This window comes from Hemicordylus capensis, chromosome 6 (genome assembly GCF_027244095.1).
Source record: "Hemicordylus capensis ecotype Gifberg chromosome 6, rHemCap1.1.pri, whole genome shotgun sequence".
NCBI classification, from domain to species: Eukaryota; Metazoa; Chordata; class Lepidosauria; order Squamata; family Cordylidae; genus Hemicordylus; species Hemicordylus capensis.
Genome location: NC_069662.1, coordinates 70,154,736 through 70,226,166, shown reverse-complemented (window position 1 = coordinate 70,226,166; position 71,431 = coordinate 70,154,736). Strand labels below are relative to the sequence as shown.

The window sequence follows — 71,431 nt, the reverse complement described above, 5'->3', positions numbered from 1 at the left end:
TAGTTACTCAGTGGTGAGAAAAATACACTGTTGACTAAACTGTACTGTTGACTAAACTGTTGGAGATTCTCTTGTGGTGAGAGAATCCCTTTCTCAATATAGCAGAGTGCACAGAGGCACAACACAGCGGTAGATTAGTTAGGCATGCGTATGTGCTGAGAGTAAAGTAACTTGGAGCCAATTCATAGTTTCAAATTAATATAAAAGGCATTTATTAAGGAACTCCATTCTAGATAGGAAAGTGAGGATTTAGGATCTCTAATCTATCTATCTAAGTAGATGCAAATGGATTCTGCATCCTCTCTGCACAAATGGTGCAGGGAGAGAACCTTGCCATGTTGCAAGGTAGGCGGGCAGGTAGCAAGAGAGAGAGGAAGGAGGAAGTCCCTGAGATTAGCAATCTACACATCAAAGGGATAGCATCAGAGCAGTGGAGAAGTGATGACAAATGTCTTGACCCTCTAGACCTCTGACTTACTAGTCTGTCCTCCACTGTCTGAGGCAAGAGACAGCGCAAAGTCCTTTAACTTTCCAACATAAACAGTACTCCAGAGCTAAGACTCCAGAGCTAAGCCATGATGCTTTCTCCCTTTTCTATTCTGCCTGATGTGGAATTGTGTGGTTCGAAAGCAGCAAACCCAACAAGCTTCATGAAATCGGGTCTCCCTAGACATTATTTCTGCTACACCACACTGGCTTTCTCTTTCTCTTTGGTATCCTGCATTGCAAAAAGTCTCTCTCCTTATTTCAGAAACCTTCGTTCTACAGAAATGACCCCAAAGATATTGGAGGACCTGATCCAGACCTCCCTGCAATTGAAGACTCTGTAAGTACTATGTACACCCTTTTCCTTTTGCTGGTTGCCAAAGGAGAGAAGAAAAGAGACAAGTGGAAACGGGGAGTCAGCCTTGTTCTAACCCCCTCCTCCTCCTCAGCCCTCTAAGTAGGTCGATAGGGGCAACTTCAGAGGCTGTAGTTTTCCCTGCGAGGAGGACAGGAGGACGGTTGACCAATACTCACACTGCTACCAAGTTGCTAGCCAATCCACACTTCTTGCCCAACATGCTATCAGGCTTTGCTGTGGGAATGGAAGTCATGCTAGAGTGGTGGTTGAGGGAACAGGCATTCCTCAGACCCGTTACAGGGGCTTCTCAGCGAGGTGGTCAGAAATGACAGAGAAGGAGGGGACGGAGCGCAGGGACGGAGCGCAGGTACTTCTCGGCTTCTCTGACTGTTGGGGTGTGCATGGCCATGGGGGCTGCCATGGAGAGTGGCTGCACTTCTGCATTTGCAGTGACATCACTGCCTGAAGCTTGTCTACCACTACCCAACTTCCCACTGAAATATGGAGCTACAGGACTGTTGGGTGTGTTCCAAGCTGTACGCTCAGTTCGTGTGGACCAATGGTGAGGGCATGCCCCCTGTGTGGGTTGAAGGAGTGCAGGAACATTCCCCAGAATCCTCTGCAAGAGACAGGAAGTGGCAGATATGCAGGGAGTCTGCAGGAGACCAAAAACACGGAAAAGATTCCCTGATGGTAAAAAGTCTGAAAACCACTTAGCTAGAGTCACGAGTATCTTTGGGCATCATTTTGAGACATCTCCCAGTTCCATCTTCTCCGGAAATAGCCCTTCATTAAAAAAGGTTTTCTTTCTTCCTTCTTTTCCTTCACAGGCTGTATGCTTTCCCTCACCAGCACTCAAACACAAATGGAGTGGGGCCATAGCTTAATGACAGTGCTCTGCACATGCAGGGTCCCAGATTCACTCTCTGGCATTTCCAGTTAAAATAATCTCGGGGAACAGAGCTAGGAAAGACCTCCCTCTGAAGCACTGAGAAACCATTGCCAGTTAGAGTTAGAAAGCACTGAACTCAAGGGGCCAAGGATTTGCCACAATATCAAGCAGCTTCCTACTTCTTCGGCAAGTAATAATTTCATCAGAAATTATTATCCCTCACAGCAAAGGGAGACTATGATCTCCCTCACAGCAAAGGGAGGAAGATAATCTCCATTATCTCCCTCACAGCAAAGTCAGCTCAATCTTCCTCAGTATATGGAGATGGGAATATCCCCTCATAGGACAGTTTTGAGTTAGAAACATTTTCTGAAGAGATGTGGGGGATATGTGGAGAGCCCCCAAAGTGTGGGTCGGCATGGCACCCTCCTGAAAGGACTGGATTGGTTGTGGGGGTTGCCAGTTACTGTCCTCTCCTGCAAGAAATGCCAAGAAGCTGTGAGGAGTTCTGTCTTTTTCCTTCACAGCATCTTGCCTAACAAGGTGTTCTGCTGTCTTTGCCATCTGAAGGATGACATTGAAGTTTTGTCTGATACGATGAAGTTGGACTGCACCGACACGTGTACCACAAAGGAAACTCTCTGCGGTAGGCTAGTAGTAGTTGATGAAATTCTGTATTGTTTTGAATGTTAAAGAGCATTTCACAATTTCCCCTCTAAGCAGGGGAAAACCTGTTGCAAAATGAGCTCATCGGCAGAATGTACTAAGAAAGAACACCTCAAATGGCAATGATGCAAACTGCACAGAAATCAAAGTAGGTCTGCAAATGTCTCCTTTGGGGGATAAAGTGATTTTTGGACCTTTGCTTTGATTTCTGGAGTCCTTCCCTTGGTCCAAAATATGTATCCTTCCTCCATGATTCTAATTTGTGCAGAGTGACCTCTGAAAGTGTAAGGGTAATACTTTCTAGAGGCCCTTACTCTCCTTTTCGGCGGGGGGGGGGGGGGTCAGCTTCCTGGGACTCTCATTATTTTTCAGCTTTGATTGCCAAACCAGGAATTGTGCTGCAGAGAGTAAGAGTAGGTTCCTTTGACCACACTCCTGCCCTCTCTTTTCCCGGAGAGAAAACCGTCTTCCCCACTATGCTGTTGAGAGAGAGACTGAGCAACTGGGGAAGAGATGGCAGGTGGCGCCCTCTCTCTCTCTCTCTCTCTCTCTCTCTCTCTCTCTCTCTGTGATGGTGAGAAGGATTGGACTACTGGCGCTGCCCCTAGAGAGAATGCAAGCTACCAAATTCTACCCCCTTGCCTGTTGGGTGGGGCAGTGGGGAAGATTGGGCTTGCTGGACCCAATCCCCGCCACATGTTGTCTAGAGAGAAAAGACAGATATGCCAATAGATCAGGCCTGCTCAACTTAGGCCCTCAGCTGTTTTTGGACTACAACTCCCATAATCCCCAGCCACAGTGGTCAAGAGTCAGGGATTATGGGATTTGTAGGCCAACACCTGCAGGAGGCCCAAAGGTGAGCAGCCCTGCAATAGAGGCAGCTGCTTGTAGAAGGAGCAACCTCATCTTTTCACCCACTCTTGTGTACTCTCCCTCGGATCAGAAACTATGGCAGCTGCTCTTGGTAACAATCACCTTGCAGGAGCAGCCATCAGGAGTGCCTTCCTGCCACTCTGTCTCTAAGCAGCATGGAAGGCAAGCGAATGAGCAGCCACCGCTGCTTCCAAGCACTCACTTACGCTTTCCCTCTTGAAGGCTCTATCTGCTCCCTCACAGATTGAATGAACAACTGACCGAAAGGAAGCTGGGGCGGATGGCAGAGATCGCCTCTGCTTGTTCCTGTTCCTGTTCCTGTTCCTGTTCTCTCTCTCTCTCTCTCTCTCTCTCTCTCTCTCTTTCATGCAGTAGGAGAAATGGGGCTTCATCGAGAGGGAGAGGGAGCAGGCAAGCAATCGAGGCAACGGCTCCTTGCATGAGCAGGCCACTTGCACACTCCATCTTTGGTCATCACAGTGGTAGGGATGGGGGAGGAGAGCTGGTTTTCAGGTAGTGAGCATGAATTGTCCCCATTGTTAAGAAGGGCTTGGACTTGGTTGGGTGACTACATGTGAGCACGGTGAGATCTTCCCCTTAGGGAATGGGGTCATAGCTCAGTGGAAGAGCATCTGCATGCTCAGGTTCACTTCCTGGCTTCTCCAGATAGGTCTGGGAAAGACTCCTGCCTGAATCCTCAGAGAGCTGCTGCCAGTCAGTGTAGACAATACTGAGCTAGATGGGCCAAGGGTCTGACTCCCTCAAAGGCAGCTTCCCAAGTCCCCATGTTCTCCTGCTGCACCACCCAGAGAGGAGGGAGGGCGAGCGAATGGACAGCGGTGACTCGGCTTGCGCTTTCTGAGCAGTTCCATAGGGTTGAAGACTGCCTGTCAGGCATCTTGGAGAGACAGAGAGGAGGAACAAGCTCCAGGAGACAGCACGGCCCCCATTCTCCAGAGTCAGGAGAAGCTGCCTCCTTTCCTTGCCTGCCCTCTGAGGAGGAGTGTGGCTATTGGGACACACAAGCAAAAAAGGAGACCGCATCTCACGGGGCTCGCTGTGTAGCATTGATTGAAGCCCAATGCCTTTCAGCCTCAGAGCTCTTCAGGGGCAATCATTAGTCATCTTTCAAAAAGAGCTTGAGTGAAACGCCTTTGCCTGGTTACAAGCTACTTGCTCATAGGGGTGTGCACGAACCGGTCCGGAGGCCATGTAAGAGGCGGTCTGGAACCGAGGGGGGGTCTCCCTTTAAGTGCGGGGGGGTAGAACTTACCCCTCCCGCCGCTCTCCCCCTTCCGGCGCTGTAGCGTTAAGTGAAGATTTTGGGGCGGCAGCCCTGCCCCCGTCCTTGTTAGGAAAGCCTTCGTAAGAGCACTCTCAGAGCAGCACGCATGCCTTTCCTGCAGAAAACATAGCGTACAGTTTGTCACTGAGACTGTTAAGCAACAGCCTCATTTCTTTCTCACTCTCCCCCTCAAGTGCCTCGGAATTTTAGTTGGCCCCCCTCCCATGGAAGGTGGGCTCTTTTCAAATTCCAGCTCACATTTTAGCTCCCTCATTGTTTTACTGGAATGAGAGCTGCCTAAAAGGGTTACAGGAGGAAGAAACCATCCCTAGAGCAAGAGATGTTTGTGGGGAAACTGAAGAAATGCATATCAGTAACTGTCGTTTAAAGGTAAAGTGTGCCACTTCTTTGACTCCTGGTTTTCTTTGGTAGAAAGTGGAGTGTGAGATGAAGCCTTTCAGCATCTTCCTCTCTCGCTGCTGCCCAATATAGTAGCAGCGGGGATCCGAACCGGCAACCTTCTGATTGTCAGTCAAGCATTTCCCCGCTGCGCCACTTAAGGTGGCTCTGACTGCTCTTGACTTTCAGGCATAACCACACAACAGAGCGGGAGCCATACAGAGGCAATTTCTAAACGGGTTCCTCTTCTTAATGGATGTGTGGAAGGAGCATGCCAGAATACTGGTCTATCATCCTGCTCCTCTGTGCTGGCTGGCAGTCCTGCCACTGCCACTTCCTCCTTCCCTCCTCCTGGGTAGGGACTAAACCACCTGCTGCAGCCCCTTGCCTGAGATGCAGCGGGAAGGAAGGCTGGACTGCTTCTCTCTTGGGGACACTTGATGCAGTTTGGGCTCACCTTGGCTCACCTGCCTCCTTTTGCTGCTGCCTCCTTTTCTGCCTGCTGGGAAAGCAAGGGACAGGAGTGGGGAGAGAGAAGAAAGGGACTCTGCAGCCAAGTGCCTGAGATGAATTCATGGACCTGAAAGAGGGAGAGGAGGGGGCAGAGGCGATGGGATTGCTTGCCAGTGGAGCAAGAGGGATAGACCTGTGTGTGATTCACTGCTCTACTACAGGCCCATGTACTTATTATAAAAAGAGGCTCATTGTGCCTTGAACGTGGTCTAAGCTTGCTTATTCTATTTTATTGGTCTACACCTTTAAAGTGGTTTCAAGCCACCTAATGGCGCAGCGGGGAGGCAACTTGCCTCGGGAGCAAGAGGTTGCAGGTGTGAATCCCCGCTGGTATGTCTCCCAGACTATGGGAAAGACCTATATCGGGCAGCAGCGAGAGAGGAAGATGCTGAAAGGCATCATCTCATCCTGCGCGGGAGATGGCAATGGTCAACCCCTCCTGTATTCTACCAAAAAAAACCACAGGGCTATGCGGTCGCCAAGAGTCGACACCGACTCGACGGCACAACTTTAAAGTGGTTTCAAGCAGAGTCACTTTCCCCCTTCTGAGGGAACCCTGATAGAATTTTGAAAAGTGGGTGGAAGCTAAGGGTCTCTAATCGACAGTTCAGGTGGTACAAACGGATACAAGTTTGTCACGAGGACAAAGCCTTGGGGATAGATCAGGAAATGCCTCTACTGGAGACTGTAATTAGTCCTTCAACACAGTGTTGCCAAATATCCTTCAGCGTCCACCTCATGCCTCCGATGAAGTAGATTCTTGCCTACAAAAACTCAGGACATTGTGTTAATGGAGCTACAAGGCTCTTTGTTGCTGTGATTTTGTCAGTCACACTGATAGACTTTCAAACAGCTAGAAACTTCCTTTAAAAAAATAAAGCCGAGATGTATGGTGCTTCCAGCAGCAATAAATTGTGCAACTTTCAGTGGAGTCTTGCTTACACAGACTCCCATCGGCTTCCATGCTGCTGCTTCTTCTCTGGCCACGCACTGATCAGAGACCTTGTGCTATTTTCTCGGCGCCACCTTAGGTTGCTATCTTGCTAACTGGTGCATCTTTGCTCTGCATGTCCTTGACAGGATGAAATGCAGTCACACATTTGTCCCTTTACAACTTCTCTTCTTGCAACTTGCTAATGATCTGAGCATCAGGTGCTTTTGGACATTGGATGATCCTGTTCTTTTCTTCTTGCTTCTGAGCAGAGAAAGATGAGGCTTTGAATAGGATGCAAAAAGAAGTAATGAGGGTGTTGGGAATCAGGAAGCTGAAGACCAGCAGTACACGGGGCAGGCCAAGGACAGCGTCGCTGCACAGGTCCGACCAAGCTGTTATGCAGTCCACACCTAGCATCCCCTGGTCGACAGCTACCATCATCCTGGATGGCGGAGCTCATGGTGAAACTCCCTGGCTTGAGGGAGACCATGATGAGGCTGACCTCAACAAGTGGCGCTCTTCCCTTATCCCAGTCACGCTAGTGAGGAGCCGCTTAGCCCACGTGATCCGTAGGCTCAAAGTAGACTGCACAGAGTCCAAGGTCCAGCTGGCCTGTGCTAAGATGATTTCCAGGCTCACGATGCTGCTGAACCTCTTCAGTGAGAGAGAATACGTCAAGGAGACGTCCTCCCTGTGGAAGTCATACTGCCGGCCTATGAAGAATGTCGCCAACCTGGCCACAGGAAATCCAAGAAAACGGGTGAATCCTGAGGTAAGGGGCAAAGCTTGTCAAGCCTGAGGGGTTGTCAAGCCTACTAATGCGTTGTCAGGAGGAGCTTGGGCAACGATCAGCTGACCTGGATGTGGCTCACTGGACGTGAACAAGGGGAGGCAATGGGAGTTCACCTGGCACTGGCTTCTTGAAAGCATAGAGTCAACCCATGAAACATTTGGGTTTGTCGTTCATGCTTTCTTTTCAAATTGCAATAAACTCTGTTCCGATTGAGACATGGCCTTTAAAAAGTGGTTGGGTAACCGATTCAGGCCATTTGAATTGGTTTTGAATTAATTTAAATATATTTCACACAGAAAAGATCACACTCTTTTGCAGAATATATTTCATGCAGAATAATATCAATCTCTCACTTCTGTCTGTAAAATAAGTACCACGATATCCATTGCACTTGAGAACGACAATGCATTCGTTCTCACGACCAGCACTAGCCATGCTAGTGCAGCCCCACCTGGGCAGAGCTGCTCATGAGAACTGCCAGGATCGGTCCCAATCCCGGCACTCCTCGACTGGGTAGTCCAGGTGAGGTAGGAGGGTGTACATGCAGCCTCCTCCCTCACCATCTGGTCATGTGGGCAGCTGGGGTGCTGGCAGCTCCCTTCAGGCTGCTGGCAACCATTTTAATGATAGATGCCAAGGGAAGGAGCAACCCAGCCTCTAGGGTTTCTACATGCACAATGCTGCTGGTGTGGTGCTGCATTGTGGGATTCCTGGAGGCCAGGCTTTGCTTCCCCAGCCTCCAGATTGCTGTACTGCTGCTCATCGCAGTGGCGATCATGTGGGTGGGGAGATGAATGGCAAGGTTGGGAGGGAATGGAGGTGATGAGGTGAAACCATCTGCTGGCCATTTGCTACCAATCTGTGATGTGAATGGAGGTTCTTACCATTTCTCCGTGATGCATTCGGATGATGTCACTAACCATCACACAATTACACAGCACCATCTGCTGGCCATTTGCTACCAATCTCTGATGGTCTCAAAAGACTTGATTCCCACCATGGATTGGTAGCAAATGGTCAGCAGGTAATGCTGTCAAATTTCACAATGGCCAACAAACCCGTCAGATCACCCCTTGGAGAAATTGTGTAAACTTCCATTTTCAAATAGAGTTGTTCTCTCTTTGGCAATATACCCCATGTCTTGCATTCAGGAGAGTCCAGGCTTAATCTCTAGCCTCTTAGTTAAGGCTTCAGGGCTGAGAGCAGCTGTAAAAAGGAGTAAACAGCACTGGGCTGAATGGACCAATGTTTGACTTGGTAGTAGACAATTGCATATGTCCATATGAGAGCAAGTTCAATAGAGAGCAGTACAAGTGGTGTTTTTTATTCTGAGCGGGGTGGGGGGAGAAAAAGGTAGAAAGACAAAAAAGCCTGTTTTCCCTTTCCCTTTCCTTTGTCCCACCTTGCAGATTGCAAGCCAGGGAATCTCAGAATATGGCTATGGCAAAAGGCTGTTTGCTATTTCAGTGACTGCAGTGATAACGATGATCATGGCAGTAATTTGCCTGTTTGAGGTAAGCTAAAATGCATTTTTAAGTTGGATTTATGAACTGCCATATCCAAGGGCTTGGGGTGGGAAGCGAATGTCCCACAAAGACACAGTCCCCCCCAACTGAGGAAGAACTACTTTCACACGGGATATGCCAGATACTCATGCTTTGTAGAGAGCTTTCATTTGTGCCAGAGTTCATCCTGCCTCTACCTCTGGTGAACTCAGCTGCTGTTTCTAATCCCAGAGCTCGGACCTGAAGCGTGCAAAGACAGCAGGGCCTCTGAGCACGTTCAGTGTCTTTCCCTCACCCCTGAATACACACAGGCATTTCCTCACAACAGGGATTAGAGTTGGAAGATCCAATCAACAATGAGCTCCAACACCTCTCTTTTTTAGGAGCACTATCATGACAGGAATGCTAACAAACCAATTTCTTGGTTGACCACCCAAATCATTGGCTCTGGCCCGCTGCAGGAAATCTTTACGTGGTGGTTGGTTGCTCATGGTCTTTCCTCTCTTTTTCTTGACAAACAGATCTGTTCTCAGCTTTCTGCAATTAAGGATGGCACCCCTCAAAGGAAACGGTAAGCCTTGCTCAGGAATGCCTGGTCTTCTGTGATTCTGCAGTCTTGGGACTCTACGCACAGGACCTGGTCTCAAGCTCAGGATTTGGGTGTCCACTTCCATGTTAAAAAAAGAAAACCATTTTTTAGGCCTTAAGGCAGTGGATGAAAAGTTGAAAGGATGCAAACAGTGTCTGTCCGATCCTCCAGTGTTCAGTGGGCAGAACTTCTGTGTGCTGCAGAAGTCTCTGGCCATGTTCTTCAGCTACCCACACACTCCCAGACTTCATATTCCAAAACCTCTCCTCCTAGTGTCATTATGCCTTCTCCATTTTTGACATTTCAGGGTACAAATCTATCCCATGTGCACCATTTGCACAACCCTTTTCATGTAGGGGGAAATTGGTACACCAGCTGTGACTACCACTAAAAAACACATATCACCCATTTCTTTGAGAGAACGTTTCATTCAGTTTGTTCCATTCTCTCCCTCCTCCATCTCCCCTGCTAACTTGGCAAAGAGGCACCTTTTAACATGATGGTTCTCTTTATTTAGCAGGGGGAGAGTAACTGGCCCTATCCACCCCCAGCACAGTGCCTCCAGTGACTGTAGCTGGTCTCTGTCTTATGTTTCTTTTAGATGGTGAGCCCTTTGGGGATAGGGATCTATCTTATTTGTTTGTTATATCTCTGCGTAAACCGCCCTGAGCCATTTTTGGAAGGGCAGTATAGAAATCAAATGAATAATAACTAACTAAATAAGCATTCCAAGGCAATGATCAGGCCTGGGTGTCAATTTCTTCTTTTTATTCTCATTCAAAGGCCCTTTCTAGGCAGAAAGAAGAAAGGTGCAAAACAGGTAAGGAGATAGCTTATGTTCTCCCATCGTCAACAGAGATATGGATTTTCTGGAAACCTTTGTTGGCAATTCATCTGAAAAAATTTCCCAAGCAAATTTCTCCTCATTTGCTGAATATTTGTGGGGGTGGTTTTGCCCAAAAAGCCAATAAATACTGTAGAAATTTTCCTGATTCCCTAAATAGACTGAGATCTCATTTTGCAAGTTATTTGATCTGATTATGCAAGTTCTTGATTTAAAAAACCAACCACTCTACACCATCTTAACTTCCCTTCATTGTACCTCATATGATTTTCAAGTATCCAAACAGAAATTTTAGAAATAGACATTTTTGTCCTCACCACAGCAGTATTCTTCACTTGACCTTTTTTCTGAAGGAGGCGATCTTCCATTCACTTTTCTGTGAAAGTGAATGTTATGTCCACTTAGAAACTATTTGATGACGAGAACTAAAGCTGCTCCTTGTCCCCGCGATGAAGACTCCTCCTCCTGCCCACAGAGGCACATTTCTTCCTCTGTATGGCCCCAATCTGGGTTCTTCCCTTTGGCATTCTAATGTCAAGAAATGGTGGGCATTACGATCATATATCCAGGATGTTTTCTAGACAGCAGTCAAAGATGCTCTGTATAGAACTTGCAAATCAATACAAGCTGAGAGTTTACAGAGAATCCAGACCCTCCCCAAGATTGGTGCTGATTTTTCTCCTGGGATCTGATGGGGAGGTCACGTGGGGAAAAGGCCCTTGGTGCAATGTTTGCTGCACCCCCCTGTTGGCCACTCCTTGCTTTTGGTGATTAGCTCACATTCACCAGCAAATGAATTTGAAAAGGGGTGGGTTAATAACGAGAAGCAAGAGGTGGCCAGCAGGGGGCGCAGTGAAAATCGCACCAGCAGCCTCCTTCCCATGTGACCTCCCCATCAGATGCCAGAAGAAAAAAGCAACCATCTGCAGGAGGCTCTGGATTCTCTGTGCACTCTCAGCTGATATTCATTGGCAAGCTCCGTTTGTAGCATATTTTACTGTCATCTAGAAAACCTCTAAATAATGGCATGATAGCCACCCCAAACCCTGAAGTTGGTTTGTTGTGACTCATTGTCACGAGATTGTGACCCACTGACCCCTTCTTCTGCTCAGTCTTCCAGTGCAGGTTCTCCAGTGCTCGGTAAGCCTCTTCGGCTCAAGGAGAGTGTGGATAAAGTCGGGGGAAAGGAACAGCATGATGAGGAATCCTCAGGAGACAAGGCTATATTCAGCCGGGAGAGGTATAAATGAAAGGAATATTCTCAGATCTGCATGGGTTACAGAACATCCTATCTCTGATTGCTCCCACACTAGCCCTTTCCTTCAGAATCACTCTCTTTCAGTCACTCACTTGTTACAGAGAATCTAGACGACGTCATTGCTAGCCTGTTGCGTTCCGATGTTTTCCGCATCCCCCTCCTGTCTTTCCTCCCCCCGGTGGACAGGCATTGCATTATTGAGGCACATGAGGAGTGGTTTGATGACAACGTGGTTGATTATGATGCTCTGCCATTTCCTGGCCCTGGTGGCCACTATATGTCCTGCAATGTCTCTTCCACAATTGTTTTTCAATAGAGGTTTGCCAGCTTTGAGGTGCTGATGTGGGAAGTTGCATTGAGGGACTCCTTGGGCAGCTTGGTATTGTTTTATTTTTTGTTTTTTAAATGAAACCTTTCTCTAATGTGCAAGAACATAAATAAACTTGGGAAATGGAGGACAAAATGATGGGGTTGATAGGGTGGATTGCCATGCCTCTCTCCCACCATTTCCCAGAATGAGCCTGCAAATGAGCTTTTCCTGACTCCCGAACTCATGCTGAATTTAAACAGCTGCCCTCTGCATTAATCCCCTCCCTACATATATGTAGGAGTCCATGCCATCGAACGCAAGGGGATTGACTTCAATCTGAGTAGACGTGCGTGGGAATGGGCTGTGCTTAATATCCGCTTTCATAGCCTGGGCACTGTCCAGATTACATGCTAAAACCGTGTCACTACTGCCCCTTCAGTGTGCTTCCGTCCTGCCTGTGTTTCGGCATCGCGGTCCCTGCGCTGTCAGCAAGGTGCCGCTCTCGTTTCTGATGTCCAGGGGCGTCCCGCTAATGAGGCAAAGGGAGACGAATGCCTCCTGGCCCACAGCCTCGGAGGGCCCCCCGGCCAGTCCTCGCCCTCTCCATTCTGCCATGCAGCATGCCTGCAAGGGAGCGCAAAGACAGCTGCCTGCCTGCCTGCCATTGCTCTCCCTGCTTCCTCGCCCATGCAGCGTGCCTGCGAGAGCGAGAGGGAGCTGCTGGGAGCCCGAGGTCATGGAAGGCGGGAGAGAAGCAAACTTCCCCTTGGCGAAGCTTCCTCCTCCCCAACAGGCTGAGGTCGCCGAGAAGAATGGTTTGGATCGCTGCTGAGCTCTGTCCTGCTGTTGCGGGAGGGGGGCGATTCTATCTGCCTTCTATTGCCCAGGCTGGATCTGGAGCTGGAAGAGGGCGGGAGACACTGTCGAGAAGACAAGAACAATTAAGCCCCCACCCCGTTCATGTTGTTTTGCCCTGGTATTCTCTTCGCTTCAAGAGACAGTTAATGGCTTCCCCATTGGAACAGTTTGCCTGTCATTCAGCTGTAAAACTGAATCAAATGTGGGACTTCGGCACTGGGCATAGATCTTTGTGCCCTCCCCCTGGCTTGTAGAAGCAGAGGGAATTGTGCAAACCTGGGAAGACATGATGCCATACTCTTTCATGTACGTCATTGATTCCTGTTGCAGGATTTCGCCTTACTTAGCACACCATTTGGATTTGCTCTTTCTAAAAATGTAGCCAGTACCCTGTTCTCGATACAAGCGGTTCATCGCTAAGGCTATCTCTTTTCGACCACTAACACAATCTTGGCCATGATGCGAACCACTTTTGCAGGGCAAATTGGTGCAGTGTCGCTGTGCCAATACAGCCAGGTTCATAACAGCCAAACAGTCTTGGAGACATGATACCCAGTTGTGAAACCATTGGAGACCCTATTACTGCTCTGCAAGCGCCACATAACTTTGGCTCTTCTCTCTTTGTCAGAGTGCCACCAGCGCCACCAAGCCCGCCAGGTCCACCAAGCCCGCCAGCGGGAGTACAATCGCCTCCAAGAAGGCCCAGCTCAAGAAGAATGTAAGTAATGGTTGTATTCTATCCAATGAGGCTATTCTCATGATGGAGGAAAACCGGGCGAAAGGAGCCCAGCCCTGTTTTCCATCCTCGTGAGACCCACCAGGCTTGCGGGTGAGCCCAGTGATTCTCTGGCAGCTAGCCCGCCAATGTAGCCCTCCTTTCAACCCAGCTGAGTGAGTGCTCCACTAACCCGGGTTTTCTGATCGTGTGGCGCCTTGGCATGGCTCCGTGCCACAGCCACACACCAGGAGACCTCCGCCGGGAGGCTCAAACAAGCCTTCTGATCCCGGGAGTCTCCCCAGGATTCCTCCATACACTCGCGTGGGTCATCCTGCTAACAAGCAGAAGGTTGCTGGTTCGAATCCCCGCAGGTACTATATGGGGCAGCAGCAATATAGGAAGTTGCTGAAAAGCCATCATCTCATACGGCGTGGTAGGAGGCAATGGTACACCCCTCCTGTATTTTAGCCAAAGTAAACCCCAGGACACTGTGGACTCCAGAAGTCGAAATCGACTTGACGGCACACTTTACTTTACTTTTATTTTTGTGAGACTGCTCCCCTGTTCTTTACCTTTTGAATGCCATTTTGAATACATTTTGAATGCCAAATCACTACTTTGGGGGCAAATGGCCGCTTTGGTATGGTGGGGCGAATTTTCACATGGATAGAGCACAGTAGGAAAGTCTTGACTCTGCCCCTCGCTGCACAACACATTCCCAGATTGGGGCCCCCTGTGACTGAGAGTCCAAAGGGTCTGCTTCCAGGTTGCACTTGTCTTCTAATGATGGCTCTCAGGTCATGTGCAGGTTGGCCATCATTTGGTCACCAGGGTGCTTTCCAGATTGTGAGCCGTGCACCGCAAAAAGCGGTGTAAACTGCAACGTTTTGTGGTGCCAAATTCAACCGACATTAGAGAGCCATTATAAGGGGGAAAGCCTCCTACAACGGGCAGACACAGCTATTATTTTATTTTATTTTTGCAATGCAGATGCAACATTATAGGGCTGTGACACAGCAATAAAATCCAAAAGGCGGTGTCAGAAATAGGAAAGGCACCTTCCTTACAACACAGGGGCTGTGATGTCAAAACACAGGCTCCACAGAAGCACACTGAAGGGACCCTTTGTGACAGTGTGATAGCGTGCAATCTGGAAAGCGCCCTGTTCACACACTTGGAATCAGTTCTGCATTTCAAGCATAATGACAGCAAAGGCTTCTGCTTGCAGAATAACAGTCCCGCTTGAGTGCCCTGCTCTTCGCCGGCCAGATGCCACTTCACCTGCCAGCCACTCCTGGCTCCCCGCCACCCTCCCTCCCTTTCTCCGTGACCTCCTTCGCTCTTCCCCATTGGGGATGGGTTTTTGAACTGCAGGTTCAGCAGTGAGGAGGGTGAAAAGGGAGCTGGTTCCTCCCACACTGCTGATCTGCAGTTCAAAGTCCCTCCGCATGGCAGTGAAGAGGAATGGGTGCATGAAAGAGGCAGTTCTGGCCTTGTCCCCGGATGCTGCGGTCAGTGTCAAGGGTGTGGCCAGCAGCGCATGGACCTCACCTCGGGCAGCATCGGCACTGGAGCTGACACTGGATCTAGCGCTACAGCTGAGCGACTTTGAAAAAGCTGCTGTCTTTGAGAAGTAATTGCCAAGTGATGACCAAATGACGAGGGAGGAGAAGAATGCCGCCTCGAACCCCATTAAGTTTCTGAACTAGAGGGACCAATGGTCTGACTCAGTGGAAGGCAACTTCCTATGTAACTATGTTTAGGCCTCTCTTTAAGAGGGAGGAGAGGGCGCAGTCGGAAGGCACCGCAGCCAATTGAATGGAAAAGAGTGGCTGACATCCCGAGCAGCAAGAGGCTGCTGCTAACTCATCCAGAACGTTCCCAAGCAGCAGAGTGTGCATGCAGCAGGAGGGAGGAGCGATGTTCACTGTTCTCCCTGCCTCTGTCAGTATCCGTTGCCTTGCAAAAAGAGGTCCCTGAGGGATTTCTGGAAGGATGTACTTTCCGGATTGTAGGTATGTCTCAACGTTGAGATTGATATTTCAAAACACTTGATGGACATTCTGCCATCCATGGATGTCTCTCCCTCATGTGACTTCTGAACCTTGCTGAGAAGTAAAGTGTGCCGCCAAGTCAGTGTTGACTCCTGGCAAGCCCAGGGGCACAATTCCAGTGCTTGCCCTAGGCGCTCTTTGCCCTAGATACGCCCCTGGGGGAGGGGAGCAATTCTGGCTGCTCTTTCCTGCCCCCATCAGTGCTCTTTACCTTCCTATGACGAATCTGTATGCAGTTGATGCAAGAATGCAGCCAGCCAGCAGGGCAGGCAGACGCTGTGTGGCCTGCTGGGCAACAAACAGCAGCACACAAACTACGGAACAGCAGCATGAAAACACCCAGCGGTTGCTGCTGTGAGTCTCCCTGCCACGTGGACCCTGCTTGGTGCGGGTGGCCCAGACAGCTCTCGGGCCTGGCCTGCGCTCTCCACCATCCAATGGGAGCACCCACCAGCCGCCCCCGTCCCACGCTGCCCAGAGATCTCGTGTGAGTGTGCTGCTGCAGCCTGTGCGAGTGAGTGGGGGGGGGGGTTCAGGTGCCACTGGTCCGCTCGCCGGCCACCTGGGATCCGGAGATACCGGGACCCCCCAGCGGCGCCCGCTGGTTGAATCTTGTGATGGTGGGGCATGGAAATTATGCCCCCTTCAGGGGGCGCCCAGAGCACGTGCCCTGGCTGCCCCACCCTGGATCCGCCTCTGCCCTCCGCTCCGGAACAATCTGGCTGAGTTAGGAGCAGATTTTCTGGTTGCTGCTCTGGATATCAGCCTGTAATAAATTTAAGGTGGCGATGATGATGATGATGATGATGATGACGATAACGATGATGGTGATGAACAACTTTGTTAGCTATCCCATAACAAATTGTTGTCTGGACGGCTGACAACATGAAATTAAAACATGAAATGAAAACATACAAGACATTAAATCATAAGAGACCAAAAGGGGCAGGGGTGGGGGTGGGGAGAGGAAATACAAAATGCAATACAAAGACATTTTAAAACTCTTTTAAAATCAGTTTTAAAAAATCAAATTTGAAAATCAAAATTTTAAAAGCCCGACAGAACAAAAAGGTCTTTAGGTGGCATGTAAAAGAACGAAGTGAGGAAGCCAGGCGAAGCTCACTCAGGAAGCTATTCCATAAATGGGGTGTCACCACCCAAAAGGCCCTCTCCCTAGTAGCCACCCACTTCACCTCCTTTGGCAAGGGCACTCAGAGGAGGGCCTCTGAAGAAGAACTTAAGGTCCTGGTTGGGACATATGAAGCTAGGCACTTTGAACTTTGGGGCCGAAGTCCAGGGCCTCCACCAGTGTTCTCTCTAACAGGGATTCCCAGATGTTGTTGACCACAGCTCCCAGAATCCCCAGCCAAAGGCCATTGCAGCCAAAGGGTATTGCTGGGAGTTGTAGTGAACAGTATCTGGAAATCCCTGCTAGAGGCAACACTGGCCTCCACACCCCTTGGGGGCCCCCAAATCCTTTTTAGTTTGTTTTGGGTGGTGTGGTCTCCACTGGCCCTCAATGGACCAGGCACTCAAGTATAACTGTGACCTGTTTCAGGTGCTTTAGAGACAGAGGGGGGAGTGGTGGGGGGAGATATGTGGGATGGGAATATGTTAAGTTGTGTGTTGAAACATTTCTGCTAGTGCATATCTGCATAAGTATATCTGTTTTATATTCTTACATTCTTGTGAGTTCAGTTGCTGTTTGTGCCCTCAAGAACCCACGTATTAAAAATATTGCATGTGTGTATGTGTGTGTAGGGGCATGATGCTTAATTTGCAGGGTGGGGTGCTCCAGAAACCTTTAGGTCCAGGCTCCAAAATTACCTAGGTGCACCTTTGCCTCTGATAGAGCACAGACTGTTTGGAGTAAAGGTGTATCTGGTTGGTTTGTGTAGTGCTGTAAGCAAATGTGCTCAGGCTGGCCTAGATGCAGCAGATTCTCTTTAATGTCTGTTTTCATTCTGTCAGGTCCACAACACCACCCCTGTTTGAACCTCCATCTGCACCTCCATCCACACCTCCATCCGTATATCAGTCTGTACCTCCATCTGCACCTCCATCCTCACCTCCATCCGTACATCATTCTATAGCTCCATCTGCACCTCCACCTGTACCTCTATCTGCACCTCCATCCGCACTTCCATCCGTACATCAGGCCGTACCTCCATCTGCACCTCCGCCTTTAAATGGGGTAAGTAAATGTAGAGTAATCTGGGCCTGCTTCTTCCTTTCATTAACCTCGTCATTTTAGAGCTGGTCTGTAAGACAGCCTAGTACAAAGTACGATTGTCAGATACATTTTTTTCAAGGTAGCTAATTTGCACAACCTTTTACTCATACCAGTTGACTCTACCCTACATGAACCATCTACTCCCCCTTTGAGCAGACTTAATATAGGATGCTCTGCATGCATTGCAATATACTTAGGCTTAAAACAATCACAAATGAATCAGTTCCCACTAAGACATAGTCAGAAAAGAAATGGAATCTCTGCTTGTTAAAGGTGGGCCAGAGAAAGTTGTTTTCAGTACTTCACCCACTCCCAGTCTCTTTCCGGGGCGTAGGATGGCTGGCAGCAACACTGGACAGGGAGGCGCCTGCCCTTTTACTGCCAATGCTGCCAGGCCTGTCCCCCCGCCGCCCGACGAGGTCTCCTCTGCCAGCACCGGGTCTCCCTACACACATACTGCTACTGCCGCTGCCTCCTCCTCTGATGGCAGGCTTGTCCCCGGCTGTGCTGTCCCCTGCCGGCCATACCCCTTCCACCCTGTGTCAGGACACCAATGCAGGAGGCGTTTCTGGGGCTGAGCAGCATGTGTGGCGCATCCAACTGGAGAGTGCATTCTGTGTTTGCCCAGCTGGGGGCTTCTTTGCCTTGCTTGACAGGGAGAGGAAGGAAGAACCCTACTGGGCCAGCGCAGAAAGCACTCGCCGACTGAATGGGCCATGCAGACACGTAATCAGGGTGGGGCAGGCAGGGCACGTGCCCTAGGCGCCAGTTGCAGGGGAGCGCCAAGTGCTTGCCATGCCCCGCACCCAACAACCACAGTTGTGTGTGTTTTTTTCAGGGTTGGTTTGTTTTGTTTTGGAAAATCCCCCCCTGCTGGGTGCCTGCTGCCACCCCCACTCATGCATTCGCGCAAGTAGCACAACAGAAATCTGAGTCCCGGCGGAGAGCCTGCACCCCTGCCCCTACCCCCCCAGAGCACTGACTTTCCGATTATTTTTAGGGAGCGTTTGCTGCCTTAAAGCATCTATTCCCCTTTCTCTTCCTCCAGAGGGGGAAAATAGATGCTTTCAGGCAGCAAGCCTGCCCTGAAATGAGACTGAAGAGCTCTCTTCAACTCTTTAGAGCTCAAGGCCACACCCCTTTGCATGTGATGTCATCATGTGATACTTCACATGCAAAAGGGCGTGGCCTAGAGCTCTAAAGAGCCGGAGGGAGCTCTTCAGTCTCATTTCAGGGTAGGCTTGCTGCGTGAAAGCACCTCTTCACTCCAAGGTGTGCTCCTTATTCAGTAAACAAATTTTGCAGGCAACCCCTCTCCCCATCCAGCTCAAATCCAATCTTCCTTTCTTTGGGTGGGCTTTAATCTGTGCTCTGTTGTTGGAGGGGGTTAGAGGGGAGGGGTGCGGAAAAGAGTAGGTACTTAGCTGTGCTGGTTTGCCCTTCCAGCAGCTCATGGGTAATAGCTTTGCTGTCTGCTTTCGTGGAATAGGGATTTGCAAAAATAAATTGCTTTGAATTATTTTGTAGAAGGCATAACTCTTATGCGAGTAGTGTTCATGGTTCATCTTTAGTGATGTATTATAAAACTGTATTTAGTTTTTTGCACTGGGTGTTTTCTGTGTGTGTCCAGACAGTCAACAGTTGATGGTGACATGCTAGAGGGCTTTTTTCTTCTTCATTCCACAGATTAGCTGTAGAAACAGTCTCAGGGCTAAGATGTGCCTTCTACAACAGACACATGTAATACTCTCTCGGGTGTGGGTGGTTGTGATTCGAATTACACATGGCCACTGGCAGTTGCGAGTTTCAGCAGAGAAATGGGTGGAGTGTTTTTTACCTCTGGCTGCTTTTTTCTCACATGGATGGAAAAGGAGCCTTGAGAGGGCAACATTAAGGAGGAAAAAAATAACTGCTGGGGGAAAATATCATGATCCTTTGCTTTTTGTCCCTTTGCTCAGACGTATAGTTTTTCACTAGCTGATTTTAATTAAAAAAGCAAAACAGTTGAGGTGACTGGTACCTGCATCTATTGCATAATGTTGATTTGCCTCACTGTTCCACTGTAGTGCTGTTAGTGCAACTAACCGTTCTCAGCGTGCAACTGTTGACACTTATAGATGCTCTGCAACGCTTTCTTTTTTCCTTTTGGATTGTAGCACTGTGTTCTGCTTCCTCCTGTTGTGGTCCAGGCCTGATTTATATACTGAATATGCTCATTAGCTAGCATACAAAATGAGGCCTGTCTCATAGTGTCACCAAGTGACCAAGTTCTTTTATATAGTGACCATGTAGGATCTGGACGCAAGGAAGAAAGGAGATCAAACCAAACCTAAATGATTCAATGGGCTTTATTGAGTATAAAAGAATAACAACATCAATCTAAATGAGCAGAAAGCAGAACATTCTATCAATATTACTAACAGTATTTCAACCCTAACCAGCAACAATATTCACCCAGTGTGCCTAACTAACACATGTGTGTGTGTTAAATCTTCCTAGAGCCTAATACAACTCAGATAGAGATGGAAAAAGGGGGAGGGGTTAAGGAAGGCTGAGGACTGGCATGGTTTGGGGAGATCAGGAATTAGTAGAGGGACGAGGGGAAAGGAGAAGAAGGGGAAAGGATGGGAGGATCCAAGGCTTGTAGAGGCAGCATATTACCAGGATCAGAGGCTTGAGAGCATTGGATCTTTCAGCTGAAGGAGAAAAGCTGTTGGCTGGAGACAAGAGCTTTTGGATCAAGCATGCAGTTTGCTCAGAGCATGTTTGCTCAGAGCATGTCAGAGCACCATGGCTGGGGAAGTCTTGACTTCTCATTGCGCAGTGGAAGTCACAGACAGTTCCTGTCCATGGCCAGAGTTCCTGCCTCTAGCCCTACGGCTTGGGCAGCAAACCCTTGGATAGCTCATGAGCAGATCTTGCTTGTAGGCACAAGACTGCGTGGCACGTCTCGTACTCGAATTAGAATGGTATAAACCAGCCCACTATGAGGAATTACGGTTTTGCAATAATTTCAGTCCGTAGGAGACCAGGTTTAGAGCGGGAATGCTGCAAGACACCTTGTCTGTGTAGCTGCAATCCTGTCAAAGATCTGTGAGAGCCAGAATTGGGCTGTGCTGGCAAACCACAAAGCAAGGTTTGAAGGTTATGGAAAAGCAATTGTGAAAACCAGCCCACAGTTTCTAGTTTGCCATTGTAATGGCAACAAAGAAATGTCTCCCAGATTCACTGGGGGAAACCCAATTTACTGAGTGCATTTTAATTTAATGATTTTATCTACTTCATATTTTCAGAAGTTCGGGTGCAGGAAGCGAGGAGGGAGGAAGCGAAGATTGAAGAAGCGCTACTGAGCAGGGAGGAAGGTGATCTGTGAAACACCAACATTTGTTATTTTTGTAAATATGATTATTTTTGTATATTTTTATTATTACTATTATTGTTATTCTTACTGTGATTATTATTATAATTAAAAAACACATTATTCTGAAAGACACACCTCTTCTTTTCCTCCATGGTCTCTGCAGCAAGAGTTCTGCTTATGTACAGAACAACATTTGGAAGCTTCGGAGGTTTTGTAGGGCATTCTGGTTCCTGCTCTGAAATGGGGACACCTGTGCACTGTGCGTGCCTCTAGGGCAGGAAGAATACTCCTTTCCCTCAGTTACTTGACAATCATAACTCTAGCAGCATAACTCTAGCAGCAGCAGGGGTAGATCCGCCTGAGGACTTGCTCACCCACCTTTCGCTGGCTCTGCTGCAGGCCCCCCCCCTGACCCCACCAAACACTGCTTCTGGTAGTAACTTGTGAAAGGCTTTGGTGTACGGGCTTAAGGGGAGGAGGCTGCTTGGTGGCAGCAGTTTCTTGGCCAGCCCCCAGTTGCCAGTCTTGAAAGTGTTGGGAATTCTCTCTGGTAAGAGAATCCCTTTTTCATTACAGCAGAGTGCACAGAGGCACAACACAGCGGAATTTGGTTAGGCATGCGTGTATGCTGAGAGTAAAGTAACTTGGAGCCAGTTCATAGTTTACAATCAATATAAAAGGCATTTATTAAAGAACTTCATTCTAGATAGGAAAGTGAGGAGTTAGGCTCTCTAATATAGCTAGCTAGCTGGATACAGATGGATTCTGCATCTCTGCACACATGGTTCAGGGAGAGGAGCTTACATGTTCCAAGGTAGAAGGAAAAGGAAGAGAAGGGGGAGAGGAAGGAAGTGGCTGGAAGGAAAGAAGTGTCCCTGAGAGTAGCAATCTACATTCCAATGGGATAGTGCCAGAGTGGTAGAGAAGGGATGACCAGTGTCTTGACCCTCTAGCCCTCTGACTCACTAGTCTGTCCTCCACTGTCTTTGAGACAAGAGACTGTGCAAAGTCCTTCACTTCCAACAGAAAGGTGGCCAAGGTAATGAGAAAAGGCTGCCAACTAGGAAACAGTCTCCTCAACCTGTGCCCCTTGAAATGCTGTGGAGGGTGTGAGGCTGTCATAGCTTTCCTCAGGTGAGCAAGAACCTGGGTCTGCTCCTACTTGGCAGGGAGAAAGTCCCGGAAGAGTAAGCTGAGTTTAGATCAGGGATGCTCAACTCTGGTCCTCCTGCAGATGTTGGCTACAACTCCCATAATCCTGTCTATTGGCTACTGTGCCTGTGGATTATGAGAGTTGTCATCCCAAAACAGCTGGGGGGCCTAAGTTGAGCAGGTCTGCCTTACAGGTATCAAGTGTTCACAACACCTCTGACCACTGGCAGAGTAATTTGTCCCTCAGAGTTATCCCCTAGCGCCATGCCTTGACTTGCCCTGCTGCCACAGGATCAAAAGGAGAGCCTGGCACATGCTAAACATGAAACATGCTTTCTCGTGCTAGTTGGATAGGATTACATCATGCCAAGTCAGTAATAGACTGTCTGTTACCAGGGCTTTGTTTCTTCCCAGTTTCTGGCCCGCTGAGTGACTAACTTGAGCATAACAGAGTGGCACTGGAGACACATCTCGGTACTTGGAGCGCTGCCTGCAGGAATTTAGATTGTACAAGTTCCAGAGCACAATGTTTTGGAAGGGGACCTATTGGGCACCATCGAGCAGATAGCTAGTGACTGGGCTGTGAACAGTTCAAGGGCCGCTGATACATAATGGCCTCCTCTTGTTGGCAGGCATTTGAGAATGGCAGAGGCACTTCTCTGGACATTTAAAGCCAGGTGTTCTTCATGGCCTTTCCTAGAGCCACCAGAATGGAAAACTACTCCCAAGTCTTTGAAGCGTGCAGTTTGCTCAATCTTATGCCCCTCAATGTGCCAAGAGTGGATCTTGGGCCTCCTGACAAAGGCCATCATTTTAGTTTTGTGATCATTGATTTCCAGGCAGTTCTCCCTGCAGTGCAGTGTCAGGGCCCTCAGTCTTCTTCTAAGGCCAATGGGGGGTCCTTGAGAGGATGGCTGCATCAACCACGTATAACAGGATGGCAATGTATCTCCCAGCGCGCTTTGGAGGGTGGAAATCTGGGTTGCTAAGCTGGCCCATCATAGAGTTAATGTAGAAGTCGAAGGGGAGTGGAGCCAGAATGCATCCTTGTTTGATGCCCTTCAGCTCTTGTGAGGTGGCCTTGGGGGCTACATCTCACCTGGAGTGATGTGTTCGCGTGCAGGGTGCGATGAAGTTATAGCAGGCGCCGGTCAATGGAGGTCAATGGAGGCGCCGGTCAATGGAGGAGGCTTCCAGCTTCACCCTTCATTTGACTCGTGAGATGGAGTCGAATGCTGCCTTAAGGTCGATGAAGGCGGCATAGAGGGAGGTCACCGGGCAGGAAGCGTATTTCCCGATAAGGTGCTGTAGAACTAGGCACTGGTCGATGGTGGAACGCCCTTCCCTGAAGCCCGCTTGTTCCTGGAGTGTCTTCAATGGCACAGGTGGAGTTTCTGCAAACAGCAGCAGGCTCTTTGTATAGGTCATGAAAATAGTTCTCCCTGATCTCTGGATGAAGATGACAGTCCAGGTGATTTGGTTCATAAGTGGGAGAGTGCTTTGTAAAGATGCCAGAACATGGCAGAATCTTTGGCTCTAATGGCCTGAATGAGACCCATCCAGGCATCTTTCATGGCATCTCTTTTCTTACGAAGCAGCAGAAGTTTGTGCTGTCTTTTCTGCAGAAGGAGATTCTGTGCGGCCAACTGTCCAGAACTAGCTTTATAGACTTGATAGGTGTAGGGATGGGCTTTTGGGGCTTTAGCACAGTCCTTATCCAACCACTGCTTGGAGGCCTGTTGGCACTGTGCACGTAGCTGACAGATCTTGCGAGAGAGGAGCTGCTGTTATTCCTGGACGAGGGCATTGTAGGACACCAAAGGTGGAGACGTAGGGTCGTTAGTTAGTGAGGATGATTGAATACGCTGCAGGTGGTCAGAGGCGAATAGCTCACTTAGTGCTTGATCCAGTTGTGGAGACCATTTAGCACGGCAATATGCTCCTCCCGCCAAGGATATGGTGGGATGATCATGGTTCTCCATAAGGGACTGATAGATGAAAGGCTTTAGAAGGAGCGAGATGGGGAGATGATCACTGTCAAATTTGGAGACAACCCTCAAAACCCTCCACCAGAGGGAGAAGGTTCCCTGAGGCGATAAAGTAGTCAATCAGACACATCCCAGAGCCGGCCAGATAAGTGAAGTTGGAAAGATGGTCATTTTCAAGCGAGTCCTTCAGAATGAAGAGATTAAGTCTGGTGGTCATTAGACTCAAGCAGAGACCTGCATAACTTGACCTTTGGTCCTTTGAAAGACGGATAAGAGGGAGCCCGTCTGCCTCGGGACTGGAAGCCTGAGGCTTCCTCCGTATCGGAGAGAGATAGATGTTAATTTTCAGCAGACTGCAGCAGCCAAATTGAATCAAAACTGCCATAGCATATTGTTTGAGTGGTGGAAGCAGCTTCGAGGATGCGTGTAGAGAGGTAGCAAGAAGCACACCCAGGCCACCTTTGCATCTGCCACAGCCTGCCCCAGGTACAGCTCCAACTGTATAAGAGTGAAAGCCATTGAGTAATATCTCCCCGGATGAGTCTGAATAGCAAGTCCTGGGGACAAACTACAGGGCAGGCCTGCGGTCTTAATGTCCTGCTTGTGGGCTTTCATGAATAATCTGGCTGATCACTGTTGGAAACAGGATGCTGGACTAGATGCATCAATGCAACCCAGCAGAGCAATTCTTACATTTGTGTTAAGATGATGAAAATGGTCTCTTTATTATTTGGCCACCTGCCTCTCTACCTAGTCTACCATTTCAAATTACAGAAAATTTAATCTACAATCCAATCTTCAGATGCAAAACAAAAGCACTTAAAAACAGAAATAACACCCAGCATCCCTGCCAGCCTCTACTATTCATCAGCCCCAGTTTCCTCCCCACACTTCTGAGATTTCACCAGGTACTAGACACACCTTTCAAGACCATCATTACAGCCTTGAGAACAGTAGATCTTCTTTTAGAAGAAAACGTCTCAGGACATTGAATTTCTTTCAAAATACTGTGCTTGTGCAATGCAACGGTAGAATCAGGGAGCACATAGACTTCTGGCAGAGGAGTGGTTGGCCTGCTGGATCCAAACACAGCTTTGATGTAATGCCTCATATGACCTCTGTAGCACAAGATGGAGCCACACTCCAGTAGCTCCAATCATGCAAGCAAAGCATCTCAGATGGGTGTGCCCAAGCACACCCACATCCATGCCATGTTTCAGGCAGGACTCACCTTCCATCCCTACCCCTGGGAGAAAAACTTTGGCAAATCATCTAATACAGGATTCCCAACCTTTTTAAAAACAAGCATACCTTTTATGCTCACAGACCAGTCCTTCAATTCAGATACCCTGTAATGATTGTCTGTGTGGGTGTGTGTGTGTGTGTGTATTGATGGATGGATGGATGGATGGATGGATTGATTAAGTGCCGTCAACTCTTAGCAACCACATAGATAGATTCTCTCCAGGGTGATCTCTCAGGTCTCTCAGTGATGCATTCATTGCTGTCATAAGCGAGTCCATCCACCTTGTTGCTGGTTGTCCTCTTCTCTTTCCTTCAACTCCCCCCAGAATTATAGACTTCTCAAGGGAGCTGGGTCTTCGCGTAATCTGTCTGAAGTACGATAGTTTGAGTCTCGTCATTTTTGCCTCGAGTGAAAATTCTAGATTGATTTGTTCTATGATCCATTGGTTTGTTTTCCTGGCTGACCATGGTGTCCTCAAGAGTCTACTCCCGCACCAAAGTTCAAAACCGTCAATGCTTTTTCTATCTTGTTTCTTCAAAGTACCGCCTTTCACATCCATAGAATGTCATGGGGGAAACCATTGTCCAAACGATTCTAATCTTTGTAGGTGTAGACTCCTCACGGCATCTAAATATCCTTTCTGAGGCCTTCATTGCAACCCTGCCAAGTGCTTGTCTGCGGCGTATTTCTTGACTGCTGGATCCTTTACTGTTGACAGTCCATCCTAAAAGGGAGAAGCTATCCACCACTTCAGTGTCTTCAGTGTCTGTTCTGAGGCTGGTTGCTGTACCCCTTTCTTGTCTTTAGTTTAGTCTTCTTTACATGTAATTGTAGCCCCATATTTTCACTGTGCTCCTTCACTTTCATTACTAGAGCCACATTCTCAGCTCTCAGAGTGGTGTCATCAGTGTAGCGCAGCTTATTGTGTATCTATGCACACACAAATCTAAAGGTTACAGTTATGAAACAGCTTACTCCAGTCACTGGCTTACATCCAGACTCAGTTACTCAAGAGTACTCCCACTGAAATTAATCAACTTGTCCCACTAATTTCAAGAAGACTGCTGATGACTAACTTTCTCTGGATGTAGGTCTGTGGCTGGAGTAGCCTACCTCATGACTGTAGCATTAAAACTTGGCACTAATATTCCGTCGGTCAGGATGAGGGAAGGAGTACGCTGAGCTTCTGCACATAGCCAGCCCGTCAGAAGCACAGGAAGAGAGGCTTCACCCTCCTCCCTCCCCTTCTACAATAGATACATCGCTGTGAACATGTTGGCTTCCAGCCGGCAGTCCTCAGATGAGGAACACATCGCGTGGCAGGAGGTCTCTGCATAGCCCTGAGAGCCCTTCAAGTACCACTAGGGGTACTAGTACCCCCTGTTGGGAACCCCTGTTCTATATACAGAGAGTTCTTTTTTAATTCATATCCAGGTCTCCATCTGTACCAGATAGAGGCCCTTTCCACAGCAAGTCTGCACAGCTACAAATGGCAAAACGTAACCAATCACTATCTTGGCTTCAATGGCTGGTCTAGTTGCCTTATCACAGTAAGGATGACCTGCTGTTTTCACTGTCATTTCAGTGAAAAGAAGCTTTCATACCAAGTCTGCAGGTATGCTTCATTTAAGTGTCATGACTTCCCTTCATGGGTAGGTGAGAGAGCAAGCCAGTAGCTCATTGTGTGCTGAGTGTAGACAGAAGTCTGCCAATTGCTAATCACTTCTATAACCAAATGGTCTGCGAATTCACTACCTCGGAAAAGTGATGAACTAGTTTGATCTAATATGTAAGCAGCTGTCCACTGTAAATGTATTGGGTCTACGGATGTGGATTGGCTTTGGTAGCCAGCTCTTCATAGTTGCCAACTTCCTCCCCAGGGATGTCTGCTTGCCCAGCACAAAGCCAGACTCCTCCTCCCTCCAAATTCCCAGTGTGTGGAGAACTCAGGAGTTGAGAGGAGTCTCTCATTTTGTGCTCGCCTACAGTATTGTTGCCGGAAATATTCCTAGTCACTCATGGTGACCTGCAAAACGTTGAGATATAAAGGCAGTTCACACAATGCTCCTGTTTTAGGATTGTGTGCAAGGGAAAGGCTGGAGAGAGAGAAGTGATTTCTGGGGGAGAGGAGCTGAGCCAGAGAGTGCCTTCCTACCCAGCTCGCATGCCCAGCAGTTTACCCAGGCTAGTAGTATAGGGGCATACCTGCTGTCAAAAACCATGTGCTTTTGTTTACAAACAAAAGCACGTGGCTGGAGGATGACGACACAGTGACGTCACGGGGGGCGGGGGCTTGCAGCTGTCAAAATGTGCTTACGTCACCGGAAATACATCATCAGAAGGGGCTGAGGAGACCCCCACGTGACCGGAAAGGGTCAGAAGTGGGGGACGCCCTTACCCCCAGAAGTCTGGCACCTACCCTAACACAGCTACCCCAGAATATGTCCAGACATGTCCGAAGGTGGGCATGTGACCCCTCTACGAACACGCCTAGCCACCCTGGACCAATAGGAACAGGTTTCAGGCTCCGGAGAGGCCCGAGTGAGCGGGTGTGATAATGGTCGGGTGGCCATTTTGTGCAACTTTATTGGTCGAAAAGGCCCAGAGGAGACCCCACGTGGTCGGGAAGGGCCAGAAGTAGGGGAACGCCCTCACCCCGGAAGTCTGGCACCCACCCTACCACCCCTACCCCAGAATATGTCCAGACATGTCCGAAGGTGGACAAGTGACCCCTCTACGAACACGCCTAGTCAGCCTGGACCAATAGGAATAGGTTTCAGGCTCCGGAACGGTCCGAGTGCGCAGGCGTGATAATGGTCGGGCGGCCATTTTGTGCAACTTTATTGACCGTATCGGGGTCAAGTGAGCTCTCTACGAACACGTCTGGCCATTCTGATTCAGTAGGAATACCCCGTTTCTCTCTGAGCCACTTTGTTTTTGCAGACCCACGGTTTGAGCGATCATGGGTTCCCCAGAGAGATCCTTGGAGGATATTGTACAAGAAACAATTGTAAACCCTACCCCGAGAAAGCGGTATATTAGTACAAGTTCTGATGATGAGAAATTCCCACCAGCTAAGCGTCCCGAAGAAGAAGACCAAGAACTTTATGAAATCTGGCAGGGAATCTTGGAAGATGCAGCGGCAGAATCTTTTGGAGCTCAGGTAAATAAACACTGTTGGTGTTACAGACTTGGGGAGTATGTGAGAGTTCCCAGGGCTGCAACATAAAAACTGTGTTCTTTAATGTTTTCCCAGGAGGGTGAGGACCGCGGCCTTGACACACTGCCTCTAGCAATATGGAACTATACAGAGCCCGGGAACATGCATATCAGGGTGCGTATGGAGAATTTAGGGGTGGGGATATCTCTTTTAAAAGAAAGATAGAAAGAAATAGTAATAACAGCATACCTTCCCCATCCTACAGAATCCTCCCGCTGTGAGAACGCATCAACCCAGCCATGTTACTATGCAGAATTTCCTAGGACTACAAGTGGATGATTCAGATTACATACCAGCAAGGAAAAGACGTTCTGCTATGAAAGGCCTTGTCAGAGCGGGGGTATATGGAATTTTAAAATACTGCCTGAAGAATTACATGTATGATTCATGCTACGGGTGTATGGTTCAAGCAGGGGGGCAAGACTCCCATGAATGTGTTACTTGGACCGATAGAAATGTTTCCAGATTTATTAGAACATTGTCATCAAGGATGTGTGTGAAAGCAGTGCTCCATATAATTATTATAATTGCTTACAGCTTGAAAATGTTATTGCTATCTAGTGATACCGTGAATCAGACTCTAAACCTCATCAGCAGGGTTAAGGGTTCTGATGACCCGCAGGCTGTGTTAGAAGCTATCCCACAACAGAACGATTCCAGAATGCTCTCTTTTGTGAACTGTGTCCTCGAAAAAAGGGGATACAGACAGTTTCTTGTTCCAGAGATACCTGAATAAATTCCCTCGCAAAAGTCTAATGGAACTGTTGTACACGACTGCCCTCTAGTGGTGTGTGTTTTTTGCTTTTTTTTTTTGTTGTTAATACATTCTTCCTAGAATACTGACTGTTTTTGTATGTCTATTAAAATACTATATTATTATGTATCAATTCATAAATAAATAAAATAACCCTGGCTCTAAACAAATGACTGCTTTATTTTTGCTGGGGATACCCTATTACAGATATATTTACAAGGAACTTCACCAGCCCTGAGGGTTCTGTAGTAGGTTGGGGTCCGACAAGAGGATGCGTTCATCAGACAATGGGTTCTGTAGTAGGTTGGGGGATAATCCCATCAGCCATCATGAATCTTTTACCACTCCCCTAACCAGTATGCTGGTGGACATCCAATCAGAAAGGTCTTGCAAGACCATGTTGGCATAAAACTCACGTTGATAAAACTAGTTTGAAGCAGGAAGTCTTTCTCTTTCACCCAGAAGCACTCCCCAGAAGCAGGACCCTGCAGAGAAAGAAGTCTGAGGTATGGCTACCCACCATTTTATAACTTGCTTTTTTCTAAAATATGCTGCTGGGCCTGGTTTTGAATCTGTTTGATATCTTTGGAATCTTTTGATATTTTAGTATGCTATTATTTTATATATGGAGAGCCTGTTTTCAGGGCCTTGTATGGTTTAAAAGTGCATGTAACTTTAGTAATTTACCCCCTTTTCTCTCATTTTTTCCTCTCTACGCCATGCGGCCTGATTTTGAATCTGCCTGAATCCTTAGTAAATGCTTATTTTATATATGGAGAGCCTGTTTTAGGGGCCAGGATTGGTTTAAAATGCATGATTCTTTAGCAGTTTACCCCTTTTTCTCTCATTTTTTCTCTAAGCCATGCGGCCTGATTTTGAATCTGCCTGAATCCTTAGCAAATGCTTATTTTATATATGGAGAGCCTGTTTTCAGGGCCTTGTATGGTTTAAAAGTGCATGCAACTTTAGTAATTTACCCCCCTTCTCTTTCATTTTTTCCTCTCTACGCCATGCGGCCTGTTTTTGAATCTGCATGCTTCCTTAGTAAATGTCTATTTTTATATCTGGAGAGCATGTTTTAGGGTCAGGAATGATTTGAATCTTACCCACAGGGCCTTTTTTTTTTTAATGAGAACCCTGACCCTTGTTATTTTTAAATTTTTATTCTTAAAACCTATATTTACACAGGCAGTATTATATACAGCATTTTTGATGTACGCCTCAACATCTGTAGAAATCTAGTATTCCAAGGGCAGTTTCTGTTCTCTGCAAAACAGCTCTCCTGCAACAAATAAATAAAACAGGGTTATGCATGCACAACTCACAATCCTGTAAATGGTTTAAATTAAATAAACTCACCCAGCACACGTGTTCATACCAGCCACTCCTCACAATGTAATCTGTAATAAAAAGGGCCATCTTGTCCATGATTTGCTGGCTCACCACAGGACATAGACGCTTTGTAAGACTTTTTGTAAGCAAACCACCGAACAGAAAAATAGTTAAAAATCTGCCCTTATTGATTTTCCCATCTGCAAATTCTGCAGCCATCACAGATGTGAAATAGTTCTCAGTATCTAGCAAGCTGTTAGGGTGAAGAGAGTCCATGTGGGGTCTTAGTTCGGCCTCCATTTTAAGCAGCAAGGGGCCTATCCCCACCGCTTCTGGTTTTCCACAGGCCTGCCGGATACAGCCCACAGCAAGAGAGTAAACATGCCGATATTCCATCTTGGTGCCCGTTTAGGTACTGTTTGGGGAGGATATGTCTGAGCATGTCCCTGGTTGGGTATTTTTGTATATATTCAACAGCACTCAGCAAAACAAAGAAAGAAAAACACCACCAAAGAAGATGAGCATAAGGGATGATGAAATGAGCAATCTTCTCAATATCCCTCAAGATATGGGTATGGCTATATTCTACTCTCCCCAAACCCCCTCCTTTTTTTAGATTGTTTTAAACTGTTATGAAGATATATACATGACTGATTTATATTTGATGTTCTACAGAAAATGTTGTTCAAGCCCCTCGGTCTGGGAGAGCCACTTTTTCGCTCTCAAAGGGTTCGGACCCATATCTCATCCCAAAGGATGAGGTTCTCACATCACAGGCTGTTAGAAACACAGTATCTGGTAAATTACATTTTAAAAATTTAAAATAAATTCTAGATGAGTACTGTTTTGAAGGGTTTTCTGAGTAAGACCAACTCTCTCTCTCTCTCTCTCTGTCTCTGTCTCTCTCTCTCTCTCTTTATTGTAGATGGCATAGGGCAGAGAAGTGATGATAACATAGGTAAGAACAGCCCCCCCCCAATCTCTCTGTAATATCTCATTCTAAAATTCAACAAATTGTGTATTATTTCTCTGTGTAAACAGCCCTGAGCCATTTTTATTATTTATTGATTTTGGAAGGCCGGGGGGGGGGGGGATACAAATAGAATTATTAATAATTATGGTTAACACATGCCTATGTTGTTCACAGTGGACCTGACAAATACCCAGGACGGGTTGCGGAATCTGACTGAGAGTGCTCTAGAGGGTAAAATAGCTTTATTTTAAAAGCATCCCTGCAAATGTATACGCCGTGTGGAAACCTCAGACTAATTCTATCTAACATGCCCCCCCCTTTTTTCGCCCTACAGAAGAACCTGAACCAGCCCCCACACGTCTAAGCAGATTGAAGAGAAAAGCAAAGAGTAAGGGTAGGAGAAAGAAAGAATGAAATGTTTTAACTATTTTATTTATGTATAGCTTTTATTGATAAAACCGTATGATTCCCTTGTCTGCAGATGTAGTATCCCATGAACAGCATCAACCCGGACACATGGCGCCCAGGGACTCCAACGTGGAGGTGCAGCCAGCCTACAAAAAATCCAGAAGGGCTATCCTGGAACCTGGTAAGACATTTCCACACTGCCTGACACAAACAGCTACATACTTCAGTAACACACATGTTTGTACCATGCGGGTAAGACATTTCTGCACCGCATGACACAAACACGCTCACACATCATGCACACACCTATGTGTCATGTTGGGGAGGACCCCCCCCCCCCTTGTCTGCGTGGATTCCTGAAGACGTTCCCTCTACTACCTGACGACAGCTGACCCGGAAGCCCTAGGAGCGGGCAAAACCACAAGACACCCAGAGACCCTTTCAGAAGCCTGGTAAGTCTACCCCCCCCCCATGGCACAACACACACACACACACACACACGTTCAAACCTACTAGCTGTGGGTGATTTACTCCAGACATACATGGTGACCCCCTGCCCCCCCCCGATCTATCTGTTTCAGAACATGAACCGGGGCTCCGTGATGTCCAAGAGCTGAATTTCCAAGATAACGAGTTCTTGGCCAGCATGGCACGTGTTACAGAACACATAGAGACATTGATAAGGACTAGGGCTGTGGCTTTTGAACGCAAGGCCGAAGCTGAGCAACACCTTGAGCAAGCAAAACGCATCATACGTAAAGAAATGGCCGTGATTAGTGATACTTCACAACAGCTACAATGTCTAAAGACACGTGCAAACCCTGTGTGTGATTTCGTAGACAGAAATAAAAAAGATCAACCATACCCTGTCTGCATACAGGTGGGGGGAGGGTCCGCATCTAGCCACCAGCCAGGAGGGTATAGGAATGCTTCTGATTCTTCAGACGAATTTGAACCATCCGAGGAGTCACCTAGTGGCCCCGGTCCTCAGAATGCTTTTACTGAACAGTGTGAAACCCAGAATGGGTCCTCTCTAAGTGAGGCTTCTGATGTTGGCCCGAATGCCACCCCCAAAGAGCGGGCTACCCACAGTGGAGCTTCTCGAGGAGGCTTGGCGTTCGATGTTGGACCTGCAGCTGGTTCCCAACAGTTCTCTTCTGAAGAAGCAGCAGGCATTTCTGAAGAAACCCCACCTGTGGATCTTCAGTTTATACAGCGTTATAATAGGAGCTATGCACGCTTTAATGGAACTGAAATGTATTACGAATTCAAGTTTGTGAATTTGGACAGAGTACACTCCTTTTGTGATGCGCTATCTGGGATGCATTCTGCTATTCAAAGGGTTCTGGATAATATAAACAACCATATAGAACCAGGGGACTTTGTACAGCTCAGATTGCGAGCGCCAGGGATTTCAAACCCCCTTTACTCAGCAAGGAGACAGGCAGGCCATCTGAACGCTGAGGCATTCCTAAGCGCTATATCTAACCTGCTTCAAAGTTATGCACAAATTTTAGCTGATGGTGTATTAACACTGGCTGTGATTGTCATCACACCCCCACGAGGAGCCGGTCGCAGGCATATAAAATCAATACCCTATAGCAGCATTATACAGAAAAAGAGGCTGCATCTGATAGATGTCCCCATGCCTAACACAGCCCTCTGTTTTGCAGCGAGTCTCATGGCTGTTCTAGATTTGAGAGCCACCGCTACACAGATAAAAAAGGGAGCAAAAAAGTTGTACCAGGATCTTGGGTGGAGTGAGCAGAAACAAGTGTCTTTTGCAGACGTGGAAATCATAGAGACACATATGAAGGTCAATATTGTTGTTGTGCAATGGGGAACTTCTGGATGGAGTATTTTAAAAACTCCTGAACAGAAGGACCTCAAAACCTGTTTTCTGTTACTTCATAAGGATCATTATTATGGGGTTAAGAACATCAAAGGGTTTTTTGGGACCAGAAATTTTTGTTATGTCTGCTACACGCCCTACAGACACACACACGACTGTTTGATGAGGTGCCACCGCTGTTTAGAGGCTGGCTGTGTAAAACATGTGGGGCGTGTAATCAGATGCCCCAAATGCAAGATGCAGTGTAGATCACATGAGTGTCTAGGAAAGCATATGAAGCTCGCCGCCATGGGGCGGGTAGAATGCATCCCGCGTGACCTATGTGAAAAGTGCTTCCGCTATGTCGAGGCGGGTCATGAAGCTGAACGCGTCTGTAGGGGAAAGCAGTGCCATGTATGTTATGAGTACCTTTCCCCCGGGGTAGAACACGCGTGTTACATTCCACGTCTACAGTACCCCGAGATATCAGTAAAATATGTGTTTTATGACTGCAAATGCAGGCAGGAGGATGGGATCCACGTCCCAAACTATATTTATGCTAGGGCCTTTGATGGGGAGACTGTGGATCCTGTTAAAGCATATCAAGAGAAGCAGAAAGATTGGGAGAAGTGGGGGCCCCAAGGGGATTATTGGGAATTTAAGGGAGATAAATGTCTGAATGACTTTGTATTATGTTTTACATCAGATAATAAGTTTATGGGGTGCACTTTTCTGGCTCACAACTCGCGGAGCTACGATGGCATTTTGATACTGAGAGAGCTAATCAATGAAGGCCTTGATGTAGAGCTGCTCACACAGGGGGGAAAACTACTGTGTATAACAGTTACAAAAAATGACATAAAATTTATAGATTCCCTATGCCACCTACCCATGGCTCTAGCAAAACTCCCCAAAGCTATGGGTTTTCAGGGCTGCAAGGGCTATTTCCCACATTTCTTTAATAAAAAAGAAAATGAGAGTTATGTTGGGAATATGCCAGACCCCCAGGACTACGGTGTGGATGCTATGAAGCCTGCAGATAGGGAAGAATTCATGAAGTGGTATGAGGAAAACAAATCAAAAACGTTTGATATGCAGAAGGAATTGGCCTATTACTGTCAGAAAGATGTAGACATCCTGATGCAGGCCTGTACAAAATATAGACATGAATTGGTTGAGATGACATGGATGTCGTTGATAAATCTATGGGGAGGAAAAATGCCAGGGTTCTTGTGGGTATCGACCCCTTCCAATACCCTACGCTTGCTAGTGTGTGCTTAAGAATGTACCGCTACAAGTATCTGAAAGATGAAGAGATCGCCATACCGGCCCCAGATAACTACCATCATCAGTGCAAAAGATTCTCAACTATGTCCATTCAATGGTTGGAATACATAGCCCACAGGGAAAACATACATATTCAACACACTTTGAAAGGGGGTGAGTTTAAGGTTGATATTCCTCAGGAGCTTCAGGAGGCGTCGGGGGGTGTTAAGGCATATTATTTAGATGGTTATTCTGTGAATGGGGGAAAGAAATGTGCTTTTGAATTTAATGGCTGCTTTTATCACGGGTGTGTAACCTGTTATTCAGCACACAAACAGCTCCCCATGTTGTCGGAAACCTATGGTTTTCTCTACAATGCTAGTGAGAGGAAAGCAGATGTCTTAAAACGCATGGGGTTTGAAGTCCGTTGTATATGGGAGCATGAGTGGCGTGACATGGTCAAGGGGGATCAGAAGGTGGTAGATTTTCTGAAGCAGCAGGGATTTCCAGAACCTCTGGAACCTAGAGATGCGTTGTTTGGGGGCAGGACAGGCTGTGTGAGTCTGTATTATGAGGCGAAGGAGGGAGAACAGATTCACTAGTCAGATTTTACCTCTCTCTATCCTTTTATCATGCGAAATCGCCAGTTTCCCATAGGACACCCTAAAGTAATTTATGACGATTTTAGACCACTCTCTGAATCTGTTGGAATTGCCAAGGTGAAGGTATACCCACCACGCCGTCTCTTTTTCCCTGTCCTCCCTGTCAAAGTGAACGGGAGGCTCATGTTTCCGCTGTGCAGTCTCTGTGCAGACTCACAGCAGCTGGAGCAATGCAGGCACAATGATGAGGAAAGGGCTTTAGTGGGTACATGGTGCACTGTAGAATTGAATGTTGCTGTGGCTAAAGTTTACAGGGTGGCACAGATCTATGAGGTTTGGCATTTTGAAAGGAGTTCTGGCAGCCTCTTTTCAGAGTACGTCAAAACATTTCTCAGGCAGAAGCAAGAGGCTTCGGGCTACCCAGCAGAGTATGTCAGCAGGGAGGATAGGGAGAAATACATTGCTGAGTATTATAAGAAAGAAGGTGTGTGTTTACGCCCCAAGATGATTGAATCAAATCCTGCTAAACGCCAGATAGCCAAGCTTTTCTTAAATTCCTTGTGGGGGAAATTTGCTCAGAGATCAAACCTTCCTAGGACATCAATAGTAAAAAGCCCTAATGAGCTTTTCCAATACCTCTTTTCAGATAGCTATGAGGTCTCTATGTGTGAATTCCTTGATGATGATACATGTTGTGTGTCTTGGAAAGATGCAAAAGAACGTATAGTTCCACCAGGTCACACAAATGTTTTTCTGGCCTGCTTTACAACCGCCTATGCACGCCTGCATTTCTACTCTATCATGGAGAAGCTGGGGGAACGGTGCCTGTACCATGACACAGATTCTGTGATCTATGTGTCTCGTGAGGGGGAGTACAACCCACCCCTTGGAAACTTTTTAGGGGAGCTGACAAACGAACTACCGGCAGACCAGTAGGTAACAGAGTTTGTGAGCACAGGTCCTAAATCTTACGGCTACAAGCTGTCAGGGGGGGAATCGTGTATTAAGGTCAAGGGAATTACTCTGAACTTTTCTAATTGTCAAAAAATTAATTTTGACAGTCTGAAAAATCTGGTTTTTGCCTACGTTTTGGACCAGAACCCAACACGTGAGATTGTGGTAGAGCAGAATGGCATCGTTAGAAATAAGAGGAGATGGGAGATAGAAACACGTCTTTTGAGGAAGACGCAGAGAGTGGTGTTTGATAAGCGCGTCATCATTGAGGGTTTTAAGACTATCCCCTACAGGTATTAAAATGGATGTTCGATGGCAACACCCCTTCTCCGCTCTCCTTGCGGGACCAAGCAATAGCGGAAAAACGTTTTTCCTTAAAAAAATGCTGGACAATGCACACAGTGTGCTATCTGTGATGCCTGAAAAAATCGTATGGTGTTACTCTTGTTGGCAACCTTTGTACAAACAAATGCTCTGTAAATACCCTATGATAAAATTTGTAGAAGGTATGCCTGAGAAAATTGATGATGATGACTTGTTACCCCCCAATAAAATCTGTTTTCTTGTTCTGGATGACCTGATGACTGCTTCATCTGACAGCCAGCAAATTGAACGCGCTTTCACTGAGTTTGTTCACCACAGGAATCTGAGCGTTTTTCTCATCACACAGAATGTTTTCTACAAAGGAAAAGCGGCCCGCACCATAAGCCTTAATGCCAAGTATATGGTGCTCTTTAAAAACCCAAGGGATAAATTACAGATCATTAATTTGGCGCGTCAGATTTTCCCCGGGGATGTCAAGTATTTCACAGAGGCCTACCACGATGCCACACGGGAGCCTTATGGTTATCTAGTTGTGGATTTAAACCCTAGAACTCCTGAGGATTATAGGGTCAGAACGGGTCTTTTCCCTCCCAAATGGCCTGTCGTGTACATCAAGAAAAAATCAAAGGGGGGATACAAAAGGGGGTCACACTGATGCTTTCACAGGTATTCCTGTTACCCCACTGCTCTGAGAGCCATGTCTACCCGCGTGAAGAGAAACTTAGCCCTCTTAAAACTCCTTATTAATGCCTCTCCACAGCAGAGGAAAGCCATACTATGTGCAGCTTCTGATGATTTAATATCAGCCATATCCGAGATTGCCCTAAACACCTTAAAAGGAAATATTCCATTGTCTCCGCACCAGATGCGTGTGCTAAGAAAAAAGCGTGGATTAATTAAAAAACTGAGTAACAAGCGCGTATCTCTGAGAAAGAAGAAGCTTTTGCTCAAGCAGTCTGGAGGGTTTCTTGCGCCGCTGTTAGGAATTGCAATTCCTCTGATAACAAGCCTTTTAACCAAACAATAATGGAGTATGCGGAAAAGATGTACATGGTCCCCAAACACCAGTTAGATCTGCTAAAAGGGAACCCTCCTAAGGAGGAAAACATCAGAGCTGCTACAATCTACGCTTTAGACACTGAAATGCAAGGTGTTCTTCAGAGGTCTGACTTAACAGAATATGAAAAGGCTAAACTTTATGAGGGCCTACTTCAAAAATATTTAACACATGTGAGAATGGGTGATACCGAAAAGGGAAGACTAAACCTGTTTCTACCACAGCCTGAGATGCCAGCTGCTGAAGCTACACACAGCTCTGATCCCTCCTTTCAGGAAATCTTGGACACTCTCCCTGTGCGTTTTAGGAACTCGGCAAAGATTTTGTTAAACAAGCTGAGGCAGAATGCTGCAGTTACAGCGTGGGATGAGCGGGGGCGTTTTGTCTATAAGGGGACGGCTGTTGACGGTTCCAACATGGTGGATCTGATCAAGGCATTCACTCAAGTTCATACCCTGCGTTCCAAACGCTTCCCTAAAGGCTGGGATTTGTTCATGAACGGTTTGGCAGAGTTAAATGTGCCTACCTCTGTGGCAGGAAACCAGACCAGTAGGGAGTTTTTGGAGCATATGGAGAATCCTACCCCTGCAGCTAGCCCTCTAACCTTAACACCTACACCCAGGACTTCTAAAATACCCGTGAGAACTCACTGGCTCCAATTGTAACCTGCTACATAGATATTAAAACATGTAAAAGTGTCAAATAAATTTTTTCTCTGAAATATATTTTACAGGGTGGTAGTTGCTGCTTTGCGGGTAAGAATGATACAAGCACACACACGTATACTTTTTAAAGACTCAAGGCTTACTTTATTGTTCTGTGAAAATCAGTACAAGATCCACAACCTTGCGTGTTTTGAAAACAATTTGCGACATGCCTAGGCATGCATTTCTTTTTCTTAACATACAGTTCGACCATCTGGTCATTTCTTTCTAAATCCCCAGAATACAATTCTTGAATCTGCTTAAATGTTAATCCCCTACCCCTCTGCAGTAGAAAGAACAAACAGTGGTAGCCGCAGGTCACAGAGTCGTGAGCTTGGAGCTGTCGGGGTTGAAAGACAGTCTTAGAGGCATTTTTTCTTTAAAAATTCATTATCGCTTTGGGAAAACGTGGGTGATTTGGGGGGTGTCCATAAGAATCAAAAAACTCTGCCTGGTTGTCTTCTGGCAGGTAGATGGCTAACCAATGTTCTCCCGGGAATTTATGGGGGTGTGTGTTCACTACTAATCCCACAGGTCTTTGTAGCAGTCTCTTTCTAGGCAACCAGTCACTAGGGAAAACTCCAAAGAACGTCTTTCGGGTGCAGGGGCTGGCAGACAGTATGCGTGTTAATTGTATGCTATCCATATTACATATAGTCGAACAGTACATCCCGTCTGTGGTTTATCTCGATGAGATTGTCAAATACCGCATACACAATCATGTTAATGGTCAGTTGAAGCGGTCTGGCAAAACGTATCTCGGCCCTCAGATTCCCTGTCTTAATCAGGGAATAGTGGCTCCCGCATTCTTGGTCAGGCGTTAGATCAAAAGCAAACAGTGTGTAGCCTTTCCCATATTCTTCCCTATTAATGAGCAGGGGTCTGTCTTCTAGATGCTTGCCTGTGGCCTGTAGCAACCCCACATACTCACGGATATAGTTACGCGCTGCAAAATCTGGCTGGTAAGGCTTCATAGGGACGGGAGTACTATCCATATAGAGGCAGGCAAAGTTAATGTCATAATGCTTGAAATTAAAGGGATTTTTGGTATATGAACCACTAAATGCATCGTTATCCACAAAACCAATGATGACAGTTTTTGGCAACTGCCCTAAATACAAATTTTCCTGGTTGCAGACACGGCTTCCAGCGGGGATACTGAACACTTTCATACTCACACGGTCCACAGGGTATTTTGCATTGGCTGTGAGCAACGCCTCCGCATGTGCTAACCGCACAGAAGGGTTCAGGGAACATTTCTTGATAAAGAGGGATGCCGATAGTATTTGCAGCTTGTAGCGGGGGTTAGCTCCACCTGCCATCAGACAGAACGTGTCCTTGTTGCGCGTTAGTTTAATTTTCACATCTACACCGTTTAAAAGCAGTTTTTCTTGAAACATAATATCTGTGTGTAGATGCCCCATTAGGTCCACCTTCCGACTTTCAGATGTGAACGCTGCTCTGTCTAAAAATCCTAAATTCTGCCCATCTAAAGCTGTTATCTCGTGAAAGCCCGGGGCATCCTTATAAAATAACCCTGCTGAAAACTGTGTAGATAGAGTGGCCTCACTGTAATTCATCATCGCTTCAATGAAAGCCCTGTAGGGGTAAGTGCTACTGCTCTGACTGACAAGACGGTCTCCCAGGGTCACATCCACCTGGCTAAACATGGCTGCTAGCGGGTAGTTCACAAACCCCACAGCAGAGTCCTGTGCCAAGTTGGTCCCATCCTCCTTGACAATTTTACAACACACATATAAAAGCGTGTTATTCAAATCCAGGTAAAAATCTCCAGACCCCGCAATGAAAAAGTCCAGAGGGGCTGTGTCTGTCAGGGCTGTAAGCGGTGGAACCTCGACATATACGCTTCTCTCGATACTTGTTTGTGTTGGTGCGATTTGGAAAAGGTCCAGTTCCGATTTCATGCATTCTTCGGAGCTGCAATGTATAAAAGCCATTATGACTTAAAAGATGTCACCGGGAGCACGTTTCCTCTTGCCCTTGGGATGCCTTCGATGCTTCTGAGGCTTTTTCAGGTTCACCCCTTTTCTTTTAAGAGGTTGGGGAGGTCCTGATAGCTGCACACGTGCTGCTTTTCGTTTTCTTTTGATATACATCAGTCCCAACCCCCCTTGTGAGGAAGAAGCTTGATCCATCCTGTTCAGAACTGCTTGGGAGGCATGGCCCACTACATCTTTGGCAATCCCTCGCGCTGCTGTTTTGATGTGTGGCCTAATGATTTCCAGCCCCCGCCTCAAAAGAGGTACAGCTTTCCTGAAAAGGATCCTAAATATACCCCCAATTCCAGCCCCATACCTGACAGGGGCCCCCATGAAGCCAGGAAGAGTGCTTCCGGCTTGCGCCCTGTAATAGTTCTTGTAAAGGGCGGGATCGCCATAAGTTTTCAGAATTGGCATTTTTTCTTTCCCCTTAAAGTTGTAGGCCTCTTCTGGGGCGAAAGTGTAGCTTCACAATAACCTTGCCAAAACGGAATGGCACACATTTGTCCTGATCTGTCTTTATCTGGACCGTGATCGTATCAATATGGTGCTTGCTGACAGAGATGTAGTGTGGCTTATCATAAACAATGTTAACACATTCACCGTTCAGGCCCTTCACGGTGATACTTCGCAAAAGGGGTACGTGGTGGTCTCCCACGATCTGATACTCTACAATGTCTGTATAAACAAACAGAGTGTTGAACCCCCCTGTTATATCTGCAGGAAAAGGGAAACCTTTGCCTGCTGTATCATGAACAAACAGAGTTTTGACCCCACTGGCTATGCTTGATGGGTAAGACAGCTCTTTTGGGTGTGTGTCAGGGAGGAGTCCTAATATGTGTGCTAATTCTGCCCCGGCAGAAAAGGTGTATGCATTGTTAGGACTCATAATCTGTATATATCTAGTAACAGAGTCATAAAGCAGGGTAGTCCCCTCTAGAGCCTTCTGGGTGCTGGTGATTTCATTCATATCGTGCAGCAAATCGTTTATGCTGGAGTAATATCCCTTTCGTAAGTAGAAGGTCCATTTCTTTAACCCCTTGCTATATTGAAAGGGGGTGTCTGTCGTGATGGTGTCCCATGTGCACGGGTACTGTATCTCTGAGAGCCCCACCTCCCACTCCCCGGGAAGATCCAGTGGCCTGGCTAGTTGGATGGTGAAATCTGAGCTAGCGTTCTGTGGAAAGGCCTTCTTGCTGGCGTTACTAGGGAGTGTGATGTAAAAACCCCTATCACCCATTGCAGAGGTCTGAAGCAGGTACCCAGCTATTGAACTTGTCAGGCCACCCCACCCACTTCACTAAATGTCGTTTTACTTTGCCACGGCCTTTTGTAGCTAGAATTTTTTCAATCCTGTACAATTTGTCCTCTCCTGCTTTAACTTTCTGTAATTCTTCATGATAGAAGCTCCCAATAACTGGCTCACCCATGTAGTCTTTTACCAGATAGACCGGGCGTTCAGCTTTTCTGATGACTCGGTCCACTATAAACAATTCTGTGGTGTAGTTCTGTTCATAACCTTTCTCAAAAACCCCTTTAATTTTTGAAATCCTGACGTGATCTCCTTTTCTTAACACTGGAGACTTTGCTTTTTTATGGCTACAGCTTCCATAGACTCTTCTCCAAACAGACAGGTCGTTGCTGGTTGTGACATCTACCGGCCTGCATTGTATGGTTCTGTGAAAGCTGTGGTTATAGCTCTTTAGGAGTTGAGGCAGGACATCAATATACCTGAATGTGTTATGAGCAGTAAAATACCTCCACATACGTGTTTTCAAGGTTCGGTTCAGTCTCTCCACAAGAGCAGCTTTGACATCGTTGTTGGTGACAAAGTGGTGAATACCTTGCTCCTTTAACAGGGTCCCTACAGGTTTATTTAAAAATTCCCTCCCTCTATCTGTCTGGAGCTTGCCAGGCTCTCGGCCTTCTTTGAAAATAGCTTTAAAACCACCGGCCCCTTCCCTCCCTGTTTTATCTTTTAGAGGTACAGCCCAAGCATATCTAGATAGAATGTCCACAACCGTCAAAATGTACTTGTACCCATTGTGGTATTTACAATATTGCTGCATGTCCACTAAATCGCCCTGCCATTGTGCATCCACCCCTGAAACAACAGTCTTGTTTCTTTTAAAATGAATCCTTGCAGGCCTGTGCAGAGTGTAAGCATCCTGCTCTGAAAGCCATGCCTCAACATGTCTTTTACGCAGATCTCTACTCTGCTGTCAGGCCTCTTGAAAAAGTGGGTTTACACCTCCAAGACTCCCCACTCTCCCAGGTTTGTAATATATTTTCTTTAAAACTTCTTCGGCCCCTGCCATGGTTCTGTTTAACACATGTATGGACACACATATTTAAAACAAATTTCTTTTATTGGTCCCCATCAGTACACGCACAGGAAATGCAGGACACATTGACATCCCTGATTTGCATGTTCTCAACACCCCGTACCTGCACAAAAGAGGGAAATATTTTAATACTAACAGGTTAAAAAAACACAAGTAAACAAAACAAGACTGCTTAAATCGCCTCCAACTCACCAGCTTGCCAGTTTCCGCATTGGGGTCTGGTTCTTCAGGTTTTGTAACCACAAGGCCATCCAAGGTTTCCTCCTCCTCACCGCTTTCAGATGATGAAGTAAAGCACACAGCCCTACAGTAATCGGCCCATGGGTCGGTGGGGTCTGGGGTCAGGCAGTCACAAGATGACCAGTCTTCGCTCGATCTGCAGCACTTAAACTCGCAATAGACGACCCTTGACCAGGATGACAAGTAAGATTCGCACCCGCACTCATCTGAATAAGTATACTCTCCACATGAGCTATCACAACACCTCTCGTCGCACCAATCAAATTGGGGTCTGCTCTTCACCCATTTTCTCTTCTTCCTAAGCCGCTTTTGTTTCACAGGCTCTTCTGTTTCAGAATCTGAGGAACACACGTTTCCCACTTTGGAGATGGTAGTTGGAGGCTCATCATCTTCAGTTTCCATGGTGGTTAGAAGGCTGGTGTCACAGTGCCCGCAATCACATTCTAGTCTACCACCCTCATCCGAGGGCCCTGCTGCAAAGTTAGTCTCTGGAACCTCACCAGCAATAAGATCAGCCCTCTGAGGGGTTTTCATACCCATAGGAGGGAAGGACAGACTCCGCACTTGCATAGGCTTAATCTTTGTGGGTGCCTGTGGCGATGATAGGTCTGTGGCACGCGGTGGAGTCCTAGCGTCAGCCATCGTCTCTGTACAGCTGTAAAATGGCTTCCCTCTAAACGCACCACCCCTAACCCTGTTCGTAGAGGGGTCACTTGACCCGGTTTCACCCAATAAAGTTACACAAAATGGCCGTCCAACCATTATCACGCCTGTGCACTCGGTCCTTTCCAGACCCTGAAACCTGTTCCTATTGGTCCAGGGTGGCTAGGCGTGTTCATAGAGGGGTCACATGTCCGCCTTCGGACATGTCTGGACATATTCTGGGGTAGGGGTGGCAGGGTGGGTGCCAGATTCCGGGGTGAGGGCGTACCCCTACTTCTGACCCTTTCCGACCACGTGGGGTCTCCTCTGGGCCTTTTCGACAAATAAAGTTGCACAAAATGGCCGCCCGACCATTATCACACCCGCTCACTCGGGCCGCTCCGGAGCCTGAAACCTGTTCCTATTGGTCCAGGGTGGCTAGGCGTGTTCGTAGAGGGGTCACATGCCCACCTTCGGACATGTCTGGACATATTCTGGGGTAGCTGTGTTAGGGTTGGTGCCAGACTTCCGGGGGTAAGGGCGTCCCCCACTTCTGACCCTTTCCGGTCACGTGGGGGTCTCCTCAGCCCCTTCTGATGATGTATTTCCGGTGACGTAAGCGCATTTTGACAGCTGCAAACCCCCGCCCACCGTGACGTCACTGTGACGTCATCCTCCAGCCACGTGCTTTTGTTTGTAAACAAAACCACATGCTTTTTGACAGCAGGTATGCCCCTATACTACTCAGGCAGGTAGAAACATATGTCTGTTCTAATCAGAGCCATGTGAACTGCCTCACAGAGTACCTTGAGGGGGATGAGGTTTGGAAAGGAAGCATGGGATGGATGGAAGTAGTGGGACTTCTATTATTATTATTATTATTATTACACTTCTATCCTGCTCTTCCTCCAAGGAGCCCAGAGCGGTGAACTACATACTTGAGTTTCTCTTTCACAACAACCCTGTGAAGTAGGTTAGGCTGAGAGAGAAGTGACTGGCTTAGAGTTACCCAGCTAGTTTCTTTCTTTCTTTTTTCATTTCAATTTTTTTATTAACTTTTAACAATAACAGTAACCATAACAATCATAATAAACACAGTTACAAGTTGACTTCCCGCGCACCTCTTTTCGTGATACCAACTATAAATTTTACCCTTATTGTAATATTAATTAAAAAGGAAAAACACAAATTTAAACCTTCCACCACCATTAATCTGCCCAACCTGCATTTCAAATTTCAAATCCTGCTGTAAGATCCATAGTAGGAAAATAATTCTTTAAATAAACCAAAAAAGGTTTCCAATCTTCCTTGAAGCGTTCTAAACTTTGGTCTCTGATCAGTGTTGTAAGTTTTGCCATTTCTGCATATTCTAAAGTTTTTATCAGCCAATCTTCTTTTGAAGGCAGTTCGTTAGTCTTCCATTTCTGTGCATATAATATTCTGGCCGCCGTAGAAGCATACATAAAAAAAGTTAAATTATTTGTAGAAATTGCTCCTTGTGTTATTCCTAGCAGGAAGGATTCTGGCTTTTTAGGGAATGTCACTTTAAATATCTTCTTCAATTCATTATATATCATGTCCCAATAGGCCTTGGCCCTCCCACAGGTCCACCACATATGAAAAAAAGTACCTTCAGTATGCCCACACTTCCAACATTTATTTGAAACATTTTTATACATTAATGCCAGTTTTTGAGGCGTTAGATACCATCTATACATCGTTTTGTAATAATTTTCCTTCAAAGCATAACAAGCAGTAAATTTTAAATCACTTTTCCATAGCTTCTCCCACGCTGCCATTTCTATATTAAGTCCAACATCTTGAGCCCATTTTATCATAGTTGTTTTAACCAATTCCTCTCTAGTCTCCTCCAAAAGTAGTAGTTTATACATTTTAGAGATTAATTTTTCATCGTCTTGACATAATCCCTTGGTTCCAACCAAGTTTTTGATTCCAACCAATTTTTATATTTTAACCATACCCTCATTAAACTCCTTCTTACACAGTGATTCAAAAAATCTTTATGTGCTTTAGTTTTTTCATACCATAGATAAGCATGCCATCCAAACCTTCTATCAAATCCCTCCCGATCAAGGACTCTAGGGTTTCTCAATGTTATCCATTCCTTTAGCCATGTCAAACCTACAGCATCAAAATACAACCTTAAGTCTGGCAAGGTAAGACCACCCCTTTCCTTTGCATCTGTTAAATTCTTAAAATTTATTCTTGGTCTTTTCCCCTGCCAAACAAATTTAGCTATGTCCTTCTGCCATTGCCTAAAACAAGTCAAGTTATTAATTATAGGAATAGTCTGAAAGAGAAATAACATTTTAGGCAAAACATTCATCTTCACCACTGAAATTCTTCCCATCAAAGATAAATTCATTTTAGACCATCTTTGCAAATCTCTTTTCATTGAGTTCCATGCTTGAACATAATTATTTGAAAACAGCACAGAGTTATTATTTGTTAACCAAACTCCCAAATATTTCACTTTCTTCTCCACTTTTAACTCACTTATTTCACCAAATCTATCTTTACTTTCCTGATCAATATTTTTAGTCAGAACCTTAGTTTTAGTCTTGTTTATGTAAAATCCTGCCAACTGGCCAAATTGCTGTATCTTGTCCAAAAGTCTTTCAATCTTATCGATTGGATTCTCTAAAAATAACACAACGTCGTCTGCAAAGGCTCTCAGTTTGTATCCTTGTCTCCCGATTTTGGGACCATGTAATTCATCATCTTCCCTAACAGATCTACAAAGCACTTCTAAAACCAATATAAAAAGCAATGGAGAAAGTGGACAACCTTGTCTAGTCCCTTTTTGTATTCTACAATTGTCTGATAATTCTCCATTTACAATAATCTTGGCATATTGTTCCGAGTAGATAGTTTTAATTGCTCTAATGAAATGTTCACCGGCAGTTATTTCCTATAATAAACCCCGCATAAACTGCCATGAAATATTGTCAAAAGCTTTCTCTGCATCCAAAAAAATCATCGCCATCTGTTTTTCATTATGTTTTTCATAATACTCCAATACATTCAAAACTTTTCTAACATTGTCTCTCAGTTGTCTCTTTGGCAAAAAGCCAGCTTGATCCTCATGAATAAAGTCTCGTAGTACCACTTTCAGTCTTCTTGCCAAAACCGCAGCAAAAAGTTTATAATCATTATTTAAAAGTGATATTGGCCTATAATTTTTGACTAATGTTAAGTCTTGATCTGGCTTTGGGATTATTGTAATATTTGCATATTTCCACGAATCTGGCATAATCCCTTTTTGTAAAATGTCATTCATAGTCCATTGAAGAGGTTGTAAAATTTGATCTTTGAGTGACTTGTAATACAAAGCTGAGAGTCCATCTGGCCCAGGGGCCTTGTTGGATTTAGCTTGATTTATTGCTTCTATTATTTCCATAACTGTTATTGGAGCATTCATGATTTCTATTTGTTGAAGAGAAAGTTTTGGAATATTTTTAGTTCTAAGAAACTGCTTAATTTTTTTATCTTCTACTATTTTGCCTTGATATATTTCCGAGTAATATTTTAAAAATTCCATCCTTATTTCCTTTCCATTATAAGAGAGCCCATTTTTAGTAAATATTTTAGATAAATTTTTTTTTTCCTCTCAAGTCTTATTTTCCAAGCCAGCAACTTGCCTGGTTTATTTGCAAATTCAAATGATCTTTGCTTGATATACTTCAGATTTTGCTCAAGTTCATTTGCTATTAGCATAGAGAGTTGTTGTTGTAAGATCTTAATAGCTTGAGAGATCTTCTTCTTATCTTTAGTCCATATCAATTCTCTTTCCTTTTTGGAAATCTGCATCAGTAGTACCTCTCTTTTCAATCCTCTTTGTTTTTTAAAATATGCATTTTGCTGTATGAAAAAACCTCTCATAACCGCTTTGCTTGCATCCCAAACAATTTTGTTATCCAATCCTTGATTTAAATTCAATTCAAAATAATCCTTTAACTTCTTTTTGGCTTTCTCAACCACATCTGGTTTTTTCAAAAGATATTGATTCAGTCTCCACCTAAATGAGGTCGCTCCTTCCTTCTTCCATGCAAAACAAATCGGATTATGATCTGAAAATGTCCTAGGTAGAATGTCCATTGTTTTCATATGAGTTATAATGGTTTGGGATGTCCAGACCATATCTATCCTGGAATGTGACTGATATCTTTCCGAAAAGTAGGTATATTCTTTTGCATTTGAATTTTTAATTCTCCATAGATCATAGAGATCCATATGATCTACTAATTCAAAAAATGCTTTAGGAAGTTTACCTTGTAAATTCTTTTCCGATAAATCAGATTTTCTGTCCAAAACTGTCGAGACAACTCCATTAAAATCTCCCAATAAAAGCAAATTAGCATTTGATAGATCTGCCATCTTTTGATCCAAATAGTTATAAAATTCAACTTTCCTTTCATTAGGGGCATAGATTCCAATTATCACTGTTTTAATTCCAGATATTAAAACTTCCAATGCTAATATCCTACCTTCTTCATCTTTAAAAATCAATTTAGGTTCAAATTGTTGTTTGACATAAAATACTACTCCTCTTTTTTTTTCTTATCTGAAGAAACAAATTCTTGTCCCAGGGCTCTATTTACCAAAAATTTCCGATCATGTTTTCTAATATGAGTCTCTTGTAAACACACTATATCCAGATTTTGTTTCTTAAGAAAGTGGAAAACCCTGTTTCTCTTAATTTTTGAATTCAGACCATTTATATTCCAAGATAAAAATATGTAAGTTCGTTTATAATCCATATAGAGTGACTTAAGTTATATGTTTATGAAGCAGAATGTTCAGAAGATAAGTCTTTTTTGTATTTCCGCCAGAATTCTTGTGCTTTCAGGAGCTCAGTGAATCTATTCCTCTTGCTCTTGTAGGAGAAGGAGATTCCCTCTGGTAATTCCCATCTAAAACGTATTTCTTTAGCATTTAATGCATCAACCAAAAATTTGTAATCCTTATGTTTTCTTAGAATTCTGGCTGGAATCTCTTTCAAAAATTTTATCTGATGAGTTTGAATTGTTAAGGTTGTAGTAAAGTGAGCCTGAATGATTCTCTCTGCTATTGAATTGGTGGGAAAATGTACTATGCAGTCTTTGATTAATTTATTTCTTGTTGCAAAATCCGAGTTTACACGAAAGGCTGTCTCAATCTGGGCATCCATCTCATCAACCGTAATTCCCAAAAGTGATGCAAGTTCCACTCCAAGTAATTTCCTAATGTTCTCATTAGGAATTTCAGGAATTCCTCTGAACCGTAAAAATCTCTCTTTTTGTCTTAATTCTAACAAAGCCATTTGATCCAGTAATTTTCCCTGTCATCTTTCAGTGATTGCACATCTTTTTCTACAACATCAACCCTTAATTTAAATTCTTTATTGTCCTGTGCCAATTTTTTGACAGTCTCATCAATATTTGAGGTCCTATCATTTATCTCAGCCATATTTTGCTTCATTTGGGTTACATCAGAAATGACCTGTTTGAGGTCGGTGGCATTTGATGCCAAGGCAATTGCGTTTGACTGCAAAATTTGTTTCATCTCAATCAACGTCTGGTCCATGGCTGCAGCTACTTTAACTTCCCCTGCACTTGTATCTGGAAGTGAAAGTTTCCTTGCTTGTAGATGTGTCTGGCTTAGATGAGGTTTCTCCCTGCCTTTCATAATGACATGAAGGAGTTAAAGAAGAAAATTCTTTGCCCAAGTATGTTTGTCCTTGATCTCAAAACAGAAAGTAAAAACCTGAGCTTGTACTCAAATATAAACAATTCTGCAGCATATCAGTGGCCGTCAAAACTTTCTCACGGTAGCGTGGAGTATCCAAAAAAAAAAAGACAGCAGAACGTCTCTTCTTTAAACTTGAAGAACAACAATCCCCACTGATAGAATTCTTTCCAGATATTAAAACCAGCAACTGAAGTTTCCAATCTTAGTAGTTAACAAACAGAAGAAGAAGGAAGGAGAAGGGGGGGGGAAAAGAGAGAAAGTCCTTTCTTTAATTGTAATCCAAAAGAGAACTTACAGGCTTATCTGCGACGGCTTTCCCAGAAATGCAGGAGAATTCATCAATCACTGAGTCACTAAAGAGGTGAACTTCTTTGAACTTTTCACATTAATTATATCCAAGCCAAAGAGACTGTCCGCTCGGCAGCTTTAAAATTCCTGAGCAGGAGATTAGCAAAGATGGACCCCCTTTTCCCTGCTGGTGAACTTGAGACAATAAATCACGCTCTTCAGCCCGATCCATGTATCAAATTACCAGCATATGAGAAGACATGGGTTATCTTGAATCAATCCTTTGATCTAGGATGATGAAGGGAGGATTTTGAAGCCTCAAAATCCTCTTTTTCTTCCTGCTCAGTCCTCTCTTGTCAGAGAGGCAGCCACTGCGTTTGCGGTCCCAACCGGAAGTCAGAGTTACCCAGCTAGTTTCATGGCTAAGTGGGGATTTGAACTCGGGTCTCCCCAGTCCTAGTCCAGCACTCTAAGCACTACATCACGCTGGCTCTGCCTTTCCCTCTATTGCTCTCAAAATTCCAATTTGAACAATTTCAGAATATATGTAGTTTTGAAGAGGAGGAGAACAAAGAGGAGGAATTGAGGTCTTCACTCAGGAGCCAGTGTCTGAAGTATCTGTGCTATATAACATAAATGTGTTTATATATATATATATATATATATATATATATATATATATATATATATATATATCTCCCCCCCACAATGCACTACATGCACAATGCAATGGGGGATTTGCCTGTCAGATTCTGTCACATTTTTTAAAAAAACACATTTTTAAAATCCTGCTTCTCTCCCACTCTTACCTGGGGTTCCAAGTGGTTTCCATCCACAGGACGGATCAGATCATCACCTGCTTAGCTGAGTTTCTCCCAGACCATTTTCTGAGTCCTAGGTGGAAGAGCAGAGACAAAAGTTACTGGCTTTAAAGCTTGGGATCTTCTCCAATGATGGTGGGAATTGTGGAGGAGGAGACTTGCCATCCAGAAATGCATGGTGACGAAGGCCAAGGGCAGCAAAGAGTGGGCTAAGGCATTCTTCATCCAGATGAGATGGCTCCCCCATGAGGCAAGGTGAGGTGACAGTCTCAGGCGGCACTTATGCCCTAGGATGGCAAGTGTAGGCACCCTGCCCCCCTGCAGGTGTAGTCTCACCTGCCTGCTACCACCGCCTCCCACCAGCTCCTCTACACTCTGTCACCCTCCTTTCAGGTGTCCTCCCCTTTATCCTGGCCCCGCTCCTGATGCAGACAGTGGTCTCTACCTCTTCTCCATTGCCCAGCTGCCTTATCTTTTTAAAATTTATTTAATCTATTTTAATTGATTTTGACATTTAGATCCCGCTCTTCCTCCAAGCAGCTCAGTGTGGTGTACATGCCTTTTTTTATCCTCACGACAATCCTGTGAGGTAGTTTAGGCTGAGAGAGATATGACTGGCCCAGAGTCACCCAGTGAGTTTCATGGTGGAAAGGGGATTCGAACTTGGGTCTTCCTGGTCCTAGTCCAACACTCTAAACACTACACTATGCTGGCTCTTCTGGGCATGTCACTGTATGAAATCGCAAGTCTGCGGTGGAGTACAATGACTTATGTTGTATCTTCTGATGGATTTTTCACATTTAGGTGTTTTTGCAGGGTAAAAAATAAAAAATAAAATAAAAATAAAAACAAGCCTAGGGCTACAGTAATGCAAAGAAGTTCCTGTCAAGATTTCTTCCAGTTGCAGCTGTTAAAAGGCAGAGGACTCCTGCCGGGACTGGGGGACAAAACACACGGCAACCCTACTGTGCAGCCTCCCCAAAGTTCTGCAAAGGTTGCCTGGTTTCTCTGTGCTGGTCAGGATAGGGGGTGCCAGAGAGCCTAAGCGACACACGGAGCAGCAGCACCAGCTCCGTGGGTTGTCATTCCAGGCAGGGCAAGGCAGGACATCTTGATGTGGCAGCGTATTCGGGGTCATGCTGCTCTCACTCTGTGCAGGAGGCTGGCCACCTCAGAAACAAGACAAGAGCCCTGGTTTGTACACTTCTTCCTGTGCAGGCACAATGCAAGTCGTGCTGCTCTAGGCGCATAGGCAGAACTGGGGGGGGGGCAGGCAGGGCAGGTGCCCTAGACTCCACTGAGGTGGGGGCGCCACACCAGTTCCTGCCCCCCCCACCCCATTGCCCCCCTGCCCAGCCCCAGGGCCCCCCAGCCACTTGCCTCCAGCTCCGGCCTAGGATCGGCAGGGCCTGCAAACTGCAGAGCTCTTCTCTCCCCGCCTCTCAGCTGATCGGTGGGTGGGCGGGGCTTCCAGAGAGGCCTCCCAGTAGGCCTCCCTGAAGCCTGAACTGGGCAGGCCCCAAGCAAGGAAGGAAGGAAGGAAGGAAGGAGGAAGCAGGCAGAGCTCTCCAAAGCAGCAGAAGCAGCAGCCCCCCTGCCCAGACCATCCAGAACAGCTATTGCTAGGTAGCCTGTGAATTCCTTTTTGGGGTCCCCCCACCCCTATAGGAATCTGCTTGCCATAGGGCTTTGATATGGGGGTGGGTTGGGCGAGACTGAGAAGTCTCTGAATATTTAATTGAAAGCAGATGGGAAAATGTGCTGGCTTTAAAAACAAAAACTATCTAAAAAGGCCTATAAGTGGCTTGTTTCAGGGCAGAAAATTACAAAAACTTCTGGAACAAGTATATTTTATTTATTTTCATTCAATTGATGTGAATACCGGTTCGTCCCTGGGTCCGCCTTTTTGCCAATCAAACAGACTCAGTGGGGATCAATTAGAGGCAATTTTATTTGCTGCTGCAGCCAGCAAGGTAAATCAATGGGCTATTGCTCTGCACTGAAATACAAATTGGTTATAGGTGTATCTTACATTTATACAGAAAATCTGAATGATGTTGACACCCTAGACATATTACACTTGGCAACAAAATGGTGGACTAAGTATCTAGTACGCATGCAAAAGATTCATTGTTCATCTGGTGATCACTCCTTATTTGGTTACATCCTGTTTTCTTTAACTGTCAGCAAAGAACAGGGAGCATTCATCTGGTGCGAACCAAGTTTCTTTAGATACAATTTAGTGGAGAAATGACGATGATCATGTGAGGCCGTGTCCTTGAGCTGGGCTGGGGTTACTTTAAGTTAGAGTGAGGTATTCTAAGTAAAATGGAGTTACTTTGGTTTTCTAAAACACATCACATTCATTCATAAATGCACATATGTTCAAGTTGTTTTGCAACCCAGAAGGTTTGAGTGAGAACTGTGAAGCATGTGCTGTGCTTTTATTTTATTTTTCTTGTGTGTGAACTGCTCCCCATAAACTTGCAGCGACTTCAGGGTAAATCTGGCCAACATGTGAATGCAGCACCTCTGTTCCAGAGGAGATGTGTGTTAAAGGGCTTTAATAGCCTGGTGTGAAAAACCTCCTGGAATCAAACTTTTCTGAATTTGTTCAGAATTCTGAGAAAACAAACATAGGCTCACCTTGCATGGTTGAAAGTCTCCTTTGCTAATCTGCAGCGAGGGGGCCATTTTAATCATTAGCCTTGCTAGTGTGTTCTAGGCATTAAAAGTAGCACAAATATATAGTACTCGATGGATATCACTATATACTGTGAAGTGTGCATGTGTGTAGTCAGTGAAATGTATTTCCAGGCAGCATACTTATTTTGAAAGATCCGACTTAAATCCTTGGGGGCCTGTGGTGTGTGGAGGCCCTGGACTTTGAGGGGCTGGGGGCCCATTTTAAAATCTCACCTTGGCCCATTCCAACCTTGCTATTCCTCTGAATGGCTCATGTTTTCAGGTTTGGATCAACAAACATATCTAGATGGTACAGTGTTCCTTTTAAGAGGGATTTCCAGATATTGTTGACTACAAGTCCCATCATTCCTGTTTGGACAGGGGCGCAATTTCAGTGCTTGCCCTAGGTGCCATTTTCCCTGGTTAGGCCTCTGGGCCTGGGGGTGGGGTGTGTGTGGAAATTCTCTCTCACCAGCTCCTCAGTGAAAGTACACACTCCAGAGCTGCCTGGCTACCAACTTTCTAGCCTGCTGCTACCAGCCTGTGTGGAGAATAGTTAGAAGGATGGATTGGACCAATGGGCTGACTCGGGAAAAGGCAGCTTACTAGAAGGTTGCTAGATCTCTTGTATGCCTTTTCTTCGGTCTTCAGCACAGACAAGTGAGAGCATCAGAGCCCAGGGCAAGAGGGAAGGGGGGAGCTGGCAGGATCAGGGCAATACATATGCCTCAGGCAAAGAATCTACATTTCCTCTGGCTCTGCTGGCTTTAAACAAAGATCCGCAGCTCTTTTCCTGTTGCACCCTGCTGGCTTTTCTGGTTTCTTTTTGTTTCTGGCTTCTAGCTAAGCTCAGTCTCTGACTAGTTTTACAATATGTGTTTAAACAAATGAGCACATGCAAAGTGCAACTCTCTCTCTCTCAAATCCCCTGGGAGAAGGTAGGAACATCCTTAATTAAACAGAGAGAGACAACAACAGACCTCCTTTGGAGAAAAAGTACTGAAGAAGAGTCTCCCTGCCTCTGGCCAGCAGCACACACACACTGAACCCCGCCGTCTGGGCCTGCAGCCCCACTCCCCAGGCTCCAGCAGCAGTCTCCGTCTCCGTCTCCAGCCGCTGTCCTCCTCCTCCTCCTCCTCCTCCTCTCGCCTCCTCAGCATGCCTGCCGGCTGCCTGCCTGCTTGGGCACCCCAATGTGATCACACCAGGCAGGCAGAGCGGTTTGGGCAGTTGCACGCACCCCCAACTGACTGAGTGGTTGTGAGAGAGAAGGGGAGGCAGAGCAGAGCAGCCCCCGTGTGCGTCCCAAACACCTCACCAGGCCAGGCAGGCTGAGCCAGAAGCCCCGGCGGTGGCTGCTGCTGCTGAGTGAGGGGAGAGCAGGCTGCTCTTGCCTCTCCGCTCACCCCGATCCCCCCCCCCGCCCCAGGTGTTGGTTTATGCAGATTTACACACACACACATATACCCCACGGAGAGAGAAGAGAGAGAGAAAAATAAAATAAAACAAAGGTAGTACCACAAAGTCATTACAGACAAAGTTGGAAGGGGAAATCGCATTTGTCTATTTTCCCCTTCTGACCAAAGGCAACCCCCCCCCACACCTGCACACAATCTTCTTCTCTCGTGATCATCCTGCTGACACAAGCTCTGAGGGAAGGAGCCAAGGGGGGAAGAGTCCCATGCTGTGGTGCAGGGCTAGGGTTCCCTAGTCATTTATGTTCCCAATTCCCCCCCCCCCTCCCTGCGAAGTTTATGTTAGCCATGGGGGTGCTTGGCGAAAGAAGGGTCTCATTTCTCCCCCCCCGACCTGCCCACCCACGTCTCCCTGTAGAAGCACCTTGAGAACTGCTCCTGCTGAGAGGTGGCCGCCTCCCTCCGCTCCAAATCTGCTTTTCGAGCCTCTCTGCACTGCAGGGTAGGGCGCGTGCGAGACATACACACGAGAGAGAGAGAGAGAGAGAGAGAGAGAGAGAGAGAGATTTGAGCAGAGCAGCAGTTTACTTTGTCTGGAGAGAGAGAGAGAGAGAGAGAGAGAGAGAGTGTGTGTGTGTGTGTGTGTGTGTGTGTGTGTATGCAGTTAATGCAAGAATGCAGCCAGCCAACAGGGCAGGCAGACGCTGTGTCGCCTGCTGGGCAACAAACAGCAGCACACAGCATCAGCACACAAACTACGGAACAGCAGCATGCAAACACCCAGCAGTTGCTGCTGCTAGTCTCCCTGCCACGTGGAACCGGCTTGGTGCAGGCAGCCCAGACAGCTCTCGGGCCTGGCCTGCGCTCTCTACCATCCAATGGGAGCACCCACCCGCCACCCTGTCCCACGCTGCCCAGAGATCTCATGTGAGTGTGCTGCTGCAGCCTGTGCAAGTGAGTGGGGGGGGGGTTCAGGTGCCACTGGTCCGCTTGCCAGCCACCTGGGATCCGGAGATACCGGGACCCCCCAGCGGCTCCCACTGGTTGAATCTTGTGATGGTGGGGCATCAAAATTATGCCCCCTTCAGGGGGCACCCAGAGCACTTGCCCTGGCTGCCCCACCCTGGATCCGCCTCTGCCCTCCGCTCTGGAACAATCTGGCTGAGTTAGGAGCAGATTTTCTGGTTGCTGCTCTGGATATCAGCCTGTAATAAATTTAAGGTGGCCATGATGATGATGATGATGACGATGATGGTGATGAACAACTTTGTTAGCTATCCCATAACAAATTGTTGTCTGGGCGGCTCACAACATGAAATGAAAACATGAAATGAAAACATATAACACATTAAATCATAAGAGACCAAAAGGTGGGGGTGGGGAGAGGAAATACAAAATGCAATACAAAGAAATTTTAAAACTCTTTTAAAATCAGTTTTAAAAAATCAAATTTGAAAATCAAAATTTAAAAAGTCCGACAGAACAAAAAGGTCTTTAGGTGGCATCTAAAAGAACAAAGTGAGGAAGCCAGGCAAAGCTCACTCGGGAAGCTATTCCATAAATGGGGTGTCACCACCCAAAAGGCCCTCTCCCTAGTAGCCACCCCGCCTCACCTCCTTTGGCAAGGGCACTCAGAGGAGGGCCTCTGAAGAAGAACTTAAGGTCCTGGTTGGGACATATGGAGCAAGGCACAGTGAACTTTGAGGACGAAGTCCAGGGCCTCCACCAGTGTTCTCTCTAACAGGGATTCCCAGATGTTGTTGACCACAGCTCCAAGAATCCCCAGCCAAAGGCCACTGCAGCCAAAGGCTATTGCTGGGAGTTGTAGTGAACAGTATCTGGAAATCCCTGCTAGAGGCAACACTGGCCTCCACACCCCTTGGGGGCCCCCATATCCTTTTTAGTTTGTTTTGGGTGGTGTGGTCTCCACTGGCCCTCAATGGACCAGGCACTCAAGTATAACTGTGACCTGTTTCAGGTGCTTTAGAGTCAGAGGGGGGAGAGATATGTGGGATGGGAATATGTTAAGTTGTGTGTTGAAACATTTCTACTAGTGCATACAGGTGAAACTCGGAAAATTAGAATATCGTGCAAAAGTACATTAATTTCAGTAATGCAAATTAAAAGGTGAAACTGATATATGAGACAGACGCATTACATGCAAAGCAAGATAAGTCAAGCCTTAATTTGTTATAATTGTGATGATCATGGCGTACAGCTCATAAAAACCCCAAATCCACAATCCCAGAAAATTAGAATATTACATGGAACCAAGAAGACAAGGATTGTAGTAGGATCGGACCTCTGAAAAGTATAAGCATGCATATGTATTCAGTATTTGGTTTGGGCCCCTTTTGCAGCAATTACTGCCTCAATATGGCGTGGCATGTATGCTATCAGCCTGTGGCACTGATGAGGTATTATGGAAGACCAGGATGCTTCATTAGCGGCCTTCAGCTCTTCTGCATTGTTTGGTCTCATGTCTCTCATCCTTCTCTCGGCAATGCCCCATAGATTCTCTATGGGGTCAGGTCAGGCGAGTTTGCTGGCCAATCAAGCACAGTACACTGTATACTTTTCAGAGGTCCGATATTGTTCTATTCTACAATCCTTGTCTTCTTGGTTCCATGTAATATTCTAATTTTCTGGGATTGTGGATTTGGGGTTTTCATGAGCTATACGCCATGATCATCACAATTATAACAAATTAAGGCTTGACTTATCTCGCTTTGCATGTAATGCGTCTGTCTCATATATCAATTTCATCTTTTAATTTGCATTACTGAAATTAATGGACTTTTGCACGATATTCTAATTTTCCGAGTTTCACCTGTATCTGCATAAGTATATCTGTTTTATATTCTTACATTCTTGTGAGTTCAGTTGCTGTTTGTGCCCTCAAGAACCCATGTATGAAAAATATTGCGTGTGTGTGTGTGTGTGTGTGTGTGTGTGTGTAGGGGCATGATGCTTAAGTTGCAGGGTGGGGGTGAGGGGTGGGGTGCTCCAGAAACCTTTAGGTCCAGGCTCCAAAATTACCTAGGTGCACCTTTGCCTCTGATAGAGCACAGACTGTTTGGAGTAAAGGTGTATGTGGATGGTTTGTGTAGTGCTGTAAGCAAATGTGCTCAGGCTGGCCTAGATGCAGCAGATTCTCTTTAATGTCTGTTTTCATTCTGTCAGGTCCGCACCTCCACCCCTGATTGCACCCCCATCTGTACCTCCATCCGCACCTCCATCCGCACATCAGTCCGTACCTCCATCCGTACATCGGTCTGTACCTCCATCTGCACCTCCACCCGCACATCAGTCCGTACCTCCATCCGCACCTCAGTCCGTACCTCCATCTGTACATCGGTCTGTACCTCCATCTGCACCTCCATCCATACATCAGTCTGCACCTCCACCTGCACCTCCACCTGCACCTCCATCCTCACCTCCATCCGTACATCGGTCTGTACCTCCATCTGCACCTCCATCAATACATCAGTCTGCACCTCCACCTGTACCTCCATCTGCACCTCCATCCTCACCTCCATCCGTACATCGGTCTGTACCTCCATCTGCACCTCCATCCATACATCAGTCTGCACCTCCACTTGTACCTCCATCTGCACCTCCATCCACACTTCCATCCTACATCAGTCCGTACCTCCATCTGCACCACCGCCTGCACCTCCGCCTTTACATGGGGTAAGTAAATGTAGAGTAATCTGGGCCTGCTTCTTCCTTTCATTAACCTCATCATATTAGAGCTGGTCTGTAAGACAGCCTAGTACAAAGTACGATTGTCAGATACATTTTTTTCAAGGTAGCTAATTTGCACAACCTTTTACTCATGCCAGTTGACTCTACCCTACATGAACCATCCACTCCCCCTTTTAGCAGACTTAATATAGGATGCTCCGCATGCATTGCAATATACTTAGGCTTAAAACAATCACAAATGAATCAGTTCCCACTAAGATATAATCAGAAAAGAAATGGAATCTCTGCTTGTTAAAGGTGGGCCAGAGAAAGTTGTTTTGAGTACTTCACCCACTCCCAGTCTCTGTCCGGGGCGTAGGAAGGCTGGCAGCAATCCTGGACAGGCAGGTGCCTGCCCTTTTCCTGCCAATGCTGCCAGGCCGGACCCCCCGCCACGCAACGAGGTCTCCTCTGCCAGCACCGGCTTTCCCTACACACATACTGCTACTGCCGCTGCCTCCTCCTCTGATGGCAGGCTTGTCCCCAGCTGTGCTGTCCCCGGCCGGCCATACCCCTTCCACCCTGTGTCAGGACGCCAATGCTGGAGCCGTTTCTGGGGCTGAGCAGCATGTGTGGCGCATCCAACTGGAGAGTGCATTCTGTGTTGGCCCAGCTGGGGGCTTCTTTGCCCTGCTTGCCAGGGAGATGAAGGAAGAACCCTACAGGGCCGGCGCAGAAAGCACTCGCCGACTGAATGGGCCATGCAGACACGTAATCAGGGTGGGGCAGGCAGGGCACATGCCCTAGGCGCCAGTTGCAGGGGGACGTCAAGTGCTTGCCATGCCCCGCACCCAACCACCACAGTTGTGTTTTTTTTTTTCAGGGTTTGTTTGTTTTGGAAAATCCCCCCTGCTAGGTGCATGCTTCCACCCCCACTCACGCAGCCGCGCAAGTCGCACAACAGAGATCTGAGTCCCGGCGGAGAGCCTGCGCACCCGCCCCTACCCCCACAGAGCACTGACTTTCCGATTATTTTTAGGGAGCGTTTGCTGCCTTAAAGTGTCTATTCCAGAGAGGGAGAGAAAGGGAAAATAGATGCTCTCAGGCAGCAAGCCTGCCCTGAAATGAGACTGAAGAGCTCGCTTCAGCCCCTTAGAGCTTGAGGCCACGCCCCCTTTGCATGTGATGTCATCATGTGATACTTCACATGCAAAAGGGCGTGGCCTAGAGCTCTAAAGAGCCGGAGGGAGCTCTTCAGTCTCATTTCAGGGTAGGCTTGCTGTGTGAAAGCACCTCTTCACTCCAAGGTGTGCTCCTTATTCAGTAAACAAAATTTTGCAGGCAACCCCTCTCCCCATCCAGCTCAAATCCTATCTTCCTTTCTTTGGGTGGGCTTTTCTCTGTGCTCTGTTGTTGGAGGAGATTAGAGGGGAGGGGGGCAGAAGAGAGTAGGTTCTTAGCTGTGCTGGTTTGCCCTTCCAGCAGCTCATGGGTAATAGCTTTGCTGTCTGCTTTCGTGGAATAGGGATTTGCAAAAATAAATTGCTTTGAATTATTTTGTAGAAGGCATAACTCTTATTCGAGTAGTGTTCATGGTTCATCTTTAGTGATGTATTATAAAACTGTATTTAGTTGTCTGCACTGGGTTTTATGCTTTGTGTGTCCAGACAGTCAACAGTTGATGGTGACATGCTAGAGGGCTTTTTTCTTCTTCATTCCACAGATTAGCTGTAGAAGCAGTCTCAGGGCTAAGATGTGCCTTCTACAACAGACACATGTAATACTCTCTCGGGTGTGGGTGGTTGTGATTCGAATTACACATGGCCACTGGCAGTTGCGAGTTTCAGCAGAGAAATGGGTGGAGCGTTTTTTACCTCTGGCTGCTTTTTTCTCACATGGATGGAAAAGGAGCCTTGAGAGGGCAAAATTAAGGAGGAAAAAAATAACTGCTGGGGGAAAATATCATGATCCTTTGCTTTTTGTCCCTTTGCTCAGACGTATAGTTTTTCACTAGCTGATTTTAATTAAAAAAGCAAAACAGTTGCGGTGACTGGTACCTGCATCTATTGCATAATGTTGATTTGCCTCACTGTTCCACTGTAGTGCTGTTAGTGCAACTAACCGTTCTCAGCGTGCAACTGTTGACACTTATAGATGCTCTGCAACGCTTTCTTCTTTACTTTTGGATTGTAGCACTGTGTTCTGCTTCCTCCTGTTGTGGTCCAGGCCTGATTTATATACTGAATATGCTCATTAGCTAGCATACAAAATGAGGCCTGTCTCATAGTGTCACCAAGTGACCAAGTTCTTTTATATAGTGACCATGTAGGATCTGGACGCAAGGAAGAAAAGAGATCAAACCAAACCTAAATGATTCAATGGGCTTTATTGAGTATAAAAGAATAACAACATCAATCTAACTGAGCAGAAAGCAGAACATTCTATCAATATTACTAACAGTATTTCAACCCTAACCAGCAACAATATTCACCCAGTGTTCCTAACTAACACATGTGTGTGTGTATTAAATCTTCCTAGAGCCTAATACAACTCAGATACAGATGGAAAAAGCGGGGAGGGTAAGGAAGGCTGAGGACTGGCATGGTTTGGGGAGATCAGGAATTAGTAGAGGGACGAGGCGAAAGGAGAAGAAGGGGAAAGGATGGAGGGATCCAAGGCTTGTAGAGGCAGCATATTACCAGGATCAGAGGCTTGAGAGCGGTGGATAGTAGTATAGGGGCATACCTGCTGTCAAAAATCATGTGGTTTTGTTTAAAAACAACAGCACGTGGCTGGAGGATGACATCACAGTGACATCACGGGGCGCGGGGGCTTGCAGCTGTTAAAATGCCCTTATGTCACCAGAAATACGTCATCAGAAGGGGCTGAGGAGACCCCCCACGTGACAGGAAAGGGTCAGAAGTGGGGGATGCCATTACCCCGGATGTCTGGCAGCTACCCTAACACGGCTACCCCAGAATATGTCCAGACATGTCCGAAGGTGGGCATGTGACCCCTCTACGAACACGCCTAGCCACCCTGGACCAATAGGAACAGGTTTCAGGCTCCGGAGAGGCCCGAGTGAGCGGGTGTGATAATGGTCGGGTGGCCATTTTGTGCAACTTTATTGGTCGAAAAGGCCCAGAGGAGACCCCACGTGGTCGGGAAGGGCCAGAAGTAGGGGAACGCCCTCACCCCGGAAGTCTGGCACCCACCCTACCACCCCTACCCCAGAATATGTCCAGACATGTCCGAAGGTGGACAAGTGACCCCTCTACGAACACGCCTAGCCACCCTGGACCAATAGGAATAGGTTTCAGGCTCCGGAAAGGCCCGAGTGTGCAGGCGTGATAATGGTCGGGCGGCCATTTTGTGCAACTTTATTGACCGAATCGGGGTCAATTGAGCTCTCTACGAACACGCCTGGCCATTCTGATTCAATAGGAATACCCCGTTTCTCTCTGAGCCACTTTGTTTTTGCAGACCCACGGTTTGAGTGATCATGGGTTCCCCAGAGAGATCCTTGGAGGATATTGTACAAGAAACAATTGTAAACCCTACCCCGAGAAAGCGGTATATTAGTACAAGTTCTGATGATGAGAAATTCCCACCTGCTAAGCGTCCCGAAGAAGAAGACCAAGAACTTTATGAAATCTGGCAGGGAATCTTGGAAGATGCAGCTGCAGAATCTTTTGGAGCTCAGGTAAATAAACACTGTTGGCGTTACAGACTTGGGGAGTATGTGAGAGTTCCCAGGGCTGCAACATAAAAACTGTGTTCTTTAATGTTTTCCCAGGAGGGTGAGGACCGCGGGCTTGACACACTGCCTTTAGCAATATGGAACTATACAGAGCCCGGGAACATGCATATCAGGGTGCGTATGGAGAATTTAGGGGTGGGGATATCTCTTTTAAAAGAAAGATAGAAAGAAATAGTAATAACAGCATACCTTCCCCATCCTACAGAATCCTCCCGCTGTGAGAACGCATCAACCCAGCCATGTGACTATGCAGAATTTCCTAGGACTACAAGTGGATGATTCAGATTACATACCAGCAAGGAAAAGACGTTCTGCTATGAAAGGCCTTGTCAGAGCGGTGGTATATGGAATTTTAAAATACTGCCTGAAGAATTACATGTATGATTCATGCTACGGGTGTATGGTTCAAGCAGGGGGGCAAGACTCCCATGAATGTGTTACTTGGACCGATAGAAATGTTTCCAGATTTATTAGAATATTGTCATCAAGGATGTGTGTGAAAGCAGTGCTCCACATAATTATTATAATTGCTTACAGCTTGAAAATGTTATTGCTATCTAGTGATACCGTGAATCATACTCTAAACCTCATCAGCAGGGTTAAGGGTTCTGATGACCCGCAGGCTGTGTTAGAAGCTATCCCACAACAGAAGGATTCCAGAATGCTCTCTTTTGTGAACTGTGTCCTCGAAAAAAAGGGGATACAGACAGTTTCTTGTTCCAGAGATACCTGAATAAATTCCCTCGCAAAAGTCTAATGGAACTGTTGTACACGGCTGCCCTCTGGTGGTATGTGTTTTTGCTTTGTTTTTTGTTAATACATTCTTCCTAGAATACTGACTGTATTTTTGTATGTCTCTTAAAATACTATATTATTATGTATCATTTCATAAAATAAAAAAATGGCCCTGATTCTAAACAAATGACTGCTTTATTTTTTGCTGGGGATACCCTATTACAGATATATTTTACAAGGAACTTCACCAGCCCTGAGGGTTCTGTAGTAGGTTGGGGTCCGACAAGAGGATGATGATGCGTTCATCAGACAATGGGTCCTTTAGCAGTGGGGAGATAAAGCCATCAGCCAGCATGAATCTTTTACCACACCCCTCATGCAGCATGCATGAGGTCAACCAATCAGAAAGGTCTTGCAAGACCATGTGGGCATAGGACTCACGTTGATAAAACTAGTTTGAATTAGGAAGTCTTTCTCTTTCACCCCTGGAGAACTCCCCAAAGCAGGACCCTGTAGAGAAACAAGTCTAAGGTATGGCTACCACCATTTTATAACTTGCTTTTTCTAAACCATGCTGTGGGGCCTGGTTTTGAATCTGTTTGATATCTTTGGAATCTTTTGATATTTTAGTATGCTCTTATTTTATATATGGAGAGCATGTTTTAGGGGCCAGGATTGGTTTAAAATGCATGAATCTTTAGCAGTTTACCCCTTTTTCTCTCATTTTTTCTCTAAGCCATGCGGCCTGATTTTGAATCTGGCTGAATCCTTAGTAAATGCTTATTTTATATATGGAGAGCCTGTTTTTAGGGCCTTGTATGGTTTAAAAGTGCATGTAACTTTAGTAATTGACCCCCTTTTCTCTCATTTTTTCCTCTCTACGCCATGCGGTCTGGTTTGAATCTGCCTGCTTCCTTAGTAAATGCTTATTTTTATATCTGGAGAGCATGTTTTAGGGTCAGGAATGATTTGAATCTTACCCACAGGGTCTTTTAAAAAAAAAAAGAGAGAGAGAACCCTGACCCTTGTTGTTTTTAAAATTTTATTCTTAAAACCTATATTTACACAGGCAGTATTATATACAGCATTTTTGATGTACGCCTCAACATCTGTAGCAATCTAGTATTCCAAGGGACGTTTCTGTTCTCTGCAAAACAGCTCTCCTGCAACAAATAAATAAAACAGGGTCATGCATGCACAACTCACAATCCTGTAAATGGTTTAAATTAAATAAACTCACCCAGCACACATGTTCATGCCAGCCACTCCTCACAATGTAATCTGTAATAAAAAGGGCCATCTTGTCCATGATTTGCTGGCTCACCGCAGGGCATAGACGTTTTGTAAGACTTTTTGTAAGCAAACCACCGAACAGAAAAATAGTTAAAAATCTGCCCTTATTGATTTTCCCATCTGCAAATTCTGCAGCCATCACAGATGTGAAATAGTTCTCAATATCTAGCAAACTGTTAGGGTGAAGAGAGTCCATGTGGGGGCTTAGCTCGGCCTCCATTTTAAGTAGCAAGGGGCCTATCCCCACCGCTTCTGGTTTTCCACAGGCCTGCCAAATACACCCCATAGCAAGAGAATAAACATGCCGATATTCCATCTTGCTGCCCGTTTAGGTTCTGATTGGGGAGGATATGTCTGAGCATGTCCCTGACTGGGTATTTTGTATATATTCAACAGCACTCACCAAAAAACAAAGAAAGAAAAACACCACCAAAGAAGATGAGCATAAGGGATGATGAAATGAGCAATCTTCTTGATATCTCTCAAGATATGGGTATGGCTATATTCTACTCTCCCCACCCCCCACCCCTTTTTAGATTGTTTTAAAATGTTAAGAAGATATACAAATGCCTGATTTATATTTGATGTTCTACAGAAACTGTTGTTCAACCCCCTCGGCCTGGGAGAGCCACTTTTTCGCTCTCAAAGAGTTCGGACCCATATCTCATTCCAAAGGATGAGGTTTTCACATCACAGGCTGTTAGAAACAGAGTACCTGGTAAATTACATTTTAAAATTTAAAATAAATTCTAGATGAGTACTGTTTTGAAGGGTTTTTCTGAGTACGATCATCTCTCTCTCTCTCTCTCTTTTTATTGTAGATGGCATAGGGCAGAGAAGTGATGATAACATAGGTAAGAACAGAGTCCCCCCCCCCCAAATCTCTCTGTAATATCTCATTCTAAAATTCAACAAATTGTGTATTATTTCTCTGTGTAAACCGCCCTGAGCCATTTTTTATTATTTATTTATTTATTTTGGAAGGCCGGGGGGGGTATACAAATAGAATTATTAATAATTATGGTTAATACATGCCTATGTTGTTCACAGTGGACCTGACAAATACCCAGGACGGGTTGCGGAATCTGACTGAGAGTGCTCTAGAGGGTAAAATAGCTTTTATTTTAAAAGCATCCCTGCAAATGTATACGCTGTGTGGAAACCTCAGACTAATTCTATCTAACATGCCCCCCATTTTTTCCCCTACAGAAGAACCTGAACCAGCCCCCACACGTCTAAGCAGATTGAAGAGAAAAGCAAAGAGTAAGGATAGGAGAAAGAAAGAATGAAATGTTTTAACTATTTTATTTATGTATAGCTTTTATTGATAAAACCGTATGATTCCCTTGTCTGCAGATGTAGTATCCCATGAACAGCATCAACCCAGACACATGGCGCCCAGGGACTCCAACGTGGAGGTGCAGCCAGCCTACAAAAAACCCAGAAGGGCTATCCTGGAACCTGGTAAGACATTTCCACACTACATGACACAAACAGCAACATACTTCAGTAACACACATGTTTGTACCATGCGGGTAAGACATTTCTGCACCGCATGACACAAACACGCTCACACATCATGCACACACCTGTGTGTCATGTTGGGGAGGACCCCCCTTGTCTGCGTGGATTCCTGAAGATGTTCCCTCTACTACCCGACGACAGCTGACCCGGAAGCCCTAGGAGCGGGCAAAACCACAAGACACCCAGAGACCCTTTCAGAAGTCTGGTAAGTCTACCCCACCCCCCCCATGGCACAACACACACACACACACACACGTTCAAACCTACTAGCTGTGGGTGATTTACTCCAGACATACATGGTGACCCCCTGCCACCCCCCGATCTATCTGTTTCAGAACATGAACCGGGGCTCCGTGATGTCCAAGAGCTGAACTTCCAAGATAACGAGTTCTTGGCCAGCATGGCACGTGTTACAGAACACATAGAGACATTGATAAGGACTAGGGCTGTGGCTTTTGAACGCAAGGCCGAAGCTGAGCAACACATTGAGCAAGCAAAACGCATCATACGTAAAGAAATGGCCGTGATTAGTGATACTTCACAACAGCTACAATGTCTAAAGACACGTGCAAACCCTGTGTGTGATTTCGTAGACAGAAATAAAAAAGATCAACCATACCCTGTCTGCATACAGGTGGGGGGAGGGTCCGCATCTAGCCACCAGCCAGGAGGGTATAGGAATGCTTCTGATTCTTCAGACGAATTTGAACCATCCGAGGAGTCACCTAGTGGCCCCGGTCCTCAGAATGCTTTTACTGAACAGTGTGAAACCCAGAATGGGTCCTCTCTAAGTGAGGCTTCTGATGTTGGCCCGAATGCCACCCCCAAAGAGCGGGCTACCCACAGTGGAGCTTCTCGAGGAGGCTTGGCGTTCGATGTTGGACCTGCAGCTGGTTCCCAACAGTTCTCTTCTGAAGAAGCAGCAGGCATTTCTGAAGAAACCCCACCTGTGGATCTTCAGTTTATACAGCGTTATAATAGGAGCTATGCACGCTTTAATGGAACTGAAATGTATTACGAATTCAAGTTTGTGAATTTGGACAGAGTACACTCCTTTTGTGATGCGCTATCTGGGATGCATTCTGCTATTCAAAGGGTTCTGGATAATATAAACAACCATATAGAACCAGGGGACTTTGTACAGCTCAGATTGCGAGCGCCAGGGATTTCAAACCCCCTTTACTCAGCAAGGAGACAGGCAGGCCATCTGAACGCTGAGGCATTCCTAAGCGCTATATCTAACCTGCTTCAAAGTTATGCACAAATTTTAGCTGATGGTGTATTAACACTGGCTGTGATTGTCATCACACCCCCACGAGGAGCCGGTCGCAGGCATATAAAATCAATACCCTATAGCAGCATTATACAGAAAAAGAGGCTGCATCTGATAGATGTCCCCATGCCTAACACAGCCCTCTGTTTTGCAGCGAGTCTCATGGCTGTTCTAGATTTGAGAGCCACCGCTACACAGATAAAAAAGGGAGCAAAAAAGTTGTACCAGGATCTTGGGTGGAGTGAGCAGAAACAAGTGTCTTTTGCAGACGTGGAAATCATAGAGACACATATGAAGGTCAATATTGTTGTTGTGCAATGGGGAACTTCTGGATGGAGTATTTTAAAAACTCCTGAACAGAAGGACCTCAAAACCTGTTTTCTGTTACTTCATAAGGATCATTATTATGGGGTTAAGAACATCAAAGGGTTTTTTGGGACCAGAAATTTTTGTTATGTCTGCTACACGCCCTACAGACACACACACGACTGTTTGATGAGGTGCCACCGCTGTTTAGAGGCTGGCTGTGTAAAACATGTGGGGCGTGTAATCAGATGCCCCAAATGCAAGATGCAGTGTAGATCACATGAGTGTCTAGGAAAGCATATGAAGCTCGCCGCCATGGGGCGGGTAGAATGCATCCTGCGTGACCTATGTGAAAAGTGCTTCCGCTATGTCGAGGCGGGTCATGAAGCTGAACGCGTCTGTAGGGGAAAGCAGTGCCATGTATGTTATGAGTACCTTTCCCCCGGGGTAGAACACGCGTGTTACATTCCACGTCTACAGTACCCCGAGATATCAGTAAAATATGTGTTTTATGACTGCGAATGCAGGCAGGAGGATGGGATCCACGTCCCAAACTATATTTATGCCAGGGCCTTTGATGGGGAGACTGTGGATCCTGTTAAAGCATATCAAGAGAAGCAGAAAGATTGGGAGAAGTGGGGGCCCCAAGGGGATTATTGGGAATTTAAGGGAGATAAATGTCTGAATGACTTTGTATTATGTTTTACATCAGATAATAAGTTTATGGGGTGCACTTTTCTGGCTCACAACTCGCGGAGCTACGATGGCATTTTGATACTGAGAGAGCTAATCAATGAAGGCCTCGATGTAGAGCTGCTCACACAGGGGGGAAAACTACTGTGTATAACAGTTACAAAAAATGACATAAAATTTATAGATTCCCTATGCCACCTACCCATGGCTCTAGCAAAACTCCCCAAAGCTATGGGTTTTCAGGGCTGCAAGGGCTATTTCCCACATTTCTTTAATAAAAAAGAAAATGAGAGTTATGTTGGGAATATGCCAGACCCCCAGGACTATGGTGTGGATGCTATGAAGCCTGCAGATAGGGAAGAATTCATGAAGTGGTATGAGGAAAACAAATCAAAAATGTTTGATATGCAGAAGGAATTGGCCTATTACTGTCAGAAAGATGTAGACATCCTGATGCAGGCCTGTACAAAATATAGACATGAATTGGTTGAGATGACATGGGATGTCGTTGATAAACCTATGGGGAGGAAAAATGCCAGGGTTCTTGTGGGTATCGACCCCTTCCAATACCCTACGCTTGCTAGCGTGTGCTTAAGAATGTACCGCTACAAGTATCTGAAAGATGAAGAGATCGCCATACCGGCCCCAGATAACTACCATCATCAGTGCAAAAGATTCTCAACTATGTCCATTCAATGGTTGGAATACATAGCCCACAGGGAAAACATACATATTCAACATGCTTTGAAAGGGGGTGAGTTTAAGGTTGATATTCCTCAGGAGCTTCAGGAGGCGTCGGGGGGTGTTAAGGCATATTATTTAGATGGTTATTCTGTGAATGGGGGAAAGAAATGTGCTTTTGAATTTAATGGCTGCTTTTATCACGGGTGTGTAACCTGTTATTCAGCACACAAACAGCACCCCATGTTGTCGGAAACCTATGGTTTTCTCTACAATGCTAGTGAGAGGAAAGCACATGTCTTAAAACCCTTGGGGTTTGAAGTCCGTTGTATATGGGAGCATGAGTGGCATGACATGGTCAAGGGGGATCAGAAGGTGGTAGATTTTCTGAAGCAGCAGGGATTTCCAGAACCTCTGGAACCTAGAGATGCGTTGTTTGGGGGCAGGACAGGCTGTGTGCATCTGTATTATGAGGCGAAGGAGGGAGAACAGATTCACTAGTCAGATTTTACCTCTCTCTATCCTTTTATCATGCGAAATCGCCAGTTTCCCATAGGACACCCTAAAGTAATTTATGACGATTTTAGACCACTCTCTGAATCTTTTGGAATTGCCAAGGTGAAGGTATACCCACCACGCCGTCTCTTTTTCCCTGTCCTCCCTGTCAAAGTGAACGGGAAGCTCATGTTTCCGCTGTGCAGTCTCTGTGCAGACTCACAGCAGTTGGAGCAATGCAGGCACAATGATGAGGAAAGGGCTTTAGTGGGTACATGGTGCACTGTAGAATTGAATGTTGCTGTGGCTAAAGTTTACAGGGTGGCACAGATCTATGAGGTTTGGCATTTTGAAAGGAGTTCTGGCAGCCTCTTTTCAGAGTACGTCAAAACATTTCTCAGGCAGAAGCAAGAGGCTTCGGGCTACCCAGCAGAGTATGTCAGCAGGGAGGATAGGGAGAAATACATTGCTGAGTATTATAAGAAAGAAGGTGTGTGTTTACGCCCCGAGATGATTGAATCAAATCCTGCTAAACGCCAGATAGCCAAGCTTTTCTTAAATTCCTTGTGGGGGAAATTTGCTCAGAGGTCAAACCTTCCTAGGACATCCATAGTAAAAAGCCCTAATGAGCTTTCCCAATACCTCTTTTCAGATAGCTATGAGGTCTCTATGTGTGAATTCCTTGATGATGATGATACATGTTGTGTGTCTTGGAAAGATGCAAAAGAACGTATAGTTCTGCCAGGTCACACAAATGTTTTTCTGGCCTGCTTTACAACCGCCTATGCACGCCTGCATTTCTACTCTATCATGGAGAAGCTGGGGGAACGGTGCCTGTACCATGACACAGATTCTGTGATCTATGTGTCTCGTGAGGGGGAGTACAACCCACCCCTTGGAAACTTTTTAGGGGAGCTGACAAACGAACTACCAGCAGACCAGTACATAACAGGGTTTGTGAGCACAGGTCCTAAATCTTACGGCTACAAGCTGTCAGGGGGTAAATCGTGTATTAAAGTCAAGGAAATTACTCTGAACTTTTCTAATTGTCAAAAAATTAATTTTGACAGTCTGAAAAATCTGGTTTTTGCCTACGTTTTGGACCAGAACCCAACACGTGAGATTGTGGTAGAGCAGAATGGCATCGTTAGAAATAAGAGGAGATGGGAGACAGAAACACGTCTTTTGAGGAAGACACAGAGAGTGGCGTTTGATAAGCGCGTCATCATTGAGGGTTTTAAGACTATACCCTACGGGTATTAAAATGGATGTTCGATGGCAACACCCCTTCTCCGCTATCCTTGCGGGACCAAGCAATAGCGGAAAAACGTTTTTCCTTTAAAAAATGCTGGACAATGCACACAGTGTGCTATCTGTGATGCCTGAAAAAATCGTATGGTGTTACTCTTGTTGGCAACCTTTGTACAAACAATTGCTCTGTAAATACCCTATGATAAAATTTGTAGAAGGTATGCCTGAGAAAATTGATGATGATGACTTGTTACCCCCCAATAAAATCTGTTTTCTTGTTCTGGATGACCTGATGAGTGCTTCATCTGACAGCCAGCAAATTGAACGCGCTTTCACTGAGTTTGTTCACCACAGGAATCTGAGCGTTTTTCTCATCACACAGAATGTTTTCTACAAAGGAAAAGCGGCCCGCACCATAAGCCTTAATGCCAAGTATATGGTGCTCTTTAAAAACCCAAGGGATAAATTACAGATCATTAATTTGGCACGTCAGATTTTCCCCGGGGATGTCAAGTATTTCACAGAGGCCTACCACGATGCCACACGGGAGCCTTATGGTTATCTAGTTGTGGATTTAAACCCTAGAACTCCTGAGGATTATAGGGTCAGAACGGGTCTTTTCCCTCCCAAATGGCCTGTCGTGTACATCAAGAAAAAATCAAAGGGGGGATACAAAAGGGGGTCACACTGATGCTTTCACAGGTATTCCTGTTACCCCACTGCTCTGAGAGCCATGTCTACCCGCGTGAAGAGAAACTTAGCCCTCTTAAAACTCCTTATTAATGCCTCTCCACAGCAGAGGAAAG

At 46.1% G+C, this 71,431-nt stretch overlaps 1 protein-coding gene and 2 long non-coding RNA genes across 6 annotated transcripts; all 3 read left to right on the top strand.

Moving 5' to 3' along the window:
* Window positions 1–13,248: 13,248 nt before the first annotated feature.
* On the top strand, window positions 13,249–21,057 carry LOC128332063 (uncharacterized). The gene is made up of 3 exons (XR_008310541.1): window positions 13,249–13,281; window positions 17,307–17,529; window positions 20,862–21,057. It is a non-coding gene; the product is annotated as an uncharacterized LOC128332063 (long non-coding RNA).
* Window positions 21,058–28,399: 7,342 nt separating this feature from the next.
* Window positions 28,400–28,953, top strand: LOC128331928 (uncharacterized). The gene is made up of 3 exons (XR_008310472.1): window positions 28,400–28,478; window positions 28,572–28,649; window positions 28,741–28,953. It is a non-coding gene; the product is annotated as an uncharacterized LOC128331928 (long non-coding RNA).
* A 429-nt stretch (window positions 28,954–29,382) lies between these two features.
* On the top strand, window positions 29,383–37,223 carry LOC128332004 (uncharacterized). 4 transcript variants are annotated; one of them, XM_053266166.1, is made up of 8 exons: window positions 29,383–29,795; window positions 31,099–31,193; window positions 31,297–31,419; window positions 31,547–31,579; window positions 31,769–31,825; window positions 31,929–31,988; window positions 32,076–32,183; window positions 32,584–37,223. In XM_053266166.1, exons 2-8 carry the CDS (start codon window positions 31,139–31,141, stop codon window positions 35,112–35,114), a joined length of 2,967 nt encoding a protein of 988 aa, XP_053122141.1. In that variant the 5' UTR covers window positions 29,383–29,795; window positions 31,099–31,138; the 3' UTR covers window positions 35,115–37,223. The 4 variants fall into 4 exon arrangements, with proteins under 4 accessions (XP_053122141.1, XP_053122140.1, XP_053122139.1 ...); XM_053266165.1 differs by having other exon boundaries at window positions 29,383–31,193; window positions 31,929–31,982; XM_053266164.1 differs by having other exon boundaries at window positions 29,383–31,193.
* The last annotated feature ends 34,208 nt before the right edge of the window (window positions 37,224–71,431 follow it).

Excerpts from the sequence above, each read along its gene's own strand:
- LOC128332004 (XM_053266164.1), top strand. The coding sequence starts at position 31,052 with ATGTCTGAGCATGTCCCTGGTTGGGTATTTTTGTATATATTCAACAGC. Across the intron at positions 31,580-31,768 it reads GAGAAGTGATGATAACATAG|TGGACCTGACAAATACCCAG; the intron begins GTAAGAACAGCC and ends TGTTGTTCACAG. Across the intron at positions 31,989-32,075 it reads GAGAAAAGCAAAGAGTAAGG|ATGTAGTATCCCATGAACAG; the intron begins GTAGGAGAAAGA and ends CCTTGTCTGCAG.